General features: G+C 39.4%; 1 protein-coding gene across 1 annotated transcript; it reads right to left on the bottom strand.

Annotated features, from left to right (window-relative positions):
• Nucleotides 1–18,641: 18,641 nt before the first annotated feature.
• FAM19A4 (family with sequence similarity 19 member A4, C-C motif chemokine like) lies at nucleotides 18,642–65,207 on the bottom strand. Its single transcript, XM_026052661.1, has 6 exons — nucleotides 65,169–65,207; nucleotides 63,318–63,454; nucleotides 60,078–60,193; nucleotides 29,649–29,804; nucleotides 23,957–24,040; nucleotides 18,642–19,184 (listed from the first exon to the last, which is right to left on the bottom strand). Exons 2-6 carry the CDS (start codon nucleotides 63,395–63,397, stop codon nucleotides 19,087–19,089), a joined length of 534 nt encoding a protein of 177 aa, XP_025908446.1. The 5' UTR covers nucleotides 63,398–63,454; nucleotides 65,169–65,207; the 3' UTR covers nucleotides 18,642–19,086.
• Between the last annotated feature and the right edge of the window lie 6,882 nt (nucleotides 65,208–72,089).

Here is a 72,089-nt window from a genome sequence, read left to right as displayed (position 1 = left end):
CTGTATGCTCTGCAAACTACTCCATAAAATTACAATCAAAGCAAAAATGATATAAATCATAGACAAACCGATACAACCCGCACCCCCTAGAAGTACTGCATGAATATTTTTTAACCATGATGCATGCAAATAAAATGCAAATTAAATAGTAGTGGGTGGGGTGTATATGCAAATTTCAAATCCTACCCAGTCCCAATTTCCCCTTTATGAACTGCCTACAGCTATAACTCTCAGAATTTATGAGCTGCTCGGCTTCGAATACAACCTTTGTCATTGAAATGAGGCACAAAGAATTGGAAATGGTACAAAGTCAACCTCCTTCCATAATCCCCATTCCTTTTAGGAGGTTTGGCCACAGTAGATATGCTATCACAAAAGGTAAGAGAGGTAAGGCATAATACAGGAAAGTGTAGATACTTGTGAAAAATCTTGCATACAGAGGCCATCAGTGACTTTATTATCTAGTGAAGAGCTTGGACACTGAGTGTTGGGATACCAGCTGTTCCAACCTACATCTCTTTTCATTCCCACCTGATATAACCCAGCTTTCCTCAGCATGATCCCCTTTCACTGGCATCTCACCACTATTTCAGGGAAACCTCCTTTGTTTTCCATCAGTAAGACAAAACAGAAAATTCCACAAAGAACCACATAGCTTCCATTCCTCTATTAAACCTCTCTCTAAAGAGAATATTTTTATGTTACTAAGTCCTAAGTGCTCTAGTTTTATAGAAATAGATCTAAAGCTTCTGTACAGAAAGTATCCTATATTTCAAATTAAATTAACATTTTTGGAAATTYCCACAAGGTGAGACCTGGCTGTAGAAATAATCATGGCATGGTACTAGTGGCATGTTCACTATCTCTGCCAGGTCCATTTGTTTCTGTAGGAAGCAGGATGGTCACTATTCCCGCTGACCTACCTGGTACGGAGACAGGACATCCAAAACTGAAACAAAAATGGCCCCAGCTTGAGCTGAACTCAATAGTGGGGTTTTCTCAGTCAGGAATTCTCTGCTTTAGGTCTAAAAAGGAAGTTTTCCATTCACTAGACTGCAATTCCAGAGATTACAAGAATTCTCCAACATATCCTCTTGATATTTGAAAGCCCTCTGTCTTTGATTTCCTTTGAAATTTGCTTTTAAATCATTTATTTGAGAGTTTTCTCAAAGGCTGTAGGGCTTTTCACTTTGCAACAGCCCTAGTGTGTTTTCCTCCAGATTTTGCAAAGAAAACTGCTCCATTTTCCTCCAGGGCCCTCACTAGGGAACCAAGACATCACATTTTTTACTTGCAAGAGACTTTATAAGAGAGGAACTTCTATCAAGCACAGTCTTCCTAGCCTGGCAGACTGTGACTTAACACGGATGTTTTTCCCCTCCATCCTTGCATTTAAAGGTGTTTCCTTCAGAACTTGAAAAGCATTAGGATAAGGCAGACCCAGAGTATGTTGTTCATTTCCCTCCCATTTGTCATGATATACAAGGAGTTTGGCTTTTTTTAATTCTATATCTGACCTAACGCTTTTGTCATCAGGACCTTCCTCTGGGAGGAGGAACCTTTCTTCTCCAGAGAGAGCAGGGACCCCCAGACACAGCAGATGGAGGCAGAACAGAGAATTCTCTGATCTTACAGAACTAGGACTTGAGAGTGACCAAAACATGCAATATTCACCTGTAAATCTGTCTGGGTTCAGGGGTCCACCAGGACTCTCAGCTGTAGTCCGCTACTCACAACTATGGGAACTGGGTTGAATTTGCTAAAGGTGATGAGGTTTTACATTTTTATCCCTTCCTTAGGTGAAAGGAAAATAGTTTAATCTGTTTTTGCAAAGCTCATTCTATCAAATTAGGCAGCAAGGTAGGCAGTGCCTTCCCTGCCAGTAAAACCTATACTGAGGAATTATTGAAGAAAATGAAGCCATCTCTCAGCATATTTTCTGTTTGACAAACAACTAATTCMTTCAAGTGGAAGGAACAACTTGTTCAGGAAAATAATAATAATAAAAAGAATAAAAGATAAAACAATCCACTTTCAGGTGCATAAGCTTTTGGTGAGACTTCTCTATGCCCACTTCTTTTCCTCAAAAATARAAACATAAAGAAAACCTACTGCATCCGCTCCTCTCCTGATTGCACTTTCTGCCAGCAGGAACACTGGATTTCCTACCACTCTCTTTTTCAGAGGTGATTACGAATCTCCAAGACTGCCATGGTAGGGATGTTAACCTCAGCACTTCCTGGTATTATACAATATATGCTCATTCATACTGAGGACTAGGCAGCTCCAGTAAAAACTGGACCTTTGCAAGGATAGAAAGAGCACAGAGCTTTTAGATTAGCAGAGTTATCCTCCMTGTAGAGGTGTCTTAGTCTATTCTTAGCTTTGGAAGGCAGCAAGGAGTGGCTCCTACCCAAGGAGTGGTCTCCTTGGAGTATTACCAGTTGTRCACTTTGGGAGCCCTCGTTAGCAGTCAGCATTTATTTTACTGGATGCAGTTAGACTGCATCTGGGCTTTGGTCTCATGAGTCTAAGTAATAATCCACCTGACATCCACTCTGTCTGCTGTACACTTTATAGTCTTACAGCTTATTTCTCTGCAGTACCACTATACACACACACACTTTTTATAGGTTGACCTTGAGAGGCAAACCTACTGTCATATAACTGAGTCTGTAAATCCAGCTAAGCCTTTGTATCCCATTGCTCTGTCTCCATATTGAGTTTAGCCCAGATCTTGCTGAAACTTGTAAGAAACCTCTGGTACCAGAGTTATTTCTTTTCATCCTGCTTTTATGCTGCTCTAACCAAGGAAGCTTCAATGTACTAAGCTTTTTATATAAATAYAATAATTCCTTATTTAGAAATATAGAAATATATTAAAGCAATAGAATATAGAATTACAGAAGACAGAGCCATAAGGGGACTAAAAGGGATTAACTCAAACTRTTCCCCCAAATCCCAACAGATGGTCATATCTACTTACACTATTCCTGAAAGAAGTTGTTTAACCTATCCTGAGAATTTCCAGGAGTGAATTCTGCTGCACTCATATATAGACATGAGTTTTTCTTATTTTCATGGTTTGATCTTTGCACTCTAAGGAGAGAATCCATATGGAGTCTTCCGGTCTGAAGAAGTACACAGTATACAATGAAAAACATAAATGAATTTGGAAAACATCTTATGGAGAAAATTATGAATAAAACAATTTAATACATTTCCAATATGATGAAACAAAGAAACATCCTGTGCAGAGGCTCTCAGAGATTAAAAAATCATCCTGTTTTTCATTATATGTGTTAAATTGTCCTTTACATATTTAAAAGCACAGTAATCTTGTAACTTGAAAACTGGCTGTTGCGTCTTATCACAGTGTCACTCTCACAACACACAGAAGCAGTGATGAATTTGAGCACCAAGGATGGTGCATCTGCAGCTATCATGAATGCTCGCTAGTCTAGTGTGGGATGCTGTTTCACTGAATWACTTTTTCCCTAACAACAGATGGTCATGTCCTTCCAAACTACAACTCTGTCCTCCGTGATGTCAGCAGGAGGAAGATCTTAGGGTATTTGGCTCTGCTACCTTACCAAAGCATCCAACACTTTGAAGTATCCTTCACTTCATTAAACTGCTTGTATCCAGCTAAGAAACATAATGCAAATCTCCTATTACAAAGCAAATTTAGGAAGAGAGAAGCCAGATCCTGCAGGGCTCATGAACTGGAAACCAGAAGGATGAAGTTTCTAGAACCGCATTGCTGAGTTCTTCTAAATCTGTAGAGAAGATATTTTCCAAATACACCATATGTTTAATCACTTCTGAAGCCAGTTGCTCATTCTGCAACACCATTAAACAAAAGAGAAGGGAAAAAAAGTTCAAAAGTGTGATTGCAAAATCATATACCAATAAAATCAGTCCGACTAGCCAGGGTTTCAGTTTGGGTGTTGTGTTTAATCTTGACTGCATTGTTGAGAAATGGTTCAATGATACTTTCAACTCTAGAAGAAAGARTACTTTATTCTCTTTCTTTTTCTCCTCAACAAGTCTTAATTCATAATCTGCATATCTTTTAGTAGTTACCAGAAAGGTGAAGAGGAGAGATTAGCTGTTCTCCTCCAGATTCAGGTCTGGACACTATTGCAATTTTACCAACTAATGAAAACATAAGTCATAAGTTAATCTATACACCATCAATGGTGAGAATGGTTGGAACTGCTTTCCCCTGCAAAGATACCTCAGATTGYCTTAGGCAAGAAACTGTGTGTGTTATCATTAGAAGTTCTAAAAATTAAATAAAACTTAGAGTTATACGTCAAAAAGCCTGATGTCATTCAAAGTGCCCTATTTTAAACAAAAATAAACAATACTTTGACTTTTCAAAAAAAAAGCAAAATTCAAAATAAACATTCAAAAAAGCAAGTTTTCAGAGTACATCTTTCAACTATAAAGTTTGTTCAAACTCTTCAAAAGCTAATCCTTAACCTGAAAGATTTTTGTACCAATTCTGCTCTCATCATCTTACTACCCACTAACAAAATCACATGGGCCAAAGTCGACACCCAACAGAAAGGATACAGCCCATAACACAGTACAAACAAGCTCTGCTGACACTAAAAAATGTCTTCATGGCCACCACCATATTTACCCTGCCAAACCAGTTTGCAGTCTTTGATATAAGATCTAAGAAACTACTAATACCTCTACATAACAGAAGTAGATTGTTCAGCCTTCACATAGTTCCTATCACTGCTGTCCAGCAGATCTAAGAGAGGAGACAGGCTCTGCTCTTTCTCACTTGGAACAGCCCACAGGCATTCACATAATCCTTCCTTCTCTTCGTTAATTATGCAAAATGATTGGGAGAGACGGAGAGGTGCTGCAGGCTTGGCTGCCAACAGTCTGCGGATGGCAGTCAGCATCCGTGTTCTCCACGGATACAACCACTGACACTAACAGCGTGCCAGAACACCTCCAGGAAATTAGCTCTTGGAGAGGAGCAGATGGCTTGAACTGAATCCAAGCAATGCTGAAGTGAATGAAGCCTAGCAGAGCCAACGTGCAGGTTGAGAAGAAAGATTTCCTTAAACAGCTCGTGGAGACATCGTCTTCCTCTCTGCGGAAAAACACACTGCCCATGTTTGTCAAAGCTGTGCCTTGGGTCTGACACCTTGCTAAGTCTGGCTGCTTAGGTGGCATCAGTAATCCATGAATTTGTCACCTCTGGGCTGGATTATAATAACTCAATGTGTTTTGAAACTCAGTGAGGGAAATATACACTAGTTCCAGCTGATAGGGAATGGGGAACAATTACCTGTTCTATGGTTCAGGTTGGCAAGGGCATAACTGGTTTGTGCTCAAACCTTTCCCATAGCTCCCAGTGAGCATCTGATGCCAATTTAAGGCCCTGGTCCTCTTTTTCAAACCAATTAATGTCTCAAGACCCAGCTACATTAAGGACTGAATTTTCATTTGCAAATTCCCATGGAAGCTATGTTCCTTTGAGAGGTCTTAAATCTCAGAACAAAGCATGTAGGACAGCTCTGAGCAACCACAAAGGCTCTCCAACCACTCTTTKTCAGTGGCTGTGAAATAATTTTCTAGTGGAGATGAGGCAAATTCAGATTTTGGATTCCTTGGAGGTGTCTGGCCTCAGGCATTCTCTTCCTGCTTTTCCCCTCTTCTGGAACATCCCTCTTCACTGTTCTTTCTCATCATCAAGTCTTGCCAATGGTAGCAGGAATTATCTTGCTGTTCCCAATGTTCATGGCATCAGTCATTCAAAACACAATTGGAATGGCATAGGCAGCACCTCAYATTCATCATATTCTGCCCTTACACAGACAAAATTAAAGACCTTTCACTAATTATAGAAAGGTGTCATTGAAAGGTAGAGAGCAGGTAGGGAAGGTGAATTATCCAAGTGACACATCTATGATTCTTTTTCCTTTTCTGACCCCTTGTTCTGAAGGCTACTGTTTGTAAATCGAGATTAATGAGAAGACCAGCACTTGCATGCACCTGATCATAAATCTGAGAATGTTAGTATACTCTCTGACAAGATAAATATATTTTATGTCCGACACTGTCTCTATAATGCTCTGTGTTCAGTTTATTAACATCCCATCCTGGAAGTGGAGCATGGTTTTACTTACAGTGCACCTTTTTGCTGTTGTTATTGAACGCTTCATTTACAACTCTATATGCATTGCCATCTCTGTAATACTGTGAGATTATTTTCATTACCAAAGACTTGTGTTTAACATAATTCCATCATAATTTTAAAATATTGGCATAAAGTCACAGGAGAGTGCTGTTAGATCATYCGCCTTTCAAAACCATGATCTAAATCACATCATAATTTCAGTGGCTTCCAGGAGGACTTACACCACAATAAATAAATATATATGCATGTGGAAGCTAATTTCAACACCCAAATTTCCCTCTCAAGGCTTTTCCCTTTTCACRGCTCCCACTTGTATGTGATTTGATTTCTCCTTTCCATACAGCCACACTCTCACCAGGTCCTGCCCTTTCCCACAACATTCCCTAACTTCTTATCCTACCAAARGTTTGCTTCTCATTATAGTCCCTGCTCTTCGTACTGCTGTCACCTCCTCCCACTACGCCATATGCTCCTCATCTCTTCCCTGCTGAGCAGCCCTTGGTATCTAAAATTTGACAGCTGAAATGACCTCCCTCTCCTCCTTAGCCCCCTGTTCTGCCTCACCAGAAGTCAGTGAGCACAGTCAACATGCTCTGCTCTCCTCAGGAACCAGGACCAGTTACTTCACAGAGTCCTGGTCTCGTGTGCAATGAGAAATAAGCTCAGTTTTAAGGCTTTAGCAGAATTCTGACCCATCTATCTCATTCCTTTAACGTCCCAGATCTGCGCCTGCAAACAAGGGTAATAACATGTCCTTATTGCCAGCCTTGATCTACTGCCTCTCCTGATGCTGTAAATTTATTAGGACATAAGGATCTGCTTTCCAGCTACACAACCCTTCCAATTCGGGGAAAATGGGTGCTCTCAAGATACACACAGCTAATGCAGCTTTCCTGTATCTCTTGTGAATAGCCATTTCTAAAACTTGGGTTTTTTTGGTCATTAGCACTCCTGACAAGCTTCTAACATAGCACAAGCTGTCAAAGAGACATCCAAGAAGCAAGGGAAGAATCTTGCGCATAAACAATTTGCTCTTTGTTCATGTTCTAGCTCTGTAGCTAGGACTAATACAAAGCAAAGTCAAGTCTTCTAATCTTTCACAGTAATAAAACATCCAGCAATCAGAGGCTTATTAGCAGATAATGATTTACTTTCTACCCACCAGCTATTTGCAAAGATCATCCACTCTCCCTGTCCGAAGGACCGTCAGGGCTTCTCCATAAGTCTACTCCATTCATCATTACAGGGATTTACACTGTAAACAGGACAGCTGCATTACCAAGTCTAATTATACCCTGAGAAGACAAAGCACCATGTGCCCACACATCGCACTGGAATTAGAAGTCCAGGTAGAAGAGAGGAGAGGCTTTTAATTAAACAATGTCAGTTACCTTTCAGAGGAAGCCTATGATTTAATTTAAACACACATATAGCAAGAACCATAGGTCAGGCACCTTCCCCATCTTGTAAACTTCAGGCTGAGCGACTGCCAAACACAACACAAGCATTTCTGCCCACCTGCCTCACGTTGCTGTTTAGAGGTACTTCATCGTTTTTTCTCTCTTTTTTTTTTTCTTTTTTTTTTTTTTTNTTTTTTTTTTTTTTTTTGGCATTCTTTCCTTTAATTAGGAGGAGGGAAAAGGTTGTAGAGATTTCATAGCATGTCAGGCTTAATCTGTGTACGACCCGATTCCATGTCGGGGGTGTGTGGCAGGAGTTTTTAATAAAGGATTACAGAAAGCACCTGCTGTGGCTGAAATATTGTGAGCTTTTTTGCAAGCTCTGAGGGGCTTGTGTTAGGTCATGTTTGACTTGCGCATTTATTACTTATCAACCTTTGGAGTTAGGATGGACTTCAAGGAATGATGACAACCATGACCACGTTGTTATCATGAAACCAAATATTATTTGCCTTAATAGCTGCTTCCAAGATGGGCAGCATTCCCTTGCCCCAGACAGTGTATTTTTTCATTTCCAGATGTCATCCAATAATGACTTTTATGTCAACAAGTTAATTGCAAAAACAAAACAATTGCAATACTATATTGAAGAATAGTCCGATATTTTCTATAATTGCTTTGAATTTAATGTGATGAATAGAAAATTTTATGAAGGAAGATTGCTGATGCTGCTTGAAAAGAAACAAACAAAAAGTATTTCTGAATGGAACTATYATACAGCCAACTGTTTTTCAAATTCTCTTTGCTTACACCTCTGTTACCTCTACTGTTCATTGCTTGGTCAGTTGACTTTCCAGTAGAGGAAATTTGACCTAAAGTTTTCACTGTTTGCCTATGCCACCTGGTAGTCATAGGAAGGACACCCTCACTCCAAAGAGCTGAAGCAGTTCCACAGTCCTGGGGAAGATGTCTCTGTCCTCATGAGCAGAGGTGAGAAACAGAAACATCTGTACATTCCCCAACAGTTGCTCACTCACATTTCTGCTTCATTTCCTGCTTCTGGAAGGCATCTTTACTGAGGAAAGCCCAATATAGGCCACTACTGGCATGTGCAGCTCTTACAAGCATGAAATATCAGCCAGAAAAAGAGCAGTTAGGTGGACTTCATCTGCTTATTCTTAGCAGAAGAGATGCAGCCCTGGATCCTGTGCCAGTCGAGTATGTCTTAGGAGTGTTGGATGTCTCCTTTGGAGTGAATCACTTGTCAGCTCATCACTCACAGCTGCCAGTACGTACCAGACTATTTACTGCATTCCAGCCATTTCCATTCTAATAGTACACAATAGAAGAGAAAGACACATTGAAAATACACAGAGCAGTGACAAGTGTTAATAGGGTTGCTATCCTGCTTTAAAGCAATTCTATTAACACATCATACTGCAGCTGAGGGTAATTATTTCCAAGGGAAATGTTTTTTGCAACCATGACCCATGCTAGGCTCTCATAATGGTGATTAAATTCACACGTGACTAATATACATAAGACATTAACTCAAGTTTGAGGATTTATTAAGATTTGAAGAGCCATCTGTGGGGCCATAGAGGAAAATCTCCTTGGGCTGCAGCAACACACACAAAAAAGTAAGGAAAGCTCTTGTAGGCCTTTGAAATCAAATAAATTAATTTTAGATTTTCAGTAATATGTCTTAAAGTAATACCTTTGCAAATCTAATGCAACATATTTAATAAAAAAAGAGTTGCGACATATCAGAATACATAACAGTGTATTACATTTTGCCTTCAGTTAACACTACTTTCGTCTACCCTTGAAGACTTAGCTAATTCAGAAATACAGCAGTGGGGTTGATAATGCAGGAAAAAAGAATGAGGTGGTACATTCCATACTTTCCTGACACGCAAATGAGTAAAGTACAAGCATATCTACGGGATACCCCTTATCCCTTTGCAACATCCAGCAGGATAAGCCACTTGTGGAGATTGCTAAAAGTCATTGACAAATCATTCTTTCACTGGTAAATCTCCATCTGTCTCCTTTGACACCATCCTCACCACTATATGTTAATCTATCTGCTTTTAGCATTCATTTACCACAAAGCCACATTATTTCCAGGAGGGACTAGACCAGGACTAACAGCAGAATAGATAACACAAGTTATGCAGTGCCACCACATTGCATTAGAATACAAGAGCCTTTTCAGCTTTGTAAGAGGAAACTCTTCAGGGATGCAGTGTTTTGATGCTGACTCTACCATCACAGATAAACAGGGGCAGCATCAGCAAGCTAACAGCTCCTTCCCATATTCCCTGAGGACAGCTCTGTAAGTCAGCAGAGCATCTGGCTGCAGCTGCTGAGCAGTTGGCAAAACTTAAGCCAGAGCTTTATGGATAACAGTGCTGCAGCCCCTGGCACTGAGAACTGAGCGCTCTATGACGAGTGCCTTCTACTCTACAATATCATAAATGTTCTAGAAGGAAAGATGCTATTTTGGAAGGGCTCTTACTTAACCCCTTCCATGCAATAGCAGTGCTAGAGAGAAAAGAGGAAACACAATGTGGGCAGACTGAGCAGAGACATAGCTTTTACCATCCATCTTGGTCTTCCATCGCATATCCCATAAGATGTCATGGTAGTTGCACATGGTAGTATTTAGTTGATGAATTAGTGAGGCTTCTTAAATCTTACATTACCTACCTACTACAAGGCAGAGTGGGAGCCATGGGCAGCCAGGCTGCAGGAATCCAAACCACTCACACATTACAGCCTAGCTTTTCTCTTGGACTTGTGCTTTAGGGACAGAATGAAGACGACACAGGATCCTTAGCCCTTGCTGACATAAGCATTAAGGCAGAGAGAGAGAGAGAGAGAGAGAGAGAGAATTCAAATATTGATTGAAAAACTGTTGGTTCAAATCTTCATGAAAAAGTTCTGTGTGATAAATATGCACACTAAGACAACAATAGGATTTAAAAGACTACCTTCACTTATTTGAGTATTTTGTCATTCTCAGAAAACTGTAACATAAATAACAAAGTCCAAAAATGAATCTCAAAATCATTCTGAAATGCAGGACTCTGATTAATTGCACAAGCAAACCAACGTTCATCTCCTCCAGCATTCCACTCCCTGAAACCAATTAAGAGCTATTAAAATAGAAATTGCATGTTACAGTTTAAGATTGGGAAAGAAGTTAATTTTGTTGGTGTGTGTGTGTGGCGGAATGGTTTACAATAAATTAGCTTTTTTCAGATAGGACTTTCCAAAATTGTGATGAGAAAGGAATTGAAAACATTCCATTAATTCAAAAGTCTCTGCGTTTGAAAAGAGAGTACTGCTTATACAATGCAATTCAGTGTGTCTGGGCCATTTTCTTTAGGTGGCTTATAATAAAGATGAAAATTTAATAAACAATTAAATAAAAATTTAATAAACACACCTATTGTGGTAGAAAGGGCCACTGATGGATGAGTAAATGGAGAAAAGCTCAGGAAAGGACAGAAGACACAACAGTGACAATCAGCTACACTCAAWGCACATTTCGAGAGTTTCTCCCCAAATATTTTTGGATAGCACCTTTCTAAAATGAAAGCGAAACACTGAGGGCATTCACTATAGATCAAACATATATTACAAATGCACATCTGTAAACAGAATCATGAAAGACATTATAAATGGCTCAAAATGCATGTATAAACTTCACCACCACCCCAGAATGCTTACATTGTTGCACAAAATTTTAAATTATAAAAAAGGTTTTTGCTAAAAGAATGCAAATATTCATATGCTTCACAAAAGAGCAGTTCTTTTTTGACATGATTACCTCTAATTAAAAACTACACTTGTGACATTTTGGAAAATTAACTCTCCTCACACAGTGTAACTTCTATCATTTGGAGAGGTCATATCACATTACTTGTATGCATGTGAAAAACAAAACAAAACAAAACAAAACCCAGCTCTAAGAACAAAGCTCTTTGTAACCCCACTTATAAAGCAAAAATCAGTATCCTGAAGTGACTCCAAGATGTTTTTAACCTGTGGAATAAGTCTGTGCACTTAAGGGAGTAACACAACACAGCTGGGAAGGAGATGAAAAGCACGGAATGAATAACATGAAAGAGGAGATGCAGTTTTATGGAAATGTCCTATGAATACTAATATATCCCAACATTACATTAGAACGTGTATCATTACTGTGGAAACTAAGAGACCGGCTTGGTTGTCATTCACTGCCAAAAATCAATGCTAACTATCCTTTCCTCATGATACTCTTACAATTCATAAATTATTAAGGTAAGTCTTTTGTAAAAGGTTCCTGTTTACAAGGTTACTCCATAAGTTAAAATGTTTGTTTCCCCTCAGATCTGTACTGTAAGGCATCTGTGGGTAGATTAACATGATGAAGTTGATGGATTTGTATTTTGACAGGACATCTGTCATCTCTGCTGCATATGTCAAAAGGTCGGGTGTACACTCGGTGCTATCAGGTGGCTCATTAATGTCTTGCAGGATGTGCTACCTTGTCTGCTTTGCTTTAAAGTGACAAAAACTGTTCTTTTAAGACCTTGATGCAAGAATTAACATTCCCTTTGCAAATGTTTGTGTTTTATTACTGTAATAAGATTAGAATGAATCTGCAGCATGTTTATGAAGAAAATGTTTAGGGAAACAGCACTATGCAAAAATATAGCTATGTTCCTACACACACCCACCTGTCAATGTGATACACAGGATTACCCTCAGGGCCTCTTCTTTGCAAGACCTAAAACGAATATTTAGATGCCCAGAGAGTCATGTTACCACTCCAAATCTCTGTCAAACACATGTTTTTTGATCAGGTTCAGCAAGTCACCTGCTCACTGCTAACCAGTCATCGGACCCATGCTCTCTGCCCATGCAGGACCTAATCCACACGCCACAGCAGTGGTCTAGAGAGGGGCAGTTTTCCTATTATTTTCTAAAAACTGTGCTTGAAGTGTTGCAAGGAGCAGCACCGTTCCTCTACTTTTCCTGCAATATTCTCCACAGATTTGCTAATGCGTCACACTGTCTGAGGGCACATCTTCAAAAGACAGAGTACAGAATATCAGTGTGCATTCATTTGGACTTCTGCAAACTCATCGACTCCAGGAGGTTCATATGAATCTAACTGAGGGCCAACTTTAGTCCTGTGAATGTCAATGTTGCTTCACAAAGCACCTCTTTTATTTTGTAGGGACTAAGAGAAATGCATTTTACATTGATTTTACCGCTATAATAGATTACTTTGAGGGCCACTTAATTTAAAGGGTAAGCAACCAGCTGACTGTTTTGCTTGCAAATCACTTGTTCTGGTGCATTTTGAGCAATCAGCCATATATTGAAAAATGCTGTTAAGAAAAAAAATCTTGTTTCTATAAATTGGAAAATTACTCAATGCTTGGAGTTGGGTGGATCTTACACTACTATAGAGCAAACAAATAGATTCAGTACCTATTTTTGAATTTTCTTTTTGGTTACTTTGCCACCGTTGCAGTGTTTCTCATCTTTCTCATGGTGGCTGATAAATGGCATTGTATGTGCAACATGCATGATAATTATTTTTCCAATTATTGTAGTTCTCCAGCTCCAAGCATATGATGGTTACATGTAATCAATTGTCCTTGAAAAGCCTATTAAAGTACTTCTACACAAATAATATGGACTGTCTTGAGCTAAACAACTTACCAATATTACCTTTTACTTTCTGGATCCATATAGGGACTATTTGTACAGTAGGATGAAGCTGGTCCCTCTTAGCTTTCCTTTCATGCTGGAATTGAACCCTTCCTTTACTCAAATAAAAGACTGAGCAAGAATTTTTATGTCTAGAAGGCAGTTATATGAAAAGCATTTCTGAAGGTTTAAAGAGAAAAAAAAAGATATAAAGAAAGTACATCCACCCACAACCTTAAATTACAGAGAATACATGTAAGGGCTGTAGAGCAAAAAGCCATATTAGTGAGATTAAAAAACCTTTAAGCAGTGCTTACATCAAAGAGCAGAAGGGATACCAGATTCCTGCAATATAAAAGAATATGTGTAAATGGATCTGGAAACAAATGAAACAAATCTCCAGTTAATAAACACAAAATTGTGTTTCTATTCCTCCGCTGAAATCATCAATGACTAAGTACCAAGGTCTCATCAGAAAGAGCTAGTTCTGCACAATCTCCCTTACAAAGATAAAACCCTTTTATACCTTGAATGCAGAAGCATTGCTAAATCGTCCAAAGTCCCTAAATAAACAACTTGGCACATACATTACAGGCCAGGGCTGATGGGCGGACAATTAGRAAAGAGAGAGCTAGTGTAAGGTTGCTGCCTACTAATTGCAATCATCACAGTAGTTTAAGCTATAGACCTTCAAATCACTGTAGACCACAAGGATGCACATCAGCTGCATTTTAACTGAGTAACAGCACCTGTATAAGATGTACTGGTACTTCCAGTACCTTCCAAAATGAAAAACTTGTATTGGCTAAAGAGGGTTATGATCATCAGTCCTAGGAAGMAGTGTGAAACTGTAGCGCAGTTTTTCTTCACTCTATGGGTCGTGCAAGAAGAGGGAAGTAGGAACTGAAGACTTTCCACTCAGTCTCCCTCATGTTTATACCTTTTTACAGGGATCTAATACATTATATTTCAAAGGTCCAGGAAAGCCATGTTCACTCCCAGGCCTCATTCTGGGCTGAGCAAAATGCAGCAGTGACATTTCACAGAGCTGAGCCTCAAGGCTTGCAGCTTGTAGTGATTTCTCTGGCAAAATTTCACTATCATTTTCTGCAAGTGACTGTAATGAGCAATCTTTTTATCTGTGCTACCAAAACTGCTCTTCTTTTGAGTGCATATAATTTCTGTTAGTATTAATGGGAATGTCATGCACACACATAGGAGGCTAGAATGGGCCCTGAAGTGTTCTAACTGTAATATTAATTTCTTCATGTGGGCGACTTTGTCCTCATGACAATAATAAAGCTATGGTGATTTATAAAAAGCAAAAGGTCTCTTGAAGGTTGGTAGATGCTATTATTCTAAACCATTAGCTTTGTGAATTTCCATTCAAATGCCTAAAAACTGGTAGCTGGTATATACATGTGCAAGATTGTAAATTACAAGCTGAAAATACTTTAAAATGGGCCTTAAAAATGTTTAACAAGCAAAAGACACAAAACCAATCAGAGATGTGCTGTTTAGTTATCAAAGAAAGTCATCATTTTGCAAGACTCCACCATTTATCATTATCTAAAGAATTCTGCTTTTGCAAAGCGTTTTAGTCGATTAGCTAAGTACTAGCATAACTAAAGTGGAAACCACTACATACTACATACTTGCAGGTATAGGAGTTTAACATCCATGCAGTGAAAATCCCCACAACCATAACCTTGAAAAGAAAAAACTCACAAATTTAGAGGGGCTCAACATAACCAGTATACTCCAAGATAAGCAGATGCATTCTGAATCTGTCCAAAATTATTGCTTAATTCTGTACTTTGAGGTGCCATGCTATGAAAGACAGTCTTTTAAATGAGATTACCAAAGTTTATAGGCATTCTTTTATGCTAAATACTTAAAAATTTCTTACAGGATCATCTATATTTAAAAAAATACAGAAGCATCCATTGTTATGACAGGAAACCCAACTGTTCTCGTAACTCAGTACTGTTCAGTCTGCAAGCAAACTTCCAAGTTGTTGAAAGAAATTTTCCACTGTTTCCCATTTGTTATGCACTAACCATTCGAAAAAAAATTACTGCACATGTAACAATTTTACATTTCACCCAAAACGTAATACAAATCCTGGAAGATAACAGGCTTACAGATAAATTAAAAATGGAATAAAATTTATCATGGATTTAACAGGGTTATAGGAGGCAAAGAAAACCTTGCAGGTATTTCTATTAAGATAATTTATTTTCCAGATAAAGAAAATGCAATGAATCTTGTTTGATCTACATTTATTTTGATACCACAGAGAATTCCTTATTGAATTGGAGATGATAAGGACAATGGTAAGAAACTGGTTAAAGACTGAACAATGGCGATTTATGCTCTAAACAAATAGGCTGGAGACTGGAGTTCCTCACTTGGCAGTCCTGGGGTCTCATTCCTCATCTTGCAGAAGCAGATAGAAAACCTCAGCACAGGGGAGAAGCTGAATCTCATGATCTCAGACTGGGATAGCGASAGTGGGTGACATTTAGCAGTGCAAATTTCAAGGCTATGCTCTGAGGTAGGATTACTAAGAGCATATGCTCTACACAAGGAGAGCAAGAGCTGAAAAGAAGCCAGCCTTGAATATTAGTCAAATGCTGGCCAGCTATGAATTGCTAGCATGACGCAGTTAAGAAAAAGGCAAAAGCAACACAGGCTGTAGAACGTGAAGCATTTCCAGAAGAGGTGGAGAAGGTAATGATTTTGTAGAAACCTCACAACAGCATGTGCCAAGTAAAGTGCACAAGTAAGGCTATACGTGCTTAAAAGAAGATTCACCTAAGCGGCAATGGATGCAAAGAGGGTTACAAAAGAAATGAGGAGAAAAAAAAAAGAAATGAAGAGGCCATGGTTATTTTTTGCCTACTGAAATGTCAGCTGAGTGAGGGAAGACTTTTTTCTATAAATACATCAGGGCCATACTAATGAGGGGAGGAAAGAACAAAGTTAGGAAGAAAGAGATAGGTATAATCAGGACATGAACCAATTCAACCTTGAAATCAGAAAAAAAAAAATCATCGGAAGAAAGCATCCTCAGTTAGAAATAGTACGGCAAAGCCTTGTGATCTTAAGACAGAGAAGTTTACCTTGTGAATCTTTATTACAGATTGTAGCAGGTTCTGTCCTACCAGGACATGATGATCCAGAAGTTTTAGCTGCATAGAAGCTTAACAGTGGGAAGGAAGAGGAACTACTAAGSGATTACCCAAATCCTGCTCTTCTGGAGCACGCAGTTGTGCATGAACTAAACTATATACATAGATAGCACACCAAGAATCTAGGACATTGAWCTCTTCTACTAACAGAGCTGCTGGCACAGCCCTCAATATTGCTCCGGCTCAGCAGAAYAGCAACAGTGGTGTCAGATGACAGACAAAACGGCAAACTTCCAAAGAGAGATAGGCATGCATTGCAGCATTTGTGCAATAAGTCACGAAGGCTGCAAATCAACCAGAAATCCTCTGAAATGAAGCTCTTTAGAAATCTAAAATCACTGTCACGGGCTGAGGATGTAGGAAGAGAAGTCATTCATTTGGGCTGTATTTCACAATCCTCTGCTATCAAACTTGTCTTGTACTTTCCCCTCTCCTAATTGACACTGCAAATGTACCTTCCAGATGGCTATTGCCAGGCATGTAGCATACTGTACCACTTCTACAATACCTGTGGGAAAAAATTAATTAGATCTAAGAAATTTTTGCCTCCCTTCTCAACTCTGCCACAATTCCAGTGTGTGGCCACAGGCAAAACAGTTTATTCTCTTTACATTTGTTTTCAAAAAACAAGGAAAATACTTTTCTCTAAAATCATTTATACTTTTTTTTGTCAGTCTAGATAAGAAGATCTCAGTAAAGGTATTTTAATACACCTTTGTACAGTTTATACCAAAATAAATAAATAAATATCAGCTGTGGGTCAGCATTATATAAACAACAAACAAAAATGATCTTTACTGATGATATTGTTTAGTACATATGCACAGAAATGGTAGAATTATTTAAGGTAATTTTTAAATTTAATCATAAAATTATAACAATGGATAAAAATAGGAATGTTGAGCTAATTAGGGCAAGCAGAGTCTATTAAGTAGAATAACTGTTCAGCTGTCCAAACACAGAGCAGAAAATTTCTTGTTTACTTATCACAAAACACAATGGCCACTATGATCCTAGCTGCAATCAAATACATAATTGAAAATGAAGTAAATCAGAGAAATCAAAACCAAAACACAGGGGCAGACCTCCTCACCACCGACTTCAACGAAATTAACTGCATGAATATTCCAGCTCGCTCCAGCAATTCAAAAACTAACCATTACTACTTTGTATAGCCTCACATTGCTGATGGGATCTTTCCCATAAACTAGAAAGCTGTGCACAATCACCCAAATTAGTCCAACACACACCCAGTATTTTTGGCATTTTGGGGTATATAAAAATTGGTTGCACATTGTTACCCTCATATTTACATAAAGCATAACAATGAAGTCAGTAGCTGGGTTAGCATCAGTTCATCTGCATGATATCCGTCTGCATCACTGCATTTTAGTTTGTTCCAATACATCTTAAATCACAAAATSATGTAACTGGGAACAGACTGGCTACAGTTTCACCTCTACTTACTGTTCTATTTATGAAGACTGATGACAAAAAAAAAAAAAATTGTAACAGGAAAAGAAGAAAAACAGTATGAAACGCATGTACAATAATATGAAACAATTATGTGTCACAAAATGTAACCACTTGGAAATTCAGACTGTCAAGAAACTGGACATTTAATTATTATAATCATTCTAAACAAGAGCTAATTGAAAGTGAAGATTCATTTTCATCTTGAATTTTGCTCATGAATTTTAAGTATGTTACCTATTAGGATATAACCAAAGCTATGAAAATCCAAACAAATTATCCCCTCTTCCAGCAAGCCTTCTTTATGCAATGTAAGCATGGTCTCCTTTTTTTTGAGGCATCTCAATGAATATTTCTAGCTAATGGCTAAATTATTTTCCATATCTAGATTCAAAGAGGCAAGGAATATGTATATACTTCGCTATTCCCCTAGAGAATGGATTTATTTTAGGACAAGAAAATCTATGTCTACTTCCAAATTTTGTCTCTTCCTCATGCTTCCCTGCCATTACCTATGAAAGTAGAAGTTAAAATACCTAGAACTACCTAAGGAAACAAATATAATTGCACAGATATAAACAAAATATGCCTTACAAATATGGTTACTAATTTATAAGTGCCATCCTTTCACTTTCATACAATCTTGATATTTACTAAATCACAGTTGAAAATACACTAAGACATCATTTACTAACATTATCCCACTGACACCCTTAGCTTGAGGATCAGCTTTCTATTATTACGTTGTACCATATGTGAAAAGTTCCTCAGACAAATCCATACTGGAAGCAACATAACCATTTTCTCTTTAGGACCTCCTGGGTTACTTCAATGATCTAAACTCATTTAAAGCAATTTTACAGTTCTTAGCATCCCAAACAATGTTCTATTCTTGATGCACCACAGAAGTCCAGGTGTGTGTTTTCAAGAACWGCTGCTAGGTGTCAGAATCCAATTGGGAATCCAATGTGCATTTCAGGAAGAAACAAATCTCATTGCTTTTCCTTCTGAAATCAAACACGTATTATTCCGTATAGCAAAATGTAGGTTTGAGAACTACAGCCACAGTTGSATGTAGAAGCGTGGTCCTTTTAGGTCACTAATTTTGCAAGTCCAAAGGAATAAGTCTCTGTCATTGTCACAAAAAGGGATCTCTGTATAACAGCCAAGCAACATGATTGCACACGCCACTGTTCCAGTAGGGACTCAGGGGGTTATTTTTTGCTACCGTGTTACCTGAAAAAGAAAAAGAGGGTTACTTGCACAGAAGTGATCAAAGAATGATAGAATATGCTTTGATGCCATGAAGAAACTGTACATGAGAACACATAGTGAATAAACATGCTCTGGCCATAACGATATGCTCCATATAACTCCCACAGTATCTATGTGGAAAACATTGACTCTGCTGAGCAGAGAAAGATATGACAGTTTACTATYGAGTTGCTATCAGTATCTCATGGTAATCTCTGCCAGTTTTATTTTGCTTAGCACATTTTCAACACCAGTGTCCACAACATCAACACACAACTTACATCCCAAAGGATTATTTGTGCAAATTGCTACCCATTCCCAAGGGAATGCCCTTCATGAGAGGTAGCTAGGGATCAGACAGAGCAGTCAGCAGAGTTGATGGATTGTTCTTGCAACACCAGCCACTCCTGGATATCGCTTCCTCCAGGGAATCCAGTGGTCTTTTCCCATTATAACTATATGCACACCCAGTCAGGTGCTTCAGGGGTATGCAGGTCTTAATGCACATAAACGCTGCTATGCAAGTGCAGTGGTGAGGAAAGGCTCATGTCAAGCACCCTGTCCCAGAAATGAATGAGAACGGGCAGCTCACTGTGAGGAAATTCTTGTCAGCTGTGCCCTGTGGTGCCAGCACATGCTACAATGTTAAACACAGGCCTGGTACTGAAAACTATTTATTTCTCTTCATGAGATAGCTTGAGTAAGTGCAGAGCTCTTCAGTTTTTCACGTGTTTAACTGTCAGCCTCAGTTACTATAACTACTCATTTAAATACTAAGAAATGCCAGGACTCTCCCAAGCTTCATATACTTCAGGTTACTAAAATATTTTCAGAAAATGAAAAGATAGAAACCTTGAAGTGATTAAATGGCAGTCCATTTCCTATTATCAGCCTATGAAGCTCACTGTCCAAACTTGCCCTGATTCCAAGGGGCTAGGTAAGCCTTATAACATTGATTAGAAATTTAAATAGTAAGAAAATCATCTTTGCTACATAGCATGGAAAAAAAAAAGGAATGCATCTGAATTCTGGCTTAAGACAACTGCTGAATTGAGAGAATCTCATGATGGGTACATTTGCTATAATTATACATAAGGTTTTTGCTGTCTTTTTCTCATTTAAGTATCCCAGTACCGAGAAAGACAGGCTGCTGTACTGGTTGTACTACTAGTCATAATCAGATAGGACAGTTCTATTTGTGCTTAATATGCATTTTGTTGACAGAATTAGACAAATTTTCCRCTCATTTTTAATCACAAAATATGCTATACCATGCTTTAGTTCTCTCTATCACAATGTGATTGTTGTAAAATTAACCTATTTTCTTTCCCGTTCAATCTTGTACAAGCCACATGCTACTGTTCAGAATCTGGGGTTATCATTACTCATTATATTTATCCAATACCCCTATATCTTGATTGGAAGAAAAAAGCACCCAAAACATAAGACATGTACAATATCTATAAAAGAAATACAGATGCAGAGACAGATTCTGTGACCCAGCATTTACCCAGTAAGACAATATCTACATGCAAGCTTTGTCATCTGGGTTTTCCTTAAGCTACAGGAGAGAGAAATCAGCTTTCCTTGGGTGGTGGTTTTTTTTTTTTTGTTTGTTTTTTTTTTTTTTTTTTTTTTTTTTTTTTTTTTTTTTTTTTAAGACAAACACAGCACACTCTATAATCAACCGTTTCTCTCCATGTGACTCTGGAGAATTCTAAACAATTCAGCTTAGGAAGAAAAGTGCCTGCAACTGGTCATAATGACTGCCACCCACAAAACCTTGGATAATTCAAGTCCTTTTACTTGGACTAATAAAGATGACAAACATTGTGATTTCAGACTGATTCTCAAGAGGTACAACATTAAAAGCYGGCCACTTGAGTACAAAGATCTGGGCATAGTATGAGACAAGTCCTCAGCTTTTGGAAATGTCACTACTACTGAGAAAATAGTTACATTAAATCCCAACCTCTAAATTAACTCTCCTGGGTTATACAAAGGCAAATGCATAGACAAAGCCATAAAGGGTCAAAATCAAATCACTTAAAAGCAGAACATGAAAGTAGTGACTTGCCAGAAGCATCCACATTAAAATACAAACAACAAACAATGGAAGAATTTATGAGAACAACTAAGTAAAAAGGGGCTGAAACAACTTTTAAAGGGATATTTCCTTTAAGGAAATCTTCTACTCTCTAATATAGTCAATCACTAGCTAAAGTTTAGGACTTTCTCATGTCATTTCAGTGCAAGGTTAAACCACTCAGTCATTCGTATTTGTTTGCAGCATCCCAGGTCGACAGTCAGGATTAGGATCTCTTYGTGCTGATGCTAAACACATATGCAAGAAAAGACAGCCCAGCCATAAAGAACTGGAAGGACAAAAGGGTACTGAAAGGAAACAAAACCACGAGAGAAAAAGCAAATAGTTCTCATACGTGTTATACAGTAAAATGTCTCATATTCAAGTATGAGTGCTGGCTGTTTTCTTACCCTGACAATTAAAAGCCATTCAAAGCAATCTMCTAATCAGTGCTAAATGCATTTCTCCAGGTCCCAGAAAAGCAGAGGAAGAGTTTAAAGCAGTAACATTTGCACTCAGACTGCCAAACTTTGCCCTCTCTTAGACCCACTGGATTTGAAGAATGTGCACAGGTATAATTGGAGGTAKGATGATTTGTTCCACTCTTATAAAGACATTCCTGAACTCATCAGAATGTATTATCATATTCTGTGTTTAGGTGGTTGTATTTTATGTCATGGGTAATAAAACAAATGACCCATGTCAAAACTGCCCTTCTRTTAGTAAACTTCCATTGACTAAGGCTGCTTCTTTGCACTTCTTTATGAGCAAGACTTGTGAACACTGGCAATATGACTCATAGGGTCAATTGACCTCAGTGAGCTAAAGGCAACTAACTAATCTTAGGAAGGAAAAGACAGCTACATGACTGAGCACTTGACATCTCAGGCCTTCCGTTGTCAATGCCAACATAAAGTTCTTTGCTCTACCCTTTATCCCTCTAGTGATTATTATTAGGAATATTTAAACCTTGCTTATTCTTTCCCAGTAAAGACTTTTTTTTCTGTAAAGTACTGCTCTTTTCTGGTATGTCCATAAATGAAATTGTCATAATCATTACAGGGAACTCCTACKTCACCTGTCATATGCATTTGTTTGTCATTACCACTCTATTTACCTATACATAAGTAGTTGAAGTCATTGTCTGCGGAAAATTTTCAAAGGCTGAGGGCAATCTATGCTTTGCAATAGCTGATTGCCAGTCACTCGCACTGATTTTAGAGTAGTATATTCTGTGCGGGTCAACTTTTAGCTGTAGGCACAAGAAGTACAGCTGAGGCACTCTACAGACTACCTCTCTAGTATTTGATAATGTACTGCAATGATTTGTAACAATTCTCCTGATCTTAAAAACAGGAATAGGGCTCTTCAGACTCTGGCTTTTTTGGTCAGGTTCCTCCACTGAGCCTATCACCATGTAATATTTGTGTGGCTGGCTGTRGATCATCAACATCAAACCATAGCTGTTCAAATTATGCAATTTTGTCTTTCATACATGATTTAGAACAATCTTCACTCCTTAGAACACTTATTATTAAACAGCATTCGGTGTCAGTAYTTGCTTATTAACTCAGAAGGTAACCTAATCAACAACATTCATTCCCAGCTAGCAGAGGTTATATACYGAAAAGCTAAGCATATGTCTTTGATTGCTATTGCATGCTGAAGACTCTTGTTTTATGATATATTTAGATATGCAGTTCACTATGACTTGCTGAACTTCAATGCACTGAGCTCATTTTAAACTGTGAAGCAAACAGAGGACATAATATTTTCTTTCTGCTGGCCATTAAGAAACTGGACTGCACAGCAAGTTTCTTGCAAAAACAGGCTGTCTATAAGATGTCCTGTAATTAGAAATGATCTGAACCTCTGATTTCCAGTGGTGCAGAGTTCTGTAGTTCCTCCTGATAGCAGTTCAGATTCTCAGCAACAAGATGAGCCAGGCTCCTTTTCCTAATAATTAAAAGGCTTTCCGGCACAGATATTTAAATTCTGGTCAGCCCTTGTAAAGACCTTGGAACCCTGTATTCTCTTTCCAAATTAAGGAAATGGATCCTGGAACATGTTAACTCTATCATTGGTCACAGCAGAAGGTTTCTGTGCTCACTGAAGACAGAATCGAGTTTTAACTCGGTTACTGAGCCCAGCCAACTGAATTTAGTCAGCTCATGACACCAAATCGCTATGGAAGGAGGCACAAGCAAGAAAGCTTGGCAATCAGTGTCTGGGACTCAGAGAATTCTCCTTTCTTTCCTCCTAGATAGGTGCAACTCAGAAACTTGAGGTCAAAGCTCTAGGAAGCAGGGGTCTGCACTCCAGAAGTGCAAGACCCAAACACACAAGACAAACTGAGGGCTGAGCTAGCCAAGAGCTGCTCAGGATTGTATCTTATCCCAGTGTAAACACAGAACTGGAGGACAGACAGACCCAAATTGCTGCCTTTGGTTCTTCCTCCTTGACTCCATGACCTGCTAATTTAATCAAGTGGCTACTGACCCAGCATTTTCCTCCCTGAGGACCATTGCACTAATCACTGCTTTCCAAAACACTAAGTCCAGTGCTGGTGCTCACACCAGCAGGTGCAATGCAATAAGCAAGGACTGCCAGCAGATCTCAGTACTTGCCTTTGTGGTTTTGACTTTATTTCCACTGCTGCAAGACCAACCTGAATAGTCTGGTAGCACTTTACAGTCCTCTCCATCCAAACAGGGGTTCATATGACACCACCACTTCTGTAGGACGATGGAAGCTAGAAAGAGAAATAGAAAAGAGAAACAGAATACAATCTTTTATTATTGTTGGTGTTGATTTCAGAAAGGAGGCTGTTGTGCTATGTTTAGCTGTTTGATTGCAAAAGATAAAACCAAAGTTACCATTAYGACATTTACTACCTTTTGATCATAATGATCCTGTTTGAGCTTAAGAAGATGTTGCTAAAAGCCTGACCAGTACACAGAAGGGTAAACGACCTTGGTAAAGACAGGCAGGCACCTCCAGAGAGTGATTCAACTCAAACATGAATGGACCTCTGGAAGTGTCTTTCTGCCTCCACTGACTACAGAGGTGACTTGCCTCCTTCATTTCCATGCTTTAGGTAAATACCTGCTGGAAGGTGATATGAATCTACAGCCTGTGGTTTAACTTGGATATGCATGCGCAAGGCTGGATGAAGGAATGTCACTTTTTTCTCTTCACTGGGTAAGAAAATAGAATTGCACAGAGACATGAGCATGTGAGGTCTGTCGGAGAAGAGTGCAAAAAAAAAATTAAAGAATAATCCATCTGAAAAGCATATGGATTATTAACTAAAAGTCTATCTGCAGTTACATTGCATGTTCTGCAATACATTTTGGAAGATTAAAACAGTATATTTTCACTGTGCCAATTCATYAATTTTCTCCTCTTAAGACAACTTCCCTTAATAAGACCACTTTTGTTATTTTTATAAATTAGTCATGACTATGTAATACTGTTGACAACAATTCAGCACCCTGACCCAAGTGGACTACATGAAAATAAGCTACATCAGACAATGAATCAAATACATCATCTCCAGAAATACTATCTTACCTAGAAAGAAGCACAGATGTTCATGGAAAACATTGTGGAGTCAACCTACAACTCAGACAAGATCCACAAGCTCTTCAATATCTTATTTGTTACCACAAGCAGAACAGTGATATTGCCCCATGCCATCTTTCTGCCTCAGCATTAATGCTTTCAATATCTCAGGCATTATGGGTCCCTACTTCTGTGTGTGCCTGTGTGGATTTCTTTGTGTTTCACATTAACAAAATAATTCACTTTAGTCTGGACAAACATAGATTTCTACACTCTAAATTAAACTTTATTTTTAGATTAAACTGTATACATTTTCAGTACACCATTCTATTGTAGATTTCCTTTTCTTCCTTGAATAGCAAGGCAACAATAGCATCTTTTTGAATTCTCTAGTATTCTAAAATACATTTAAAAACAGTGGGAGRGAAATCTTTTCTGCTATTGCTTCTTTTATCTGTTTGATATGTACTGATTTTTTGTTTTCTTGTTTCCCTGCTMTCTCTCACTTCAAACTGGAACCCAGATGGGCTTTCAGCCAAAATTGTCCTTTTACTTCATTACAGTTCTTTGGCTCTATAAAAAGATCTTAACATTTATTCCCTATCTGAATGCTTCCTCTGTAAATATTCTAAAACTGATAGAAATGCCTGGGTGGAAGATGATTTGGCTAGTGATAATTTACTTAGAGATGCATTAAATGCACTTAGCTAGGATAGCTTCACTACAGACAAAACTTACTAACACTTTATCTTCTTGGCAATAGCTGTGAGCCAGGCTCGAGGTACTTAGGCAAGGATGTTTGTTTCCATAAACAAAGTGGGCAAAAAAATATAATCTCATAATAATTACTTTAAATGTAAATGTTTGTTCAGTGCTGACATAAGATTGAATTGACCTTTCCTAAGGAAAATTTTCTATAGCTGCAGTTGAAGAGTACTGAAGGCAGACTTTGCAGGCTGCTACTATGTCTTCTCAGCATATTTAAATACGTCCTTTCATAGACTCTGCTTTTTTTCTGAGCTTAGTGGCTCAATTTATCTACAGCAAAGCGTCAGGTTGGCCTGTGTCTGGAGGCTCAAAAAAAAAAAACTTGTCAATAGCTTTTAGAACTTAGCTGAAATACAAAAATTACAATTGCWTGTTGTCTGCATACAAAATGCAATTAGCTAAGTGAGAGGAAATTAATGTGTGTTGTTATGAGCAAAGGATAAAAAAAAAATACCTTGACCCAGAAAGTTATTGCCCMATACCACTGTCCAGGCTATGACGAGTGATTATCCCATGCTTGCGTGACAATGCTCTGGAAGAACCCTGCCTGTAGTAAACCGATTCCAGCTTCTCATCCTTCTTTCTAAATGAACTCTTTTGACTTCTGCTACTACCAATAATTAAAGTTTCCAGGATGAAAGACACTGTAGAAATATAAAGTACTCCATGACAGCCCTACAAACACAGGAAGTATTATAACATGGATTAGAACCAATTTCTGTATACAAGGCACTTAAGACTTTAACTTGAGACATTTTCAAGATATAGCATTTGTTTTAACATTTTAACAGTTTTAACAGTTTAACAGTTTTAACATTTGTTTCTGTAGCACTTTCAACCTTTTCTTTGCAACTTAACTGGGTATCTATTACCTATCAAATAAAAATACTTAGTTCCCTCCTCCTCACAGTAATTAGAAAAACCTTGCATATCTTGCATATATTCTGTTGCAGTCTGCAACAGAATGGCAAGCACAATTTATCACAATTTATCTAGACTTTGCCCAAATCTGTGGTGCCTCATACATTCTCGGAGAACTTATTTCTCACACTCGACATAGTTTCTTACAGAATATCTAGACTCCAGGGACAGCAATGTGCCTAAAGGAAAGTTAAAATCAACTCATGGTTTCCTGGTCTGCCAAAGGGAAAACAGAAATCAGATCTTAACTTAAAAAGAGCAAGCAAAAGCAGACTTCTGTAAAATCATCATGCAGATCTCAATAAAAGTAATTGTAATTTTGTAATTATATAGTTACTTTTTGGTCAAGAAGTGAAAACTTAACCACATTCAAAGATGCTTTAAATGCTCCCACCCTTCATAAAACACAAAATACTATCCCGTTGCTCTGCTTTGGTGGCCTCTTGGTTGCTCTTCAAAATAMCTGGAACATGGAAACCCTGAAAAGTTCACAGGCAATGTAGAAATAGAGGAGACTGATTTGCCATTTATATCCCTCCCACAGAGCTGTTTTCCTCATGAGTACTTATGGAAGAGGACACCATGCAAACAGGTCATGCCTATAGAATCACATCTGCCATAAAACCATTAAGCACTAGGCTATTTCCAGGCAAGATTTGCAACTATAAACCTTCGCTGTGTCAATAACCTGTCCATTGCAGCCCAACAATTCCCCTTTCCCCAGCAAGTTGCACCTCAAGCCTGCTTGGGTAATGCTGTGTCACACATTCCCACGTGTGAGAAAGCACCGTTTAAAGTAAGAGGCAGAACCATCTCTATGGATGTGACCAAGAACTGAGGAACCCGACAGAAGGGGTGGGTGGTAATAACCAGACATGTACTTAATGAGTGCTACTTGGTTTTCTGCTTTTGTCTCGCCACACTTTTATGACATGGAAACAGTCTGAGGTAGGAATTACAGGTCCTGCCGTATGCATGACATGCATGATCAATAGGCACAGAGATGATGTGTGACCTCAGGTAAATGAGGTTCTATTGGATAAGGTCTGAAGTGCAAAGGAAATAGTTTACAAGATYCCTCCAAGCCAACTTCTCTATTTAACCTTTTCTTTCAGTTACAGTAATAATTCTGTGCTCCTGGTGAGTCTTTCCCTTTGATTTCCAGTTACAAATGAGCAAAAAAATGGGTAAATCGAATAGGCCTGAATTGAGTAAAAAGCTGTTGGAAAATAAAAATTAAATGCCTAAATCAGACTGAAATAAGCAATTTAAGACATTTTTTAACAAACTTTTTGGTTTCTGCAGTGGAGAAGCTTACTGAAAGATATGCACAGAGTGGGAGAAAAAACATGTAATCCTGAGGCTGAGGAAAGACAGACATACCAAGGAAAGTCCCAGATGCTTGCAAAAATAAGTAAAGCCTGTTAAAGCATCATCCTATGAGCGGAAAGGGATCAAAGACTTCTGCTTTAGAGACCAAAATCTTGCATTTGTAATATTTTGTCACGTTCCATTTCAACCATACTCGAAGGAAAAACAGCTATTACATTTTTATAGCAACTATTTGCATTGACAAAATAAATTAGGCTTGTATAGCATCATGCATTTATATGATTCCATCATGGAACGACAGTGTCACCTTTGTAATGCTTAAGCAAGCTTAAAATAACACCTGACTTTTATTATATATCATATGTAAAAGTATTACTGTTGCTTGACATGTCCTTAAAAATACAGAAGATGCTTTTGATCTGACAAGTGCTTAACAAATTGCACAGTTAAAATTGATTGTGGTTCTAAATTACAAGGTGTGAAAAGTTTAAACATGCAGAAAAACAATTCTTAAATAATTTTTTGCATGTATTTAGAGATCTATGTCTAGAACAAAGTATCTCGGAAAGTTAGACTAAAAATTCGATTTTGAAACTTCTGTTCTTGTGAAGGTCACAATTTTGTGTGAAAAACTACAACAGAAATATCTTACTTATGAATTAACAAAATAGAGGAACTATTAACTTCTATGCCAATATTAATTAATAAGTGAGCTACTCAATTTTTCTGCTTCGCTTCAATTTAAATGTAAATTTTACAGTTTCTTCTATATTAATAACTTCATAATGCTTGCTTACAAGTAAGTGAAAGAAGACTTTATTAGACATTTTCTAAGATGAAAAAGAAAATCTGAGTATTAACTCTATTTATGAGATAGCAGTTCCAGGGAAAAGACTTTATGGGTGGGAAAAGGAAGAAGAGTGATCCACAGTTTTGGAACTGCTGATAAACTGGAAGGGGAAGGGTGGAGCTGAGGTGCAGAGTGAACCTCAGGGAGTGAAGTTTTATAAATCCTTRGAATGCCTGGGCAACATTAGAATCAAGGTAAGATTTTAGCTCAAACGAGTTTTACTACAAAAACTTGAAGAATGGGAATTTAGAGATCCATGAGAATTTCAAGATCTCCCAAGAAGGTGATGGACTACGGCTCCAACTATACCACATTTTTCCCTAATCWGGTCTCACTTGGGGCACTGTGTCCTATGCCAACAGCAGGCAACCTCTGCTCTTTTCTTCAAACTCAAGTGCATTTGGGGCTACAACACACACAGCTGAATAGACAAGGAATGACATTGGCATACTCCAGTCCAGTGTAAGAGAGCATTATGCACAAAAAAATGGTTAAACATCCACCCCGATGACAAATCTTAAAATCTCATCTCTCAGCATTATTTGCATGCCTGATGTTCGGACTGTCTTTATTATCCGGTGACTTTCTGACCAAGCTACTAAGTCAAAGCAACAGGAAGAGTTAATATCATTAACTTGAATTTCTTGGCTTACGATGTTTTCAGGCAATTTTTAAAGGAAAATTCTTGTGTGGAAAAACTAAGAAGTTTTATTGGCACAGACATGAAATGGACGAGTACATATATTAAGAGGATTAATTACACCCAGATTTATGCACATACTCATTATCATCAGCGCACAGAGATGTTTCCAAAATTAACAAAAGGAAGGATTAGGCTTTTGAGGCAGTGGGAAGTCAAACAATCAAGGAGACTAAACTTCTCAAACAATCTTAATGAACCATGTCTGAGCAGAAGGCTGCTTACCTTCCACGCAAGAGGGCTGAGCCCTTGTGGTACCAGCCACCTGCCCTGGGAAGCAGGAGCACTTGACTGTTTGCGACCGTTCTTCGATCCGGTTCTTATTGCAGCAACGATGCACTGCCACAACTTCACATGTCCCCTGCTTGACTTGGTGCTGGCCTAAAAATTGCAGAGAAAAGTTTTAGAGAGCAAAACAAGACAAAATCAGTGCATTAAGAAAATGCTTACAAAAAAAAAAAAAAGCAGTGCATGCTTACAAAAGACTATCTTACTGAAGTAATCATTGAGATTACTGCATTTTTGGAGCAAGAAATTTCACAAGTTTATTAAGTGAGAATTCTCAATCTCCTATAGATTTAGCACAGCAATTCAGGCTTCTAAGTAAGTGTTTCAAAAAACAGAGAGTATTACCACATATATGATTTTTTTAAGGGTTGACTTGGTAACATTCCTTTGCTGCATGTGTTTTGGTTTCAAAAAGACTTCAAACACAGCTGGAGAGTTGCCTGACTTTTGTTGCCAGGTTTATATGCACAACCACCTCAATGGACAGAAAAATATGTATATACAATCTTGGAAAGCGTATTTAGTCTTCCATGTGTGCACTCAAAATGTAAAGAGAAATTATATATTCAGAGGTATGCTTTTTTCCCTGAGGAAAAAGGCTATATGGTATTTTTAAGAAAAATATGCTGTAACAGGAAAACRCATAATGTATTTTACAGAAAGTTTGAAAAATGTTGAAGACAGCATAAAAGTATCTTACATAGTTGTATTAAGTTTATTGTTACACCGAATTTTCATGCAAGAATCTATTACCTATATCACAACAACATAAAAAAGTAAAAACTGCAACCAACTTGTAGGACAGCTTCTTTTTAAGTTAATATGAGGAACAAACATACAAATAAAGAAAAAAATTGGTCATGCTATTTTATTCTAAAGTATTATTTTAGGAAATACCTTTGCATGACATTTTTTGTAGATAATAGATAGATAGGCTGAGGTTCTGAAAGAAAATATTTTTAAATTATGTTTTTAGTTTAAGAGAGCATTTATTTGATTATGGATCAAAGGTCTAAGTGAAGACCCCTTGAAATAAATGGAAAAACCTGCATCTGTTTCCTAAAGTGCTTATAGTGGTGGTCCTGCACTCAACTGAGTCAACAACAAAGGTCCTATTGACTTCACTAGAGCAAGGTAGTATTCTAGATCATCTCTTGAGGAAAATATTCTATAATGAAGTGAAGAAAAGGCAAACATTTGGAGTTCCATAAGTTGAAACCACAGTGTGCTATGTACCACATATGAAAGACCAAGCAGTCAGGTCTTACTTTATAATTAAAGTCATAATTCACCAGACTTTAGATGCCRATATAAGAGTGGAAGACACTTTGTTGGGAGGTATAAATCCTGTTGGATGGACTTCTTAAGGATGGACTAGGTCCAGTTCAAGCAATCAATATGTACCTCGTACAACCAGGGTCAATATGGACAAACAAATGTCTATTACCAAGCTCAAATCCTCCTGCCTTTAGGTAAAAAGTCCTGCAAGTCAACACCAATATAAATGAAGTACGGTCCRGCCATGAGCCTGAAAAACACGTCTGCTTTCAATTGACCTGTCTGAATTTTAAAGTAGTGCTACTGCTCCGCTAAAGTGCCAGGAATCCACAGGCACACAGATGTTGCAGAAGGCCAGGTTAAAGTTACATCTTGGATGGGTCCTTTCCTTTAGTGTCTTTATATTACTGTAGGCTCTTACGCACTTCCCAAGGAGGCAAGACCTTCTCTCTGCCTGCTGTAAGCTCTGGAGTGCTAATTCTATATGGAGACACTGCTGCAATGGAAGAGGGCTCTCCTCATTTGTTCCCAGTGTGCTAATCTCACCAACATTGGAATAACACTGTGAAAGGTACTAAAAAGGCAAAGACATCCACATGCATCCTTTGCAATTAACTGCCCTTATTAGAGTCTGTCTCCTCCCACACACTCACATCTGCATTTCTATTGCTTATTCATGCACATCTTTACACTTATTCTGTTGAACACATACATTTTCTCATAGTATTCTAGTAATCTAGAGCACAAGTCTTGCAGCCACAATTTGCAGAATGGGTTTCAAAGTTAACAAAACACATACAATATCTTAAAAACTCAACCAGMAACACAGATTATTCCCTCCTAGATTTACTGATCATATCTACATTCAGATGCCAAAAYGCAGGAAAAGAAGGAACATAAGAATACCCTCCTACACATTTTAATCTCCACTCTGCACTAGATAAMAAACCATCCCTTCAGGCTTAAAGCATACTTAAAGCTGAGAACATAAAGACAGAAAAACTCATGATCAGACTTAAAATATTTTAGAAACAATGGACTTTAAGGAAATCTGATCATTGGAGAAGCAGGAACCAAAGGATTTCAAAGTGTGAAGCTCACAGCGAGTGAATTCTACGCCAGACACATCAGAAAAGCCATTTCAGGGAGAACTGCAGTGAGAGAGAGTTAGAAAGCCAGGCTCAGGAGAGCAAAGCCCCTTTGGGCTCACTTATAGGAAAAACATAAATTCGCACCTCTTCACCTGTAAACCTGTTCAGATCCACAGCCTATAGGCTGACAATATTTACAGTTGAAATTCAGCTACATCTTCCCATTTAAATAAGAAAACTCTCCAAGGAGAGATACATTTTGATCAGCATCAGTACCAGGGAGAGGTTCTTGTCATGGCTCACCCTCTGCATGCCTAATAGGGGACATCTCCCAGCCAGAGGCAGGAGGGGAGAGAAAGCTGTGGGTGACTTCTGTTCGCAAGCACAGCACATGTTCTGTCCTCATTGTCCCAGTTTATTTACAGCTTAGCTTCCTTAAAAATACCACTGCCTCTCCAGTCATCTAAAGGCAACTTTTCTATCTAGGTCTCTGTACAAGACATAAGACATAGCAGGAGAGGGGCTACTAATGGTAGCAATGCCCAGGCCATGTCCTGCTTCCAGCAGGGCAGATATGAGCAATAAGGACTTTCAGGTGCCCAAGTCCAGAGCCTTGCCACAGGAAGGCTCTGTGACGATTTCTTTGTTTTCCGTGGTCCTTCTGACCCAAAATAAGGTGGAGTAAGTAGAGCTTCTAGGCAGCCTTTACAGTTTGATTCTCAGAGAAGGCAGTGATCATTTTTGAAGATGTCTAAGTACAAGCTAGGAAGTGATTAGGCCTTACAAGTCACCATGAGTGAGTGGAGTTGACTCTCCATTGAACTGTTTATTCTAAGTATATTTTTTTCAATGATTTTCCAGAAAAATATTAGACAGGACWGTTTTTACTTGCAGATATGCAACGAATACTTGTAAAACTCTTTTGAAATCCTCAAATAAAAAGAGATAAATACAATTATTATTAATAAAATATCAGACAGATCACACTGATGTACTTCAAAAATACAAGAAAAATGTTAAAGATAGAGGGAGGCTCCCAGAAGCTTGAGAGCCAGTTCTGTCCACAATCATTTCATCTCAGTGACTAATTCCAATCACTTCCAAGGAGCAGTCTCTCAAAGCAATATACATAGAGGCAGCATGCCTTTATCAGAAAACCTTAATCCTGGATATATTCCTCTTTTTCTAATTTCTTAGATAAGAAACATATGGAAAAGCCACAAGTAGAGGGAGTTTTTAATCTGTTTCATAATCTAATCTCTTTGATGAAGAAAGCAACTAGCACTGCTAGAACAGTGTATCTAAACAGTGGAACAATATGACCCTTGCTCAGTACGTTCTTCAGTGAACCTCAAAACCAGCAAGCTTGGTCTGTAAAAAATCAACTGCATCATTTATTTATAGTGTAAGAGAATGTCTGTCAATAAAAGATGAATGGCTATGGAGGCTAGCATCACACACAACAGTATGGGAAGCAAGAGAGCTCAGAAGTCAGATGAGATGCTGCTTGGAAGAAGAAAACACTCGAAAAAGGTTGGTGTCAGTTTAGCATCTATTCGGCTTTCATCTCACACCATCTTTTGTTTGCACATACACGAGCACACAAAAGCATATGCAAAGAGGAAAACATTCCTAGAAACACATACATATATTAAAGAAAATAAGAAACACTGTTTTTCACATTTTGCTATCAAATATTTTTTTAAAATGAAAACTTTTCAGTTTATGGGATGTAGACTCCTTTGTGAGGATGACAGTTGCTTTCTGCAGAAAGAGCTGGAAGTCACTTACAGATGAAGTCCACACACCATCTTCTAAACTGAATATATTCAGCAAAAACTACCATTCCATTATCCATTTTTTTTTAATAATCACTTCACATTCATTTCAAGGTCCTGACTTAGATTCTCTCATTTCTCAAGAAGACACAATACTGATACATATGCTTTCTCACAAATTGTTTCTGAAGGTACATTTCAGTCCAGTTTCACTGGCAGTGAATTCCTATTTTATTTCTTGGCAGTAAGGAACTCTTCAGAGATAGTCCAGAACTGCCAAGACGACTCATTTGGCTGCTCTCTGGATACATAGATAAGAAGGATCTTCCCATAACCATCTGCCCATAACATTTGGCAAAGTAAGACATAGTGGAAGAAAAAAAAAAAAAAAGGAAGGGGGGGAAGGAAAAGAGAATAAAGAATCCACTTTACATCCATTTACCTGGCATTTCTCAAACACATAGCAGCATTGTGATTACTAAAACTAGTACCTACAATAAAGCAAGTAAGCAAAGATATAATGATATCTCATGTTAAATAATTGATTTTGATGCTCATGTAACATGCAACTTCCCAACCAAAGAGTTTCCTTAGAGTCCACAACATCACATACCTTGTTCCTGCGAAGGCAGTAGTATTTCAGATTATGGAATTCGGGAGTACAATAGAGGCAGAATCCTACTCTGCACTGTAGCTGCATAACCAGAACGGGGGTGAACCATTTAGCTTGTTTTAAGCAATTTTGTTTTGTGACAACTGGAGGAAAACAACAACATTGAAACAAGCCACCAATCTGAAAGGAACCCTAGGTGTATAGAAGATCCAGATGYGTATTTGAAAGGAAGGCGAGTGACCTCAAGCCCTCATAATGAGAGACCTAAAGAGTTAACAAAATGGGAAGGATAACCTTTTATATGTGCAGGTAGAGGAACATGCTGACACAGCTGGAGTGAACCATGTAATACAGTGAATTCTTTGGCAAGTGTCAGGGGTCACATCCATATGGAGATTAAAGTCCCCTGGAGTAAGTAGTGTAGGTGACCTTAGATCAGACATAAGCACTGAGACTTCTCTAAGGAACAAAGCATTAAATCTGAGCGGTCAATAAATCAAAATAGCTGAGACAGAAGTAGGTGCTGCAAATGAGAGAGAGGTGGGTGAAGAGTGGAAGCAAAAAAAAAAAAGGCAAAAAGAAGCTTAAAAGATGAACATCTTGATCTGCTGAGGTGCTACACTGAAGTTAATCAATAAGGACTGCCTTTCAGCCAGGCACTAATATTCACTGTAGTTCAAGCACTTATCACTTGTACAAATTAAATCCAAAAGTCTAATACTTTATAAAGCACCTTCAAGCAAAGCAGTGCTAATCCTTTCCTGTGGGAAACTTTCTACCGTATGGCCATTCTAGGTCAGATGGAGAAAAATTCAAGGAAAAGACTCAGCTTTCCATCATATCTTGTAGCAAATGAGCTACATTCTGCTCTGTAATATAGGAGAATTTCCCACATGTCCCATCAACATTCACTTGCTATTACATGCGGACAACTCTTTTCCTCTCATTTGTTCTTTCCTTCACAAATTTATCATGAGAGGAAGGAAAAGCAGAATGAAACTAGCTCCCTAGAGAGATTTCCACTTACCTGGAGGAAGCAGCTACATATACATCTCTTTAGGCTGGATTTAAGGTTARTCATCAGTTTGTAAGTCAAAAATGAAATTTGCTTCCTCAGTTTTAGGAGGTGATGACATCACATGTGAAGGTCACTCCTGCCATAGGAAGGTGYAAGTAGGATAGGGGGGACTGCAAGATGGGAAGGACTGTCCCAGCCACATCCATAAGCAGCTTTTTTCCACCAGAAGTTATAATGATCAAAACACTTCTTGTGCAGATCAGTGTTGTCTGCTGTCATATGCAGCTGCCCACATTATCATACCTAAAGTCAGCACTGTCCTCATAGTATTTATTAATTCATTTTCAATAGATACAAGAAGTGTTCTTAACGTTAGCACAAACTTTAAGGAAGGAAGGAAAAAAAGAAAAAAAAATGTTTCATATACACAATGAATTCTGAGGATTAAGCCTCATGTGCTTTTAAGCACTTCTTCATCACCTTTAGATCTGAAATGTCTAAAGATCACTTTGGGTTTAGCTGTGTAAAACAGCTGCCTTTAATCTATTTAATTCCAGGTGTATTTTCAACCCAGTTCAAGGTCACCCATCAGACGTGAACAATATTTKTTTAGAGTATATGAAATGGCAGTTGTGAGCTAAAACATTAGCCTCTGTAGATTAAGTAAATGGCACTTACTAGAAAAAAAATGTCTGGGAGAGAAGTATTTCTTTAGTTTTAAATAAAAACTAAACTTTATCCTCATGTGTTAAGACGTAAAATTGAGGGAACTCACAAGGGGTAAAACTGAGGGAACTCACAATCTCACTTCAGCATTSAACACGTAGTACAAATAGACTGTGCCTTTTTTCTTTTTTTTCTTTTAATTTTTTTTTTAAACACAAAGGAATGTTTCACTTTTCCTTAAAATACTTTTATAGGATTGTGAAATAATAGCACTGTATCTGAAAAACAGTTAGTTTGCTTACCCCTGACTGCCAAATTCATTATTTAGCCCTCTTTTGAGACTGTGCTCAAGAAAGATCCACATGGTTATTAAATGGTGTGGCTTATGAAAGTTTTCCTTTTATAATTTCCTCTTTGATAGCCTTAATTTAAAAGGCTAGTTTTGGCAGTGAATCAGCCTTCCCGTTCAATGTTCCACTTATTATAATCATGTAGTGATAGTTGCTGCTACAAGAAGAACTGACTCTTGCAAAAAAAAAAGCAGAACCAGTAGAGAAGACCATGAATTTGAATGACACATTTGATTGCTGAAGTAAAATGAAATGTTGATGGGATAGGCAAAGCAGGCAATGGGATTTCGAGGACCATTACAAGCAATCAGGTTGGTTAAGATACTGGGCACCGGGCCATAAGCTCCTCAGTTGGTCTTTAATCTCTGGAAAAGCCTCTATCTTCAACACTGATTAATTATTTTCAGAGCTTGTTTTGTTCTATAGCAGGTTTTATAGGGCATCAATGATTAAATTGGGTTTATTCTGACAAAATCAACCTGGAAAGCAGTGCAAGAAAGATCCAGCTGCTAGCTAAGCCATAACAGGTCATAAAACTAAATTGCACAAATGCATTTTTACTTCTGAGTGGCATGAGGACATTTACATGGCTTCAGTATGTGCAGCCTCTCTCCAATCAGACTAAATGAACTTAAGCTGTTTTAACCAGTATATCCATAAGTGCTAAACATAGTGATGCAAGATGCACTTTCTTTTAATCATTATTATTGGATTTTTTTTTTTAAGGAAAAAATAACTCTACAGAGTACCCACTATTTTATGCCACACTACAGCAGTGAAAAAGAGAGAACCATAGCAGTACCTGATAATGATTTCCCCAAGGCCCGTATTATAATTTTTGAYCTAGACTTATACTGATAATAGTAAAATAATAATTAAAAAGAAAGTCAGAACTCAGAAGTTGTGAGGGTCTGTAAATTTACTATTTCATATGAATGACTCCTTTTCAAAGCTTCTCCATTAATATCTTTTCCTTTCCAAGGTTCTGCAGATCTCTTGAGCCTCTCAACTTTCACTGCTTAATCTTCTTTGCCTTAGAATAAAAGATGCAAATCTTTAAAAATTCACTATTTCAGGTGCAGGCTGGAGCACAAGCATTTCCCAGAGGGGAAAGCTTCATGGTGCATTTAGGACAGCAGCATCTGAAGATCTGTATTCAACACCCAAGTGCTGTCACAAATGGGTGCTGATATARCATACAGTCTATACTGCTCCCTCACCTCAGTTCTTCTATGTTATTTATATTATTAAGCACCTGTAGCAAAAGGACTTTCTGTGACCAGTGAAAATACTACCCACTTTACCTCACTTTTAAATTTGGCCTTCTTCATTCAGCAACATTTTTTCACTGTTCCACATATCTTCTTGTGATCAACCAAAAACTTAACATTTCTCCRTCCTATTAAAATGCACAGTACCTTACAATGATTAGATAGATCTTCCATTCTAATTAACTCAATTTAAAATGAAAAAAAAAAAAAGAAAATATAAATTTAAATTAATACAGCAACTACACTGTCCTGTAATGTGAAAAACTTGAACAGACTGGACAGTAATAACAAAAGTTCCCCTTTATACAAGGTAGCCTCTTTACCTGAAAGCTAAGACTGGGAGAAAGTCCTGGAATTTAATGAAATCTGTTAGAAATGAGTGGAACYGAGATGCTTAAATAGCAGAAAGACATTTGAATTATCTTTCAATTCTTATCTTGGCATTTGCCCCCMAAAAAACAAAGAAAAAGCAGGAGAGTCTGATGAGAAGATATACTTTATTACAGAAGAGCRGGATTGACCCTTTTAGCAGCAACACTTTCACAAGTAGGCAGGAATAAGGCATTTACAGTGAAATTGTCTTTTCAAAGTAACCCGGCTAGCTTGTCGGATTTGACAAACTTTTATTCTTACCAAAAAACAACAGGCTTCTTCACCAGGTGAATTTTCCCTCAGCCCTAATGAGACTATCAGCAAACACAGAGATGAATTAGAATAGTCATTAAGGAGGCAGAGCATAAAAAATGAGCCACGGGAAAGGTCAGAGCAACAAGGGTGAATGAAGAAGAGCATGAGCTCTGTCACAACCACTGCAGATGTGCGGGAAACAACCAGGGGAGAGAAGCAGATGTTCCTGTTGGAGCTGTGCACATTTSACGGCTGCTTTCAAGGATAATGGAGCAGCCATAGGAGGCAAGAGAGGGCTTGGCACGAACTTAAACAGTGCTGTTTAGACTCCCCCAAGTGCCATTGAGTTTAACAGCAAAGCACTGCCATCTCCCCTGCTTCAATGAGATTAAAGGTGACCTGGAGCAACGGCCATTAGTTCCACTATCTTTCCACAAAGATGGTCCTCTGATTAAAGTGGTTGGCTCCTTTTTTTTCCTCTTGCAGTGTGTGCTTTAAAAAGAAGAAATGTTCAAATGTTTCTTTCAATCTCAAGAAAAGAAAAGAAGGCTAAAATCAACAATTATGYTACTTCTCTTTTCTAAATCCACGCTGATTTTAACTTTCCAGAAAACACTTTCTGCTTGTGGTTGATTTGTTGATCTTAAAATACTCACAACCTAGTTTGCAAGACAAGTTGTCAGAACTGTAACTAACTTTGCAAACCCCCAGACATCTCCATATTATATAAAAAGTCCTCCTGGTACTGCTTTTAGCTCACTGTACAAGTGAGCAGATGAGGAACGGCCATGGTTCACACAACCTTTGTTTTCTGCACTGCAGGYACAAGCCCTGCTCTGCACCACGGGACTATTTCCCACTTACTCGCACACTGGGAGTGGAAAAAACATTTCTCTATGTGCGTCTGTTTAACTCCTGTTATTTTCAATGCTTTCTAGGATACTGTGCGTAGAAGACCCCCTCTCCTATAGCTCCTCGATTAGCTTTTCCTTTAAAAATAGACAGCTCCGCTACCTCGCTCTGCTGACATCCCTCAGTTGCCCAAGCCAGAGGCCTCACGCTTTGCAGTGTAACTGCTGCCCCTCAGGTAGTTCCAAGCAGCAGCAAAACTGCCCAGATTTGCATCAATCTCACCCAGCCGGCACAAGAAAGCAGCAAAACCTTCATCACCTATCCAACTGAGTGAGCAAGACAGGAAGAAAGAAAACCACAGCCACAGCTATTTTTATTAGAAGGATATCTACTCACTAACAAGCCTGTTATCTCCAACTAATTTCCCACTAACCACCTGTCTGAAAGCACTTCCAATCACTGCCGAGCAGATGTGGATTAGAAACAAGGACCTTGAGGTGAAAGCCTCTGTATCTCATTACTAATCCGCTGAGGTTTCCTGCACTCCCGTGATTGCATCTTGTAGTTATTTACAAGTGCCTCTTCTGAGCATGAGAATTTACAAGACTTGCTTTAGAGTGACTATACACCTTTGGACTRTATTAAATCCTATAGTCAATCTTGACCATTTGAGATTAATCGATATAATTAACATACTTGTTACTGCACTTCCATGAGGAGAACTCTCAGATGTAGATAAACTGACAGGATAAGTCTTCCTTGCCAAACAGAAAGTTTAGGAAACATAAGTCAGATACGTATAGTGTCAAGGTTATTTCATTAAAGAAAAATGTCTGCATTAATAAAAATCTGAGTTTTGCTTTAAAAGCATTACAAAATTTTGTTCTTAGGCAACAGGCATGACAATATTCAGCATAGAAATGCTGACAAAGAAATGGCTTCRCAAAAACTTCTTAATTTGTCACTTTATATGGAATTTATTGCCTTCAAGCTTCCTGTTTAAATACTTCTAATCATATCACTTACTTTCTATTCGCGTATTACATATGAAGTAAGAGGAAATTTTAACTGAGATCTTCAAGAACTTGCTTCTAAGAATATAAATATGGCAGGACAGAAATTAAGGAAAAATTGCTTTTTATTTTGAGGAAAAGGTTGAGTAAGAGCCAAAAGAGAAGAAAGATTGAAGAGATTCTGGAGTAGTATAAAACAGTCATTGGGTTTAAAACAATAAAATAGTGAGAGAGATACATCCTTCTGTGAATCACTGGCTTGATAAGGAAGAATATGTCTAGGATGAATATTTTTCTTCATTCTGAGATCAGTGGCAGATCATTAGATTGCCTGAGGTTATCATAAATATGTAGGCTTTGGAAGTAGCCTTAGCTGGAAAGATCTCATTCACTTCGAAACAGGAAAGTGGGTTTTCAAACACCCTATATTCTGAGAAGTTTAAAAATAATGATTTATCCTTAATCACAGAAGCCCAAAACTTAATAAAAAGCTTGATTTCAATGATCCAGCAGTCAAAATGTTCAAAATTTAATCTGAGGATGTACCAGGTATTCCATTCCTAATTCACTATAAAAAGCAAGGAAGCACCAGAACATAGATCCAGTCCCAGAACATACAGTTGATAATCACGGGTGGATGAARTGAGAGTCATTTCAGTGTCACTTGTTTCTCAGGGGCTGTTTTAAACCTGATGTAGTCTAGGAACAAGGCCTTAACAATTGAGCCATCACAACAAGGTAAGCACAGCTCCCTTCATGTACCATGACAACTCCACAGACAACATCCACGGAGATTCAATGCTGGCTTAAGGCACTCTGAAATTAAAAGGTGCAGTCTCTGAAAATTATAACTTGCTTTTCCTTCTTTTCATTTAAAATCACTGACATTTCTTATCAGGTACTTTGGTAACACAGAGTTACATGTATATTAAAAAAAACCACTAATGAAATTGGGTAAAAAAGTCTGGATCTGTGTTTCTTTAAAGGTCCCTGTCACTTTCCGCATGAGGGATTTTTTTAAATGAGCTTTTTGTGTCTAGCAAATTAGATGTTCCTGGTAAAAATTCTAATAGTAGAGAAAAGGATTGTTAATCCAGATCAAATAAAGCATGAGAATATTACAGTGAAAAAGCAGACGTTTATATGAAGTATCTTGTCAAAATGGGCCTATCTTCTTTAAGGGAGTTTTYTCACACATCCTTACTAGCATTAGCAGCCGTGGTGTTACGACTGATCATGATTCACTGCTCAAAGYCCAGCTAAGTTTCAGAGGAGAGGTGGATAGCAATTACTGGAATGAATGGAGCCTGTATTAGAGATTCAACATTTTGCCAGTTCAACCCATTATCCTTTGTCAGCTTTTAAACATCTTGAAGCATTTGGGTAGAAGTGGATTATTAGATAGTCCATGTTTCAAGGAACGCAGTCAATTTATGCAGACTTGCAGTTAAAAGTTGAAAACATCTTTCCTTGCAGGATTCTGTCAATGACTTGGCCAAATACTTTCACACTACAAAGATCACGCTTTTACTGGAGCTCACAAAGAACCGACCGTCTCTCTGCAATTCAACTTAAGTTRGAAGTTCTGTCTAAAAATCTTTGGGGAAGACCATATAGCAGTCAGTGACCAGTTTACACGATAGAGAGGAGACTTGTACCTTTCTTTTAGAAAGCAATAATTCCTTTGGTGTAAAAGCAAATACAACATGGATTGGATCTTATCTCACCCCTTCTCCAGTACGGAGCCAAGCAGGCAATTGGGTAAAATGACACTGGATTCACTGAGACAACTGGTTTTTTGTTTATTACTTGGCATGATCTAGCAGAATCTCAACAGGAAAAAAAATCCTTTCCTGGAGGTTGTTGCTTTGCTTGTAACTCATTACCCTGGAGACAAGAGATATCACTGCTGCTGTTTTAATCCAGTAAACTGCCTTTACTCAGCTCTATGGCAAGCCTTATAAAACTCTGTTGAGCATAAAGCAAAATCTTCTCTCCTCTGGCAAGGAGACCTTCAATTTGAAGGCTTTAATCTAGAGCAAGTCAGTCTATGGCAAAATAACTAGTAATAACAGCCATGTAGGATAATGGCTTCTCTTTTCAAAATGTAGTAATTCAAAGTTTTGATACACACTATTAGTGCACATGCAGTCAGCCCCTTGTCACCAATAATTACAATTCCACAGCAACTACACAAAAATACTTGTCAATTAACTAATTTCTTTTTTGACAGCTTAGGAAACAGGAGGAAAGAGAGATACTGACGCCTCCAAACCACAGGCAGCCACTGACGTGCATCTCGTTTCTATTTGAACAAGCTGCTGTCAAATCAATTGCTTAAAAAGGTATTTGAGGAGGTTCTACTGAATACTTTAGGGATGAAGAGCAGATCCCTGAAAGCATTCTGCAAGTATTAATTCTTGGGGTATGATTAAGATCTGTGCAAATAAAGTAAAAAATACTCTTGTGGTGGGAAGACTTGATGAGTTGAGAAAACTACTATTTATAGATGGTGAGTATTTTAAGAACTAAAAGAATTTTGAGAAAAGCAATTGGCTCTGAAAAAAATAAAGCAAATCCTGACTTTTTCAGCAATATGCCCTAAATATTTAATAAGGGATCCTGGAGCTCAGAAAGGTTTAAGAATGTGTTAGGATATTGAACTAATAAGCTCCTCCAGTAAGCCTCTAAATACATATAGTTAAACACTACCTAGTTTATTTTAATTATTTAATACAGAGACTGAAAGAGGTTAATGCGACCCAGTAGACTTGTTTATTTTGAAAACTACTGCCTCTCCTTACTCAAAAATCTGCATGCCGAGCTGCATCATGGCACAGTGTTACAAGGGAGCAATAAGGAATAAAGTTTTACAGCTGCTTGCTAACAGCCAAATGATWGCATTTTTACCAGGACAGTGAGTGTGTGAAGGTGCAGGTAATAGAAAAGTCAAGGCCATTGACTTTGTTGACACCAGTGGAAACACTTAGCACATGTGAGATAGGCASTATACTAGAGAATATCCTGGATCAGGGAGGATTTTGCTACTCTCCAAAATTCAGTTTTAAAGGGATAAAAATCCGCCCTGTTTACTGYTGAGCTCATAAGCACTGACTATGCATCCTTCTCTCTTCAAATGGATGGTGCGTCAGCTTAATCTCCAGCCTCCTCCTCCAGCTAAGASAGTGCAGGAAGCAGCATTCATTAAGCAACCCAAAATAACGCAAAAGAAAAACTCACTTCATAAAACCCAAAGGTTTGTTGTTATAAGCAACAAAAACTACTTCTGCAAACTTGTGCTTCCTACACAAAAGGCAGAAAAGAGGAAAAAGTAACCGTTTATGGGCAYACATGAGCAAAAATGTCCAGTTTGAAGCAATGCCATTTGATGCTTAGTATATTCACCTGCATATGTTTTCCACAACTGGATCAAAGATTAGTCTTAACTAAAAGAAAAAGGATATGAGGTAGATTTTTTTTTTCATCTGTGTAACTATTTTCTTAAAAAAAAAAAATCTATAAAGGTCATCGTCTCCAGTTGTCCTCAGGAAAGCCAGTACAAGAAGAGGTTCTTTCTGATAAATGGATTACAAAAGTAAAAGGCCTCATAAATGGTATGATATGGCAAGAAAAAGGCAGCTTAGTTCTGCACTATTTTGAATATTTCTCCAAACTAGTCAAGAGTCATCATTTCAGTTCTACGAACTAGTATTTTACAATATGCATTTTGTGTACCTACAAAAAGAGGCCACAGCGGTCCTATAACTCTTAGGAGACCACTTGACAAACAAATGCTTTGACATTCACAGACTTAAAGGCATTAGGAACCTTCTGAAGGTGACAAGTAATGGAAATTTTCCATGCACATTTCATAGAAACAATTCTTGTGCATTACAGCAAACCAGCCAGCAGATTCATGTAGGACTGAAGCTTTGCATTGCTCTATCAGTGGAAAGTTACTGCTTTAACACAGCAGGACCCTGCCCAAARGCCCTGCTATTATTTCAGCTTCTGAAGGAAGCTCAAGAGATCATTGTTTGAGTCTTTCCCACTGGGGCTCTCTCGGCAGCACCATCACCTTCCTTGGGTTTGCAAAGATGGTTGTTACCGTGATTGCTTCCAACTCAGCTCTCCCTGTGGGTGAAGGGGCATCCTTAGTGAGCACTTTGAGAATAAAACACCCAAGTTCTACAGATATTGGATTTCTAGCACTTGAATTTATTTCTGTTTTGTGGCTTTGCCTTCTGGAAAATCAAAACATCATGAAAATGACTGATCTCATAGTAAAAAACATTAGTTTCAGACAAAGCTGAGGTAAACTGAGTCCAAAACCTCCAAATAAAATAAGAGCATTCTCAGCGCCTAAAACCTAGTGATGGAGAAGTCAGTGGGGCAGAAGCAAAAAGAGCTCATCCATACCAAAAAAGAGTGTTTAAAAATAATTAGCAATTCAACTGTTTTATCTGAGAATGAACCTGYGGGTATTGCCATCTTTTTTTCCTCCAGTTCTGAATAAAAATAGCACACTTAAGTCTTAATTTTGTTGGCTATTTTTCTTTTTCTGCAGGATTTTCATTACTGCTTTCCTTTAAAGCTCTCCCAAGACTCAGTTATGTGCCCGGAGAGCTTCTAACAGAAAAGAGCTTACTTGCCTGGCATCCTTTTCCAGACTCTCTTAGCTCTAATTACAAGGCAAAGATTAAAAAGACAAATGAGTTTTATCACTGCAGCCTTGGCCTTTTGGAAAGAAAAAAAAAATAAAAAACAAAAGTCAGTGGAGCTTCCAACCTTAGGTAAAATGTTGAAGTCAGCAGCTTGTGCTGAGGGGGAAAAAGATGAAATCCAATTTATGGAAAATTTCACTACAAAGCTCACATGCCTTGTGGCGGTCATGCTTAAGCACAAAGTTGTGCAGCACGCAGGTGACATAATTAGGTCACTAGGGGCAAGGCTGCTTAGAACTGTTACATAAAGAAATCTATAAGATTTCTCAGATTAAACTCCTTCCAGGTTTCAATASGAGACATTTCCTTTTTGTTGCTATGGCTCAAAACAGTGACTCTGCAGTAACTCGGAGCAAGACCTTCTTGGCAGTGCATTGCATTGCAGTTATCTGATCTGGCTAATAATGATGCTTTCAAGCATTTGTGCATTCTAAACTTGAAATTATTTATGGGACACTGTTAAATACGTTTGATAACTTTGGCACCGAATATGAAACAGCACTAAAAAGACACAATAGGCAAGCTGCCACTGGTGTTTCCCTGTCATTTCAGAAGGAGGGGTGACATTGCTCATAATAGAAGCGACTAATAAGAGTCAGACTTAGGTAAGATTTTCAGAACTGCCTAATGAGTTAGCCAAGAGCACTGAAATCAATGACCTTTCCTGCCCAGCCTGGAAAAACAAGTTGTAGTTACTAGCCAAGCAGATGACATCTAATAATCCTAGAAAACCCAGCAGAACAGAAATGAAGGGATTTCATCAGTARGACACTCACGTGTGAGAATAGCAGTGAGTCTGCTGGGAAGGATGGATGCTGGGGTTGGGATCACATCCCATCCCATGCTGCTGCTGGATCACACAGGCTAACTCAAGGCCTATTGCTCCCTCTTTGCCACTGCCAGCCAGATGAAACCGGCCCAGAGACAATCTTGCCTCTGACCCATCTTAGGGCACCAATACCATGACAGCATCCAAATCATCACTGTCTTCTCCCATCAAAAGAACCCAATTTTTCTGACACTAAATAAATCAAATCTCTTCAGAGACAATCTCTTCTTGAAGCGACTGTATGAAATAATCCTGCACTGATTGCACTGTTTCACAGTATCTTCTCTTCTCCTTACCTATAATAATACTGTTGCTGGTTCCAGCACAGGTAGATATTAACAGGCCAGCTGCCAGGACACACTAGACAGACAACCCTCACAATTACACCACAGCTTTTCTTTTATTAGGGACAATAATATAGGCCATTACTTTTTTTCCCCCTCAAACTCCTAGAAAGCCTAACACTCTTAAGATCTTCATTTTGTTGGACTTGGCCCAGTAGGCTCAAAAAAATTATGAAGGAGTCAGTGACAGTCAGAGAGAATGTCTTGCTCCTTAGGGAGCTTTATTCCCTTAAGCTTAAAAAGTRTTTGAAAAGAAAGACATATGTATATTTCCCCTGCTGGAAAACACAAGTATTGCTGCCCCACTAAACACAGCGAGTGTCAGTCATCTCGTGTCCTCTGCAACAATCCTAGTTCCATTTACTCTGAAGCATTTCATAATTAATTCAGAACATGCTGGACTATTAGATTGACAAGTATCACAATACACAAGAGCAAACTGCAGACTAGATAAATAGAAGGAAAAAAGAATTTGCACAGGTCAAAACCAAGAGCTTTGTTCTTCCCACTTGCACCTAATGCACCTAATACCTGAACCTGGAACAAGGCACAAACATAGGGAGCCTATTTTACAGAAGCCCTTTCACATTAACTATTGTGAATACATATGTTATCTCTTGATTATATTGTATCATCTCCTAATGAAAACACAGGAAAGAAACCCTGTACACATGTACACAATGCCCTTAAAACTCCCAAGTTTCCTTTAAACCCCCTATTTCATATGAATTATTGCATGTGGCTGCCAGCTAGAGACGCTCTATTTTACCATGGATCTTTCATCATCTGTCACCTGCAGTCTACACAGCACCATTCCCAAAGGATCAATCACAGAGCTAGATTAATCATGTTAACCAGTTACCTTCTCTGAATGACACAATTAACAATAATTAAGAGACCTCTTTATTCCTAAAAAATCTTCTTTCAAAGAAATTTTTCCTTTGGGTTTTTAAGCTAGCTGGAAGAGTCCAACTGCTCTGACAATCCCATTAACAAAACAGCCCCAATTTCCAACAGTACAGCATCAATATATTCTGCCAGTGCACATGGCTGTGCTGATAAGTTTAAAACAGGTTTGCATCACTGTATCTGTAAGGTAACAAGAGGTAAACAAGTTGCCAAAATCTTGTTTTGTTGTGAGACTGAGGGACAAAGCAAGGTCAAGCCTATAACAGCCACAAGTCTGATTTTTTTTTTCCCTCCATATAATAATTTTCCTTGTTTTATTATCTCCATATGCTATCCTAGCATCAATTCTAGGACCTTTGTCTGGGATTATGTTTCCCCTACATATCCAGAGGGGGATATGTAATCACGTATGGAATGACAGTTAACTCTCCAGTCCCTGAGGGTCACTGCCACTACATTTATAGGCCCTGCTGCCCTGGGGAAAGTCGGTGTTTCGGACTCTTTCTTTCTGCTTCTAATGAACAGCTCTATCTGTACTCTGTCCACCTAATACCATATCCAGCTTCCCCCGTAAAGACAATTATGTCCCCTTAAATCTGGAGCCACCTCCAAAGAAAGCAAGAAAGTGATATTGCTATCACTTCAGCCACATCATTTACAAAGTAATCAAGAATAACAAAAGAACAAAATTATTATCAAATTTCAAACTTTAGCTGCAAGAAGCCGGAAGGCAAGCAATATGAAAGCTCTTGTTCTGCTGGTTCAGTCCTTACCCAGATATCCCAAACGTCACCATCATTAGACTTTTAGTTTCTCTGGGACTTTCACACTGCAGAAAGAGGCTTGCCTGTACAAACCTCTTCTCTCCTTGTGCATGGTGCACACCAATAGCTGGAACATACTGCACCAACATGGAGGTAAACTGCTCACACTTTCATGCTAGTGGATTCTTAGCCTCAGCTGCACCTCTTTTAAATGCTGATACACCGTAGACCCAAAGACACAGAACAAATCATAACCTTTAGCTAAGAAGCATGCTATATATGTTATACAGGCACAATGCAACACAAAATTTGTTACAAATCTTAACGTGGTTTACATTTTATATAGCCTCAAAATTCTGATGTTGCTTCAAGCAGCATGAAGAATGTGGGATTGCTCAAGGTGAAATCTAATTACAGAGCCTGCTAAGATGAAGATCATTTTTTAAACAGTGGGAAAGCAAATTATTTGTCCAAGTTATCCGGCAGTATATACTTGCCTATTTTAATTGCTGTTGGTACAGCCTAATCAAAAATGGAAGGAAAATGTTCATAAGCAGTGTCAGGTCAGGTAAAGCTATTCCTGATATTCAGTGGGTTGGGCTGCTCATTGCCGCAGTCTGACCCATGCCACACATGCAGGGGCATCACCAATGCGCTCGCTGACTCAGTCCCTCTGGATCTGTCAAAAGCAAGTACAGAAATCTGCACTCTTAGACATGCTGAGAAAGGGAAAATGTTGCGACTCCCCCGGATGCAGAGGGGCAAACAACAGAAGATTAAGTAGGGAGAAAGTCATATGGAAGTTGGAAGAATATGTCCTAGGTTGGACAGTCCCACTAGTTACTTCAACGAGAAAGGAACATACGGCTGTGTTCTGCTGCTGCCATCCAGTGGGCAGTCTGGGTAGAAATTTCAATGATTGATGGCTGACAAGGGCTGAGTTTGAGTCATGGTCAATCTGATGAGAATTCTGCATCTTGCTTGCAATATGATCCAAAACAAAAGTTTCCAGAAAGTAAAACAAGGCAGGCACTGAATGAGAAACCCTTGATGCATACCTACCGCAGAAAGACTCTGCTGCTCTGACTCAGTCATAGTGCTGCCTGTAAAATCACTCTGTGGGCTTGCTGTTTTGATCCCATCACTGATCAGCTATTACCAGATGTTGGAGCTGAGAGGGATGGTTGGACAAAACTTTATAACATGCAGAATACTGACTTTTGTCATCACAACTTTCAAGTCTTCATTGTCTACAAAATTCAGTTCCCACAAATGGAAGTTCAGCAACTCTCCTGCTTGCATTCACTTGAAAAATCCTACTGGCTGCTACTCTGCAGCAAGGTATCTAACTATCTTGTTAAATCTGGCCTCAAAAGCTCATCTCTTATTTTTTGTAGTGCTTGGAAGCTCAGAATATAGATGAGCAGAGCAAAATGAGAGAGCTGGTTTGATACTCTGCTATCTACTTTGCATCCCCTCATAGATAACGGAGGGCCTCAGAATTGGTGATAGCTTTACATTTTCATTATCAACATCATTACTTGGGGATGATGAAACAGAGGGAGTGATAACAATTTAAAGTCAACTCAAGTTGTCACAGTACAGTCTACAGAGCAATTTATGAAGAAGATAAATTTCTGATACTAATTGGACTTTACCACAAGGCATCAAGAGGCAAGAAATTCTCCAGCAAATCAAGCAAAACAGGAGGCACAATGGATTGATTTGGAACTAGGAGAAAGGGATTTCAAAAACAAACAAAAAGTACCCAGACCTTTCCTCATCAGTACAGCTGCACAGTCACCACTCTGCTTTGTGAAATTATTAGGTGCTGGTCAGACCGACTGTTTGCTCTTCCTCTTTCTAATCAACATTTCTATCTTCATAATATTTCCTGTAGAAATATTACCAACAATCTAAGATTATCACTGTATACCAAACATCTAACGGCACTACATGGAGCTCAGAACACACAACAGATATAGGGGAGCGACCATAAAACAATGCAATGAAGTGTCCCTTTTGGCATATGGGAGCAAGTGGGGAAATCATGGGCCAAAGGGAAAAAAAAAATGGGTCAACACCATTTGCCAGCACTGGCATTCAACTATACCAGCAATAATTCTTTGGTTCGCTTGAAATTTCCACCGCAGGTAGAAAGATTTATGTGTTGTCCTCCTTGTAAAGTTATCCTTTCCTAAAAAGCAGTAATACAAATAGAAGTCTTCAACTCTCTAGCAAGTTTTGGGTGCTGTAAGTAACATTTTCCCAGAGACACAAGAACAATTTGGAGGTGCACTCTGTTTACTTACTTTGGCACACTGGGCATCAAAGACAGCTTCTGTAGGGAAACTCCTAGCAAAACTGTCCTTTCCTACATGTCTAGAGCAGTTCTCTGTTAGTGAAACACCAGACCCAGGATCCTCTCAATGCTTAACTTCAGAAACATCAATGCTGAGTTAGTTAAGTTTTGTCAGTAAACAGTTATCCTTGATTTGACTCTATCCCAAAACACAAAAAATCCCACATATCTATTAAAGGAATGGATCTGTAACATTAGTGTCCTGGCAATATACTCACCCATACAAACATGACACACACAAGAGCAGCATAGCAAGGAACATATTCTTTAAACTGACACTTGTTTGGGAACAGGACAGCAGAATTAAGTGAGGAAGAGAAATATAAATCTCTGATTCCAGTCAAGAGGGTACGTAATCACCACTGCAGACTTATTTGTCTCCCGCCATTTCATCACCCAGTAATTTAAATGTGATTTCTGAATTTCGACTGGCTTATCAAGTGCTCAACAACATCATGAGATGCTGTCTCCACTGAAAATGATTTCTGCTTTTCTTCTTCCTTGAAGACTGTCATGTCCTGTTCACTCTATCAATCAGCCTGACATTATCTTCCTTTCACAGAAAGAGGACAGTTTAAGTCATGAGATTTATGCAAAAAATAACAAGTAGTTCTCATTCCCCAGAGAGCACTTTGCAATTGAATGTTGTTCTTTATATACTGATATTCTTACTGAAGCTCAGTGTTTATCCTTGTTTTATACCCCTTCTTTTTTTATTTTAATTAATTCTTTCCTTCATTCTTCATTTACAGTATACTATGCCGTTAATGATTTTTTTTAAATAGAAAGGTTTACTACTTACTGACTTGCAATCAGATACAGAACAAAGAAGAAAGGAAAAGATGTGATACTGAAGAAATGCATAAACACAAAATGCAATAAAGATCTAAAATGTGCGTTCATATAGTAGTACACAGGAATATAAACATAATCAGACCCTTGCAGCCATCAGCTGCTTCTCATCCTGGTGCTTGTGCTGTGTAGAATCTCCAGTAGAGACAAAAGCAACCTTGCTTTACATGTAAGCTTCACAAAGCGGGACTTGGTGTTACCCAGGTCTCACACTGACTTTGGGATGAGGCAAATGTCACCCAGTGAGTGACTTATGACTCCATTGGCCGTCTGAAAAAGGAAAAGAATTTCCCTGCCTTCTCTGGGCCACACACAGCAGCAAATCAGCCCTTGGTGAATATGTGAATATGAGAGTGGTGACAATTAACAGCATCTATTGTCTCACTGCAACCATCTGCTGAGGCTGCTGCAAAACGTGCATCTTTTCATTGCCTGTCCCCTAGCCATCATCATTTCACAACATTCAGTTTTCTTCCTCAGTCAGGAAATGACCTTGCTAATACTATTTATTATTTAACAGATCTCAGTCTGAGAGTCCCTGTGTCATACCCCGTAATAAAATACAGTGAGCAAAATGTAATAGACTGCAAGAGTAAAGTAGTTAGCATTCACTGCAAAATGCTAATAATATTTCCCCCCCAAAAAAGATTTCTTTTCATGGCCTTTTGACCAATTTAGCTAATGGACTAAAGCCTAGGAAATACTAGAAATARTTTTGGGAAGGAGCCTCTGGTCACTTGTCAGCTTTGGTGTGTGTACAGCTTCACTGTGCTGCCCAGCACAGTGCAATGATGGTACTGAAGTATCGCTCTGTGCTGTTTGCATAAATAGCAGCCCAGCCACCAAGTCCCAGACAAGGCAATCTAAATATATCCTCTGGCTCTGTTCTGCAACCGAGTCCAATTTGTTCCCAAGACCTGGAAATGCTCGCCATGCACACTGTGTTTCAGCCCCCCATCTGTTAAATGAGAATAATCACACTGCATTTGTAAAGCATGTCATGTTCCCCTGACAAACACCTCGTATTGCTCTGATTTCTGTGACTAGCTGCCAGGGTAGGGTTACTCCAGCACATCGCTGCTTATTTAGACTGAAGCAGTTAGGGCAAATACTCTTCCCTTTTGCTGAGAGGCAACACAGAAAGGAGACTAGAGGACCTTTATCCCTCTCCTAAACTGATCACGCTGCAACCATTGCTTTTTTAAACGCTCTTTTGATGAGGTTCCTGCCAAAGCTGGAAGAAAAATGGAAATGATTTGGGGGCAGGGGAGGACTATTCAGACCTTGGTTCTGATGCAGAATTCAGATAATCTGCAGCCCTTGTTACTTGGGAAGGGTCAGGAAAATGCTTTCCGTAGTCACTGTGGGGCTAGACTCGCTCTCCCTTGTTTTTACATTAAACTCTCATTCCTCTCTAGCTTGGCACAAATTACCATGTGATACAGTCTGCTAAAAGGCTGTTCCTTGACATTAGCATAGCAGACGTATTTGTCAGTAGCAGACTAATTATCCTGGCTCCTTGTTTGGGGCCTGTGGTAGCTCTTGTACTAAACTGCATTTTGCTGAGGCCAGCAATCTTGCTCCTTTTCAGAGGATGTTGGCACTAACTCGTGCTTTTTGTAAAGAAGGGATGGGAAGGAGGGGGAGCAGGAGCTGAAATCACACACCTGGCAGGATTTTCAGATGAAATGCCATCCCAATGGTCTTTCCTCTGTCATTTGAATAAAAAATACACATATCTGSAGCACAGGGCTGGCAGTACAACACATTATGTCACTCCCTCCCCATTTCTGAAATCTTGGAAATACAAAATCTGAACGATCAACTCAATGCAAGGAAATCAACATAGTTTACATGAGAGTGGGCACTCTGCATAAYGGACAGCTTATGTGGACAGGCATTAGAAAAATTGACTGTCCTAAAATGAAGCTTCCAGAAACCTGATAAGTTTAAATTAAATTCACTTTTCCTAATTAGACAAAGCAAACAATATCAAACAAAATCAACGACAACAACCTGTTATCCCTGGCACTGTTATATACGGACCATGATTTTTCACTTTGAAAGTAACAATCAACTAGTTCACAACCATTTTTTTCTGTGCAAAAAGGAACAGCAAGAGAAAGCTGTTCATTCCAAAATACTCTATCTTAGGATGCTACTTTCAGGAAGCATTGGTGTAACACAAATGGGAAGAACTATTACTGGAAAGACGCATTTGACTAAAGCTCAGAGAAAACCTGCCTCGCCTTGATCTGGCCATTATCTCTTAAAATGCTGACAAGGCCAAAAAATAATGACCATCACTGTACTGCAAGGTGTGTAGACGAAGCCCATGAGGGGAAAAGCAAAAAGGAAAATAGAGAGGGGAAAAAAAAGGAGAGAGAGAGAGAGGGGTGAGAGAGAGAGAGAGAGAAAGAGAGATAGAGAGGGAGGCGCGTCAAACACCAGGCAATAGAAATGTTGATCCTAGAATTTTCTGCTCATACCTTTTGTTATTTGAAGAGGTATTGTTAAAGATTGCCACCCTGGAAGATAATACGTGGGAAATGTAGCTTCTGCTCTTGTGCTGATGGATAGCATTTCCAGTCTGATGAGAAGAGATTACCCTGCTGAACCCTACAAGACATCTTAAATCTCCCAATTTAGAATCTATTGTCCCCTACCAGTTGTCACTTTCCTCAAAGAACGCAAGAATGCTGCCAAACACTGAAAACCAGACAGCTGCATCATGGCTAGCAGCAGCAATTTGGAGGTGCTCTTCCAGAGGGAAAAAAAAAAAAAAAAAAAGAAAAAGAAAAGAAAAAACTTAAATGTTAGAAAAAAATCCATCTGCAACTTTTCACTATTTATCAACCACCTTCTGTTTCCCAATAAAAAGTGCTTGCCCGAACATGTCCTTAAAGTCCTTAGAATTAGACATATTAACACTGTAGATTTTCAGATTAACAAAATGGTGGCTTTGAATGCAGGCTTTCTAGCACTGGAAAATGCCGTGACTGGCATGAAAACCGAGACGAGCTCTTCTTCAGGTGTGGACCAGCCACAAGTAAGACCAAGCATGCTATGGCCAAGTCCAATAAATGTGTTCATACTCTTAACTGCAGCGTGAATATTTTGTCCCCAACTACACTCAAAACCATGGTTGAAGGGAGGCAGCACGAAGGGCCTGCAGGATTTAACCTTCTTCCAAGTTAATCTTCACCTGACAGCATAGAGAGATGTRAACACAAAGCATAAATCTCCAAACTAACCAAAACTGCTGTCACTTTCCATGACCTTTTAGACTGTGCAGCTTGTCATTTGGGATGAAACTCTCCAATAGCACAAGGCCTTACAATTACATTAAAATTGGACCTTACATTTAGGATAGGCTCTGCCTTCTATTACAGTTAATGCAATTTTAAGGCTGTGGCCCTGCAGCCCATGCAGTAGGTACAGACATGTCGATCCATAACAGAACAAGCCCTAAGGCAATTTCCATCCCTCAAAATGGCAGTGATTTGCAAAATGCTTAAGGATGAATTCTTTAAGAATGACTGGCTCAAGCACTAACAAAATCACAACTATGAAGTCTAACTTCTGCTGGGACACAAAACCCTATGACAAAACAATAGCAGGCTGGAAACTAAATCACAGAAGGATCACAAACTGCCCCCCTCCARTGGGGACAGGATTTCAACATAGGCAATTCTTTTAATCATTCTAGAAACCTGGGATCCAGTGAAGGTCTTCTACATTCCARCTTATTCCTTTCATCACYGAAGTACCCATCTTTACAAGCGCTTGGCATGGTGACCTCTGCACAAACCCAGAGCAGAGCTCCTCAGCAGACCATGTTCCACCTTTCACAGCATCACTTCACTTAAATGAACTCTGTGGATAAGATGCTTTCCATTCTAYTTGTGGATTTTCACTTACCCAACTACTTTTTTCTCTCCTGCATTAGCACAGGCCTATGCATTCGCAATACACAGAGATATTTACAAATTCAAAGTTTAGGAGAAGCAGATAAACATGACAAAGAGCAAAGAAAGCTTTCTTGGTTAGAATTTTGGCCAATGGAATGCAAAGATTACCATTTATTGCAGACTGCAGCTGTATAAAAAATGATGCTGTCAATGTAAAATGAATAAAATAAAGACAGTATTTTCACAAGCTTTCCCCTATGGTTTAGAATAAGGTCACCTTGATATTGCAGGAAAGAGCTTGATTTCAGCCTCATGCTATATAGATTGATATACTGGACTTGACCAGTGTGTGTTAAATGAGATTCCATCTTTCAAAAACCTCCCTTCTTTTTGTTACAGAACTTTTTGTTCTTTTTTTTTTTTTTTTATCCTCTGGAACATCATGAAATATGATGCACAAAACCTACACATTAATCAGTTGAACTGTAATTTTTTCCCCCAACTCCCTGGAATACACAAATCTTTTTATATACAATCACATTCCATGCAGCTAAAGTGCACAATCATGGAAAACTATACCAGAGGCTATGTTTTACCTTATAAAAGACTAAATTAACACAAAATTGCTCCCTACCGGTAATATACCTATGCATCCAAACTGAAATCTTTGTCAAAATCTATCCTATATATAACAAGTTCACACTGCAATTTAAAAAAGAATAAAACTAACAGAAAATAAGAACAGGTATTTTTCCTTTTTTTTTTTTTTTTCATTTTCAAGAATAAATATACCAGCAAATTTCATGCAGAGATCTCTGCTCCATTTTGTATAGAAAGGATCCTATTGTTCAATAGAATTGCTTTCTCTATCTTGTTACTTAGAGATTACAGCCAAGGCTGTATATTGTAGCTACCCTATACTTAGAAGCTGGATAATAAAACACATAAATAACACACTGAATAAAACATTAAGACATAAAAGGAGTTAAGTGGAACAAAGGACTGAGGCATATTGTGCTCTAACCACGTCTGACCCTTGGAAATACAAAAGACTCATAATTCTAATTAGTAAAATGCACAGTTACGACTTAAATCATTAGACAAGGAGCGTGGTGCCGGTGTGCAGCTGAGCACCCGGAGCCTCTTCCACGGCCTTGCAGGGCCCTCTGGTGGAACTGGGACCTGTGCCYGAGGCACCCTGAGCACACTGCTTGCGAGAGTAACTCCAGCAGGAAAATAAGAGGAGAACCATAAGCCTCAGTTTGGGTTTTTTCTTTTTTTTTTTGCCCTTTTACCTGAAAGCAGCATTATTTCTAAYACAAAGCTGCATTTTCAAATACACAGCCTTCACTTAAATAGATGAAGCACTGGCTCAGAGTACGGGAATACCTCCTCTCACTTGGGAACAGTCCTTAGAGCTGGGAAAACCTGCAGCTGATGGAAACAAGCCCATCTGCTGCCAGACCACTGGACACCAAAGACAGAGCATGAGGTATCACCTGCCTTTGCTGATCCGTCTGGTCTGAATTCCAGTCGACAGTGACATTTCACATTCAGAGTAGCAAAACAGAACCTGAGGGTGCTGCAGGTCTTGCCTCGGGACATGAATTGCTATTTTGTGCTCAAAGGAGCAACTTTCTGCCAGAAGGCTCCCAATCTCATTCATGCTCCCACACTCAGCTGCCTAGTCCTGTCTGAGAGCGTCACTGAAGCCCTTCTTTGTCCTTCAGATGAACTGTGCTGTCCACTTCTCCACTTGATGACTGCTTTACTGATAACAGAGCCCACTGTCAACTCATCAAGATTTTCACTATCACTTCCCTCACTAACTGCTAGAGGGCAATGCAGTGTGTGCTTTGCCAGTATTGTACATATGTTGTTGGTTTTATATTTGGTTTTTTGTTTCCTTTTGGGGGGAAGAGCCTTCTACTCCCCCAGAGTATTGACTTTCTCTAGACTTGATAAACATCTGGTGTGACACATAGGCCTTGTACTGTCGCCTTCACCTGGTCTAATTCACAGTCCGTCTGTGGTAGTTCTTTGCCTCAGGCCCAAGCATGCACAGTACTTGCTACTGCTAAATGACAGATAGGTTTCTGTGACAAACAAATGACTGTCTATCCCATTGCTAGGCTAAACTAGTGTCCCTTTAGAGAATAATGTCAGAGGGACAAAAAGAGGAGACAGACACATTCTTAAAAAACACTTCTTTCCCTAAGCCACAGCCAGGGCAGAATGGGAGCAGCAGCAAGGTCTCTGTTTTCTGTGTCAAGCACATTGCTGCATTATTCATTCAGATTTCTCCTACACAGGCTGAGCCTTTCCATAGAGCTGTCTCATCCCATTCATGCATCAAACAAAAGAACACGAAGCAGAACACTGGTGGAAGCCCAGAAAATGATCTCAAGCAGGAAATCACTGCTCCTCTGCAAACCATTCAGTACAGCAACCTGGTTGCTGGAGACGGCATCTAAGATGCCGGACAGCAAACTGCAGGTTTTCTGCTGCATTTCAGCAAGCAAAGAGATGGAATCTTGAACAGCTCAGGCTGGACATAATTCCTTCTTGAACTCAATTCCCAGTTTCTACTTTCCATGCATATTTGATTTGCCACTGCCATTTTGAACATGACTTTTCCCATTTTCCCTGTAAATTAAATCATCTTCAGTGCAACAAGGAATAACCTCTGCGAAAAGAAGCTACTACTCATTTACTCATTCTTCTACGTGGCAATAAGACCAAGCAGTCCCAGTGCACTCAAACACAGTGATTTACTCCTATGCTCCACATTATTCTGCAGCTTCAGGAAGCAAGCAGGCCATTAGAGCTACCACTGAATTCTTCATTTGAAATCACAAAGAGTAGAGAAAACAGGAACTCAGCAATGAGATTCAGAGAAAAAAAAATGGCCCTACTTTAAGCTACAGACACTTCTTAAATGTATGGATTCAGGGCACATTAAGGATAATAGACACTCAAAAATCTGGACCCTTTGGCAAGCAGAAAGAGGCTGGAATCATTTTGGGTGAACATCATCACAAAAAAAAATAAAAAAAAAAAAAAAAGGAAGAGACACAGAAACACAGCAGCCTTAAAGCCAAGGCTTTTAAAGGGTAGTTCATGACAGAAGCTGCTCTGTTGGCTATACCAATTAATGGTTTACATAAGGTGAGCTGAGGAAATGTCTGCTCAATGCTTCATTATTTATAGATTGTAAGTTATAGCAGAGAGGAAGAAATGAATAGTTTCCTGCATAAAATGTTACATCATTCTGCACAGTATGGAATCGAYAGTTTTATCAGGTATCAGTTAGGATCTCTCAGAGCCTAAAACACAGGGATTTTTTAATACCTGTGGTAAGTTCAGTGCTTGTGTTTCTCCCAACCATTGTCAATCCCAAAAGACCACATCTTCCAAAATGGTAATTCAGAGCACCAAAGTTGGAAGACTATTCTGAGCTGTCCTGCCAATACAGATCTATAGGGAGCTTGCTGAAAAAATCTGCGTAAGCAGCATCTTCAGTGATCTAGTGATAGTAACTAGTCACAATGTGTAGATTCCCTCCTTCCCCAGTGAAGTGACTGAAGCAGTTTGTGTAACAGCCAACCTGCAAAATGGCAACAGGGATCAACCTGTAACCCTGTATTGACAGGAACCTTTTGATGGGCTTTAGCTGAAACGTGTCAGTTGTTACACTCCAGAACCTGTCACTGCATTTTATTGCAAATGCATTTTACTGCACAAAAAATGCATCTACCAGGGAGTGAAAGAGGCATCATCAAGCCTTTGGCACTTTGTTATTAACACTATAACATTTATTCCCAGCTTGTTCTGTGTAGCTTTCAGGTGTATTATGTTGTGAGCATGCAGAACAGATAAAGCAGCTGTACACAGGCCACATCCAGTCTTGCTTGACAGGACTGGAGAGATTTTAGTAAGCACATGAGGATTCTCCAGTTCCTTCCCAGACAGGCACCACAAGSAGCCAGGAAAGATCAGCTCATTTGGAGGATGGAGCTTCTAATAAATGCATCCAAACCTTCCAGCACTGAGTCAAACTGGATGCGAACACTGGACTTGGATCCATGAGAATCTGGCAYGCAGATAAGTATTTTAAATAGAATAAAGGCAATAAACCTCATTTAAGAATGAGACTACATCACAAAGAGCAGTACTTGAGGAAATCCTCAAGCCAGCATGAAGCTAACTACAGTACTGAGTAGTACAGACATCTCACGATGGTTGTGCACCCAGGCTTTTGATCCGGTCCCTAAAAGCAAAGCCGGAATGTGCTAACATCAACATAACTCTCTGCTTTTGCAATCAAAGATGACATAGGGCTAACTCAGCTATGCTATTTTAGGACCTGAACCAGTATCTTCGCACTAGCACTAGGACAACTATATTTCTTTATGGACTTGTGCTAGACCTCTGTATTGTCCTAGCACAGATCCAGTCTTTCACAGACCACATCCAGGTCCACAGACCTTCATGAAGCCAGCCTGCTTGCTTGGGTCTATTTCTACTGTTTATAATAAGATAGCGCTACACTACAGCCAGTACCTACACCSTGCTAGAACAGTGAAATATGCCTAAATTCAGTATGTTTCTGTTCACCCCAGTATTTTGCCTGGGAAAAAAAGGGGAATAGTGCAAGGTGGAATAAAAGACAGTTCCATATTTGTGTTACATAGTGAAAGAATTGTCACATATAGTCTTAGGATTTTGATCTATTGCCCACCAAAGTCAATGATAGAATTCTAAAGTCTCTCAATAGCCACTGGATTAAAAGGGAGGAGAGAAAGATACATTTCAGAGTAACATGAAAAAAGGATAAACTGAAAGAACACAAAAAAATCCCAAAGCCCTAACAGTCACGAAGACACTCCAAAAATTGCCTGGCAAGCTTCACAACATAAAATTACCAGAAAATCCCATAAAATTTTACAATATCTCTTTTTTTGTTATTGTTGTTGCATCTTTAACCCATTGTTCTGATTATAACATGCTGTCAACAGCCTCATCAATTATCCATTGCTAAAAAGTGAGCTCTAGCATTCTGCAAGGGGTATTAATTGGTCTCAGTAGCACATAATGAGTTTAAAAGCTCCTACCTGTGTGCCCTCGGGGCTGGTGGCTAGAGGCGGACAACAATTTACAGCAGACCATTAACACATAGACCAGAAAGAGCCAGTCAGACAGCAGCATTGATTTGGCACAGAATCGCATCCTGGAGGCAGAAAAGGAAGCATTTGAGTGAAGAACAATAGGGAATAACATAAAAATGACGCTGGGAAGGAAAATGCTGAAGAGTAAGATGGCTTATTACAAGGCAGAATTGACAAAAGTGGATTCACAGTTTGGTGGGATAAATTCCTTGYTAAACATGTTTTATAATTGCAAGCAATGCAATGGTTATCACACATCATACTACCCCCACATACATATTCATAAAAGCATCATAGGAGTGCAAGGCCTTTCTAGGAATTTGCAGTGGGTATTTTTTAGAAGCTATAGACACCCACACTCAAATTCCAGCATACATATTTATATGCTGCRCTCCTATTTTTAACCTGCCCCTATCTCAGATTTATACACACATCACACAAAAGTGTCCTTGTCACTTACTCCATCTCAGGACTGATTTGCTAAAGCTACCAGCCACCATTTAGACGTGTACATGACATGACTAGACCTCCTGGCACATGGCATCTGCTGGCTTTCCTGGAGATCAATGGTTTGCTCAGGGTTAAACACTCCTGAAACCCTGGCCTCAGTCAGCCACGCAGGGACTTGCTAGTCTGCCAGGGTGCAAGAAAGCTGCATTCCAGAAAAGAGTTGTTCTCTGGAAGACAGATGTTGTTAGTCTTATTCATGTTAGTGTTAGAATTACGACCACAAATCCTCGGTAATTTTCCTGCACGTATCTACAATTAAATCCCTCAATAGCTTATGTTGTGCCATTCATCATATGGAAAGGTAATCCGATCATTTCTTTAAACTCGGTTATGATGATTTATTATTTGTGCAATACATAAGTGGGCATTATGCACTTGAACTCTTAGATGTAATGTGCTAGACTTTCAACAAATGCTGTAAGTAGGAATACATCAAATTTATTAAAGGCAATTTATAGATTTGCATAAATTGAACTAAATACTACTTTCGTAGCAGTGACTTCAGTCTGCAGTTAATCAGCATGCTGGGATTTGGAAAAGCCAATCGTGAACATGCTCATTCGCACCAAAAAGTCCTTTGAGAACTTCCTGTCCCTGGAGACTTCAGTTTTGATTCCTCCATGCATTTTCTAAAGAATTTGTTTATTTGTATATCTGTAAAATACCTGAGACTGTTCAGCTAATCAGATCATTCAAGCAGCCGAACAGTCTGACAGTTAGAACAAAAAAAAAAAAAAAAAAAAAAAGAAAATCCCTCATACCATAGACTACTGTCAAAGCCTGGGAAGCATTTCCACACTGTTTTAAATTTTATAACTATTTAAAAATAAATCAAAACATATCTCATGTTTTCTCATGTAAAAGCATTCGCTTAATTTTCAGTTTCCCACTTCACAGGACCTTTTTGTCCTCTCTGAGTAGTAACAGGAATGCTGCTAAAGCCCAAATATTAATGAAAAAAGCAACATCTTCAGTTGTCTTTGTAGAATTTATTCAAGCCTGTAATTTTTTTAAAGTTTCACAAATACTGCTAAGAATAACTCACCATGCTATTGATTTAAGAAATATATACATATATAYATAGCTACATTTTAAGGGCTGATTTAGAAAGAAAAGGAACCTTTCTCCATGCTTTAACAAGGTTCTTTGTTTCAAGTCAAACAGATTGTAACAGCGAACACAGAAGACTCAGTACTGGAATAAATACGTTGAGGCTCTTTCGCAGCAGTATATAGGAGCTTTCCTCAAACAGGTAGCAAGCCCAGATGATAGAGACTTCACTCATCCTTACCCTACAAATAACCTCATATGTGGAGTTCCCAGGTTAATTCAGAGCAGCTACACTTCACCTTATAAGCACCRGCCTAATTCACCTCTCACACCCAGCTGAACCATGAAATGCTAGTGCAGCTAATGGGATCATGTCACTGTGAAATGAGCATAAATGGCATCATTGCTGTGGAGCTAATATTAGCCCAAGGAAGCTGCCCASTTGGCTTTGAAATCAGCCTTGTAATACTGTTCTTCTGTTGCTCTGAATGCAAACACAGCCTCCAAGATGGTTATCACAGAGTCATTCAGTGCCACTCTGAACACATGGAGGATGGGGATCTTTCTTTGGTTTTCAGGGGGTATGACTGAAAGCACTATTTGACCCTTGGAACTAAATACCAGAGATCAGATTTTCAGATGTTTTGAGCACCCCTTTCASAGTCAAGTTGATGGAAGAAATATATACTTTCAAATTGTGCACCACATGTGCTCAATAGTTCTTATTTCAGCATGTAAGCAAAGCCAGGTGTTTCCACCATTCCCAGGGAGCGAGCAAGGCTGCTCTTGTGGAAATGACTGTATATTAACCTCATTTCAAAAGCTATTCCAAGACTTTGAAAGTTTGACACTCTGAAGTCACAGCCCTGATTTTAGGTAGAAAACGGAAAAGCTTAGAAAGCTTACAAAGGGTATCATATTTTGCTTTTTCTATTTGTATATATAACACTTTGTGCTTTAAACAGAGAGATGTATTTGGGCTTCAGTTCTAAGTATGCTCAAAAGTGTATGAGAGACAGGCCCCTTCATCACAGCCCAGTATGTGCACAGCCCAGTTATTATTTACTRACAAACTCACACAGAATCCTTCCTGCACTCTCAGTTACACCAGTTTTACAGACACTCCACAGTCTGTAGTACATTCTAGGCCAGAAATACCCATATCACCACAAAATATGAGCACAGTTATATCCAAACTGAAAGGCTGCTAAAAGCATTGCCTACCAAAGTCAGCATACAGCTGCAGGTAGATAAGAATTTAATCTACCTTGAGGTAGACAGGATACAAACTTCAGCCCACTAGTATAAACAGAGAGGAATCTTTAAAAAAAAAAAAAAAAAAGAAAGAAAGAAAANAAAGAAAGAAAGAAAGAAAGAAAGAAAGAAAGAAAGAAAGAAAGAAAGAAAGAAAGAAAGAAAGAAAGAAAGAAAGAAAGAAAGAAAGAAAGAAAATAAAAAAAGCTTGGCAGACAAATGCAGTGAGGGGCACCTAGGCATTTCAGTGCCAGGGGGCTGCCACGCTCTGAAACGTCAAGGCTTCGTTCTCTGTTGGATTCAAGTGGATATTGTTGCTAACCAGAACAGCAACATCTTCAGTGTCATTCGAAAGATAAAAAGTGCTCTTACCTTGGGGACTTTGCAAGAATTTTGTTCCAGTCAAACACAATTATTTCAGTGTGTTTTTCATAGTTATTCCAGATTCCCATTTGCGACTGCAAATAAGCCTTTCTGCATTTCAGAATTTCTTCCTTCACTTTGGGGACCTACAAAGAAAGCCACATTACACTGCAATTAAAGTCCGGAACGATGYTGTGAAATAGAGGTTGGTTACCAAAATCATTGTTTCACAGTGCCATCTACAGGGCAATCCAAGGCAAAAGGCAGCAGTCACATTGCTCCTTTCACCTGTTTCATAARGCAGCGCTGAAGCATCCCTAGATTAACTGCTAGCAGAGTATGCTGGACTGCAAACTACAAATAAAATGCATGCCTTCTTGACAGGGYGAAGCAGCTGTGGATCTGGAAAAGACATCACCTCAGTCAAACAGACTCCCGATTCTTACCTGAAACCAGGGTGAACCACAGGTGATTTAAATCAGAGGGAATACTTTGGACAGCCTTCCTAAGTGCTTGACAAAGGTCCTCGGAGTCCTTGTAGAGGACCCAGGAGAAGAGGGGCTGAGTCACTGTGTCTGTGCTGCAATCTTTCATAGCGCTCCCTGTCACCTTTGGCTCTCCTTGCTCCCAGGCACCACATCTCACACAAACCTGCCTCCACCCGAAGCTGCGCTTTCAAGAAGACGCTCTATGGAGATACTTTTGCTGCAGTACTGTCAAGTTCCACAGAATAATGAGCTCATCACTCCATTACACAGACCTTTGAGTCTCTATCCCTTTTTTTTTGGTCTATATTTGTTTCCACTCCAACCCCTGGGCTCATCTTGACCTTCTGCTATAGAAAACACGATAGTGCGATTTGTCAGAGAAATAACAACACAGTCTTCACTTACAGAGTGATCACAACAGGTTTTCCCTCTTTTCTCCCATCATTTCTCKTACTTCACTCTGTCTTTGATCAACTAGAAATTTGCTTTTAAGAAATACAAACTTACACTGTCACATTGGAGGCCAAAGTATCTCTGGGGTCATTAGAGCACGGAAGCAGATACTTTTCAAAAGTTTAGTATAGGAACCCATCTGGCTCAACATAAGAGCCATAAGAAACATAACACCATAAGAGATTAGAGAATTGGTAGAATTAAAGAAATACCAGGCCACCAATATACAATTAGTCACGTTTTATCCTGCCTTCACTTTCCAGCGTGGAAAGTCTCATATTTAGCCAGCCACAACTCAGTAGCTTTGGTCGAAACAAAATGTTGACAAAAAGCTGCCTTAAGACAGAGCATTACCATCCTTTCTTCCACAAATACACATGAAATAAAGTGGGCCTCAGAAGTTTTATTGAGAAAAMAAGCAAGCAAACAGGCTTTTCAATACAGTACTGAATGACTGAGGTGATTACGTGGTACATTTTTACCCATTTCACAACAGTGCAGGTAGATAAATATATTTCTACAGCRCTCTTGTAGAAATCAATATTGCAACACACTAACTTGGGTTTTATGGCTTATCCATTCCATAATTCTTATTAGGGAGGAAAAAGTGAGTAAATTTATCCACATGTAAATGCTAATTTTAGCGCAACCTGTTSTGTAAACACAGGCAAGGCACAGGTTGCAGATAAGGAAGTATGGATTATTGCAACTCAGTGTAATTAGATGGATGCGGAGAGGCAGCCAGCTAACACAGCCACCAGCACAGCTCAGCTCAGGGCTTTCTCCTGCCCACTGGCCATGCTTTCTTAAGAGGATAGGGTTGTTTGAGGAGTGGAAAGCAATTGCTACAGGCAGCTAAGAGGCTGAGATTCAGCAGTTTCATTTGAAATAAAGGGCAGAAGAGAAAAGAAACACTCACCTGGTTGATATCATTAAATGGAATTCCAGGCTTCCGATGACAAAACCATGTTTTGGCCTGGTTTTGTGATTGCTGATCTTAACGCTGGTCCCAGGGTGCAGGTGGCTTTGGAAGTGGAGTCGCTTATTAGCGCATTGCACAAACAAGCAAGTTGCTGGTGACCTCCTGTGCCAAGGGCTCTGCTGGGGCAGCAGGGGCTGCGAGGAGACAACTACCCTCCCATTGGCCCCCCAGGAGCACCGGGGCTGCTTCAGAGAAAATAAAACACCCGAGTTGGCTCCAAAGAGGTACCTGGAGGCCTGCAAACGACTGGAACTTGGTGGGCGAGCTCCGTGGCTTCAGTGGAATGGGGTTAATTTGGAGGAACGGAATTTGAGCAGATGTTTATCCATGGAGAGTAACCCTGTAAAGAAAAGAGGTCTTTTTATATAACTGCTCCTAGCCACAAGGCAACTAAATCCTCATCTCTATCTGTAGCAGAGCTATGCAAAACAAAGGATGGGGGGAAAAGCAGGAGAAAAAAAAAAGCAGGGAAAAAAGGGAAGGCCCCTGTTCTCAGCATTTATACACCAGCTTTCTGCTCTGCATGTGAGTTGTTCCGGATTCCACTTGAGGACTCCAGGTCTCCCTCTTCAGGGTTCTGCCATCGAAAGGAAATGGCTGAAGTCTGCCACGTTCTCATCCCAGCACTGCCTCTCTCTGAGCCTCTGGACCCGAATAAAATAAGTAGCATTTTCCTCAGCCAGACAAGTGTTTCTAGAGCAGATATTGCAAAGGTCTTGAGTTATTTAGAAGCTGTATTGGCACAGTATAATTACTTTAGCCAGAACATGATAACATTTTAAATTGATATTTCTCCTACTGATATTTATATGTTGTAGAATACTTTTTTTTTTTTTACAGATGCTTTCAATAAAAGATTACCAAAGCTCTTTATGCCATCCTTTGTAACAAGCTATTAAATAATTAAAAAAGAAATCTCTGTCTATTAAATATTTAAAAGACCTAATTTCTCAGTTCTTGGCAATTCCTCATTTAAAATAAAGATAGTGCATCCCTTAAAAGACTCTTCCTCTGCAAAAGCAGTTGGCACCAAGGCAGTAAGTACACTTACAGTTTAACCGAGTACCAGCCCTAGTAAAATTATCGTGTCCTAGYGAACTGAGAGGAAAAGCAGAGCAACATCCGAAGCTTGGTATCAGAGAAAAAGAAATCTGATATATCGCCATACATAAACATGGTGAAAAAGCATCATTATGTGAGTTTGGCTTCAAGTCATTAAAGTGGGAATTGAAAGCAAAAGCAAACRCTTGCTTGCAAGGTTTTAAGTGGGATACATGGATACAGAGACGGCATGGGGATACATGGACACWGAGCCAGTGTGTTGCAAGGGGAAGCACCGGTGACATACGGGATATTRTGCCCGATGGCCACAGGAACAACCGCAAAGATGCCACAGAAATGGTTCCACGCCTGAGCGTGGGTGGGTGGACGGGCAGTCACCCCACGAGGCGCCCGGTCTGATGCCCCCGCAGCCGCTTTGGGGGAAGGGCTGTACGGTCCGGAGGGACGTTCGTCTCCGCGGGTGCCCGTGGGGCCGCGGACACGGGCGGCGGCGGCCGCCGTCTCTGCGGCGCTGCTGCCCCCTCGCGGGCGCGCCGCGCCGCTGCCGCCGCCTCCTCGCGCGCCCAACGGCCGCGCTCGCGCCCGCCCAACGGCTCCTGCCCAACGGCTCCCGCCCAACGGCTCCCGCCCGCCCAACGGTCGCCTGACCAACGGCTCCTGCCGCTGCCCTGGCCGCCCCACCACCACGGAGCCACCCTGCCTGATGTGGCTCGTGATCCATGTGGACCCTTAACGGAGCAGGGCGCTATTAAACGCCTCCTACTTGTGCCTTTCCTCATGAAATCTCGTTGAATCCCAAAACGGACCGATTGCACCATCTAAACCCACCCCAGCCCACTCCGTCCAGCCCCTCTCCACTCACTGTTCCCTTCCAGAGCCCTCCAAACCTCCAGAGAAGTCCCCTGCCCTTGCGGCCTGCTGCGCTGCCTGCTGTTTTTGTGTGGGAAGGAACTGTCGGTGCAAATTAAGTTTTGTCATTAATCATATTAACATGTTGCTGTCAGAGCCGCCTCCAGTCACCCTCCCGGCCTGGCCTCTGCTCTCCGAGCCACCACACGCACCAGCACCCACATCCACCCACACACATACACTTTATCTTACCAACACCCATCATCATTCAAGTTTTGGACAAATTAATGGTTAGCGCGTGCTCGGAAGGTGGAAGAGAGCCGGACCCAGCATTTCGCAGGATATCACGCTATGTTGGTCCTTCTGTGGCTTGTAGGATGCCTCTGCTTCAATCTCCAGGGTCCTCACCCGGGGAGCCAGGCTGTGAATAACTGCAAGAGGAGACATTGAGGTGCTGGGCTCCCCATGCCGACTGACAAACTGGTCCCTCCCTCCTCAGGGACTGCTGCAAGTCGTAGCRGAAATGGACCAGAAATGAACTGCTGCAATTTGGACTCTCATTTCAGGCCCTCAAACCTCCCCCAGCAATCTTGCATTCAGCCACAGCTTCTATGCAAGTCACAGATAACTTTTGCAAGATCCTAAGACTTCAAGTGGCAGAAAATTCACCGCAGCTAAGTTATTCCAACAGTTAATTAACCTCACTTTAAACACTGCACCTTATTTCTAATCTGAATTTGTCCAGCTTCTGCTTCCAGGCATCTGATCTCATTAGGACTTTTTCTGACAGATGAAAGTGCCCTCTGCTATCAGCTATCACTGCCCACATTTGGTACTTGCAGCCTGTGATCAAGTCCTTGCTGAACACTGTCTATGCATAAGCTAGATGGAGCTTCTTTAGCCTCTCCCTAGAAAGTTTTGTGCTATTAAATTAGTCATGCAGCTCTTTTCTACATCACTGCCAATTTCTCAACCTCGGGTTTTTCTAAGTGAACATCAGAACATGATGTAGTATCCACAGATGATCTTATTAATACCAAAGAGACAACAAACCTTCCAGTTTGTACCCAATCTTTCTTCCTGATACAGCTTACTAGTCTTCCCAGCTAGTGGGACACAAGGGCAAGTGAAGGACTTAAAGGGCTCAGTTCTGCCCATCTTTCTCACACTGAATAATGCTTTGACCAGGTAGTAAGGCACTATGCAACCTGAGTAAGGACACAAAGTCATGCTTATGAACATGAGACCATTGCTTACAGTACAAGAAAACAAAACATTGCTATGTTGGGTCCARTTCCTTTATCTTTTCTGCCTAGAATTAACATTCACTTTCCTGCTACATTTACTTTCCTACAGGTATTGCTGAGGGAGACCTGATCATACCAGCCTCCCAGCATAAGGCAAACCCAAGTGAGAAGGTTCTTTGGACACGAGAAAGTTAGCTAAGTTAGCTTGGTGGTACCAAGTGTGCTCCCTAACTTTTAAGAAATCCAAGCATGTTGCCTAAATTCAGCTAACACTGAGTGGCTGAGTTCCCAGCACCTCTTGGACTCCAGCAGATTCACAAGAAGCTACACTAGCAATTTTTGAAGTGTTGTGGCAAAAAAGCCCTCTCAAAGTGCCTTTTCATAACATCACATTTTGGCCTCTGGTGGTGCTTGCTCAGTCTATCACAGCCAGACAGCCCTTTTTCCAGGGGTATTTCAGAGATATCAGAATCTCCTTTAATGGCAACTGGGGAGAGATGGTAGGGAAGAAAACAATATTGATAAGAGCTAGAGGAAATAAAATCCACAGCCTTGTAAAATGCGAGAACTGACCACTCCGTATAGCATGGTGTATGCACCACGCCAGYCTGTGGGCCAACCATACAACGTAAGTGATCACTTGCACTCCAAAAGTATTATCTCTGTGCATGGTAGAAATAATCACAATGAAGTAGAATCTCATTTAGAAATTATTTTTTTAAGGAAAACCTTTTAGATCTTGCTTTTTTAACTCAAACTGAGTCAACATCTTTCCTCCAGGAATAAACCCACCAAGATCAACAGGACTATTCAGAGTAAAGTGCTATTCTAGCAGTAAAGCTGAGGCAGAGTAGAGCTCTTTCTCCATATAGCATTATTTATTATTCATCACCATCCTACAAAGAACCTTCCTGCCAAAATACATTCCTGGAGAGGTAAGTATTGCTATCAAGGTCTCATTTTTACAGTTGCACAACCAGACTTCTCAACTTGGGCAGCAAACACAGGGTTTCTCCTCATTACAGCCCCAGGTTTCAGCTCTTTCAACTACATTTATCAGAGAGAATTTTTCATTGTGAATACCCAGGTCCCTTCAGTCCCTCACTACAGCCCGTGAAACTGCTCAAACCCTTCCCCACCCCCTGGTGCATGGCCTACTTAAGAGGCAGGCAGACACTGTTCAAGGAAGCACAGGAATTGCTTCGGTGCTGTTCAAAGCGGAGGCAGAGCCCTGCTCCACTCCCAACTGACCTTTCCTAAGCACAGCAGAACACATGTAAAGCAGGCAGCACAAAAAAATGTAGATAGATATGTCTTTGAAGGAAATCCATCTCACCTTGGCAGAATGCATCCTACAAGGCAAATAGACTTTTCCCTTGCTGTAAGTTTTGCCTAATAGGTAGCAAAGCAGTTAGCAAAACAGGTAGCAAAGCAAACTGGCTGTAGGTTGTGTTGATTTTCTCAAGCAATAAGACTTTTCTATATCCTGGGTTGGTGGAGAACACTAAAATTAAAAGATAGCTGACCCGTAGCTGTGTAGAAAAATCACTCTGCTTTCTTCCAATCTCCAGGGACCCAAGTGAGCTGGTATATGTTTTTATACAGATAGCCTGGGGGAAGAAGTAAGGAGATAAAAGGCCCTCACGTCAGTTTTTACCTCCAAGTGATACACAAAGAGGTCCCAGACCTGCCTTTGCCTCTGGTCTGATGAGCAGAAAAGCCAGTGTTTCCCCTTACCTTAGCCTATCTGAAAATATCCTTTATATTTAAGCAGCAGGTGATCACTGACTATAGTAAGACACTCCAATTAAGGACAAGAGGCAATCCCAATGAGATAACATGAAAATTAGATGTAAAAAGCATGATCAGGAAAAAAAAGGTAGAAGTAGTTTTGTTTTTGTTTAGTTGAGAAAAATGAAAATGTACCGGAACTGTGCTAACTGCCTCCTAGAAGACTGCTCTGAAGAAGGATGTGACCATTTGTTTTCTGCTGCTGCTGCTGCTGCTGCTGCTGCTGCTATAAATAGCATACAAAGAAATAAAGTTTAGTCTTCTGCAAAGATAACCTGGTCTGCAACTAAAGAGACATTTTCTTTATCCAAGTGTGGAACACCAGCAGGACAAGCTGCTCAAAGAGCTCATGCTTTGCTGGAGGTTTTTCAAAGGGATTGAAGAGCATTTATAAGGGATGGTCAAAGCATATTTGTTCCCTTTTCCATGCATGGGTTTGGATTACATGATTGCTTATGGTCTTAACCAAGACTACATTCCGCTTATTCTTTGGAGAAAGGGAGTGCACTAAAAGCACTAGAACATAAATGCAAGGTAAATGACTAAAGTTCACAGTATCATATTCAGTACCTTCACCACARACATTCATCAAGTGCACAGCTGTCAGAGGTTAGTGGAAGAAAATAACAACAGAAAGGGGCTGAGACTACATCCCACATGCACTGGCGTTTTTTCATACAGACAGGGTCAGCTTGTGTCATATTTAGATATTTTTATGTTTTTTTTAAGGTCACTGAGATCAAATTTGCTGCTTTCTGATTCCACTGCATTAGAACACCATATTCTTGTTGCCCTCCAAAGCACCTCACTCATGGTAGATAGCAAGTTACAGCAAATCTACTCAGGTTTCCCTGAGCTGCAGCAGGCCATGACTCTGACAGGCTTTGTCCATTTCTGTCTCACCGATGTAAAATAGACCTGGCTTTTGTTTCAGGATCATGATTCCTTCCAGGAGTGAAGTGCAGAACAGCTAGATTAGCTTTGAGAACACAGGCTTTCTGAGCTGTGGATGCAGATTAGCTGATGAAGAATCCCAACTGTCTGAGCATGTGGGATAATTGTTCCACTTGGGACTCATTAGCTAATTGTTAAAAGATTTTAATGAAAAGCATTTCATAAATGCTGCATTAAAGTTCCAGAATTGTAATTATGAGCTGAACGCACATTTTTAGCACCTGTGTTATCAACTATGTGAACTGATAGCAGATCTTCTGGTGTGGTCTGCCTGTTCCATCTCTCAGGCACTGGATCCTACATAGAATAGCCACTGGCAAATAAAAAAGTAACATCTTTTTATTCCTATTTTTGCACAAAGATAGCACAGTCAACCTGAGATTATTTGAAAATTCTACCTCCAGCATGCAGAATGTCCTGGGGCAAGCATTAAATAACAGAGAGGAACAAAAGTTGGGCATGAGTGAAAAGGCATAAACCAGAGAGCTATAACCCAACTTCCATATTTGTTAGTGTTCGTTGATTTTGGTGCTATTGGACAGCTCTTTTATTTGGTATTAGAAGACATTGTTTGTTTAATGGAGAATGTTCTCAAAGTTATTTTTAAAAAAATCTTACTTTCTCTACTAAATAAGAAAAAAAATAGATCCAGGTTTTTGACCCATCTGTTCAGGAACCTTTAAAAAAATAATCTCATTTAATGCTGGTGCAACGAAAAAGAAGCAAAACTCAAAAGTTGCTGAGGGGATGGCAAGAGGAACAGCCCCAGACTCTTTCCTAACAATCACTGCATTTCTGAGGCTAGACAGCAGCAGCCACAAGCTGGTGCATCTCTTCAGCAACAATAATACGCTTTGACATGGCATTTCTACCTCAGGCTTCTGAAATGACAGAGGAGAAACAAGAGCATGGTCCTCCTTCCAGTTCCTATCAGCTTAAGCAGCAAGAGATGTTC

Source organism: Nothoprocta perdicaria, unplaced genomic scaffold (genome assembly GCF_003342845.1).
Source record: "Nothoprocta perdicaria isolate Ctin4 unplaced genomic scaffold, notPer1 scaffold_9, whole genome shotgun sequence".
Taxonomy (NCBI): Eukaryota; Metazoa; Chordata; class Aves; order Tinamiformes; family Tinamidae; genus Nothoprocta; species Nothoprocta perdicaria.
Note: the sequence above shows the minus strand (reverse complement) of the source record. Positions and strands in the feature narration are given on the sequence as shown.

Excerpts from the sequence above, each read along its gene's own strand:
- FAM19A4 (XM_026052661.1), bottom strand. The coding sequence starts at position 63,397 with ATGGGAATCTGGAATAACTATGAAAAACACACTGAAATAATTGTGTTT. Across the intron at positions 29,805-60,077 it reads CCAGCCCCGAGGGCACACAG|GCCAGCACCAAGTCAAGCAG; the intron begins GTAGGAGCTTTT and ends TGCAATTTTTAG. Across the intron at positions 19,185-23,956 it reads AGTGCTACCAGACTATTCAG|GTAACACGGTAGCAAAAAAT; the intron begins GTTGGTCTTGCA and ends TTTCTTTTTCAG.